Source organism: Cryptomeria japonica, chromosome 8 (assembly GCF_030272615.1).
Source record: "Cryptomeria japonica chromosome 8, Sugi_1.0, whole genome shotgun sequence".
Lineage (NCBI taxonomy): Eukaryota > Viridiplantae > Streptophyta > Pinopsida > Cupressales > Cupressaceae > Cryptomeria > Cryptomeria japonica.
The window spans coordinates 716,797,947-716,870,035 of record NC_081412.1 but is presented as its reverse complement, the minus strand read 5'-3'; the positions used below and the strand labels follow the sequence as shown (position 1 = coordinate 716,870,035).

General features: G+C 35.0%; 1 protein-coding gene across 1 annotated transcript; it reads left to right on the top strand.

The window, feature by feature from the left end:
- The first annotated feature begins 35,732 nt into the window (after positions 1-35,732).
- Positions 35,733-51,153, top strand: LOC131857934 (receptor like protein 23-like). The gene is made up of 5 exons (XM_059210724.1): positions 35,733-36,057; positions 48,966-50,144; positions 50,268-50,609; positions 50,704-50,745; positions 51,017-51,153. The coding sequence occupies exons 1-5, from the start codon at positions 35,733-35,735 to the stop codon at positions 51,151-51,153; spliced, it is 2,025 nt and encodes a 674-aa protein (XP_059066707.1).
- The last annotated feature ends 20,936 nt before the right edge of the window (positions 51,154-72,089 follow it).

Here is a 72,089-nt window from a genome sequence, read left to right as displayed (position 1 = left end):
TTACTGTCCTCCTTGCTGAGAGAAATAGATTCAACCAGAGTATTGATTCCTCTGCGTTACCCTCTTCACTTCTAAATCTCCATCTCACATTAGATGGCCATCAGATAATTTCAGAGGCGTTCTTTCACAACCTTAGCAAATTAGAGTGTCTGAGCCTGTCCAATTGTGTATTTAATTCCAGCTCCACTTGGATTCCCTCATTCCAGTGGATTGGGTTATCTATGACATCATGTAAGATGAATGGTCAAACCCCGTCGTGGATTTCGACATAGTTCTCACTTGTGAGGTTGCAATTAGCTGACTGCAATCTTGTTGGAGAAATTCCTTCTTGGCTACTGGATATGAATCTTCACTCCATCAATCTCACTGCAAATCGTCTGCAAGGTAATTTGCTAAATGCTTCAGCACAGGTCTTGGATATGTCTAACAATGCATTATCCGGACATATACCATCAATTTGGTCTTCCTATATACAAGTGTTGTTGATCAACAATAATTCGCTGACAGGAAATATTCCTCCTAGACTACAAGATTGTTTTTACCTGCAAGTATTAAATCTAGCAAATAATCATTTGAGTGGAATCATCCCTCCAAGCTTAGCTTATTGTTCTAGTCTTCAAGTCTTGAATTTAGGGGATAATAATCTGAGTGGAATGATAACGTCCGAGTTTGGTGAGCTAAGTCTGCTGCAGTCACTATTGATAAGGAATAACAAGGTGAGTGGCCCATTCCCTCCCTCCTTATCGAACTGTTCAGAATTAATTATTTTGGATGTTGGGCAGAACTTATTCAGAGGTTAGATTCCAAAGTCAAGGCAATTTTTCGAAGCTACGAGTGCTTGCAATGAGAAGGATTAACTTTGAAGGTAGTATTCCTGCAGAAATTGCGCAGCTGAAACACCTTCAAATCTTGGATCTTTCTTCAAATCACCTATCAGGGCTTATACCATGTGGCATCCTCAGTTTACCAGCAATGTTGGTAGAACCACACCAGGAATTGAGCATGATTCCAATATACTTAATTCCAATCTACTTCAGACCCTTACTACTGGTAGATTATTATTATGAAAATGGATTGCATATGAATTCTAAAGGCAGAGATGAGGACTACACATACATTTTCTCCAACATGGTATCCATAGATCTTTCAGACAATCAATTGAATGGGAATCTTCCTTCTGATTTGGGAAAGTTGAAGGGGTTGAAGTTACTCAATCTTTTTATGAATAATCTTAATGGTGCTATTCCAAATAGTATCGTTCAAATGACTTGAATGGAATCATTAGACCTTTCTACAAATCATTTTTCTGGACAAATTCCTCCAGACCTTGGTTCTTTGAGCTATTTGGGAGTTCTCAATTTTTCCAACAACAATCTTTCAGATAGTATACCACAAGGAGGACACATGGCAACATTTAATGAATCATCTTATTTGGGAAATCCAAATTTGTGGGGATGTCCGCTTCCAAAAAATTGCTCTTGGCCAGAAATTGCTCCACCTCCTCCCATTTCTATATCCATTAATGAAGAAGAGAAAAGTGAAGAAAATGTATGGTATGAAATTGGAGTGGGACTCTCATATGGAACAGGTTTTACAGTAGTGGTTGTATTTATTGTAGCAAAAAGGAAGTGGGGGCACAAATACTTTCAAGGAGTTGATTCGGTCTTGAAATTTTGTTTTCCATGGCTTAGGAAGTTGACACTATGAAAGTTTTTAATTTTTCTTCTTTCTCTCTTGAAGTGAGTCAACAAAAATATATTACAATTTTCCTTCCATCTATCATTTCTTTTTTTAAACTATTCTATATTTTATTTTGTTTATATTTTTGTGTTTTGCAGTCTTCAAATTATTATAGAGGTTTCCCATGTATAATATTAAGATTGGGAAAGAATCTACATTAACAATTATTATTGTGAAATTTCTATTTTAGTGACTAATTATATTAAGATTTTATTAGTATGGAATAAACTAATATAAAATGAAATTAGAAGTGTTAACATTTTTTTGAAACCTTCAATTTAAATTGATTTGTATTTCTTGTTTTTACAATCTTTTTCTATTTTCATAAATATTTTGTATCAAAAGTGTATTTCTCAATATATTATCTATAATAAAGAGATAAATTCCATTCAAACAATAATTAAACAATATTTGATTGTAGTTATAAAGTAGAATTTTATAATTTGTTAGTGTGATTTAATTTTCTAAGAAAAATAATAGTGTTTGTTTGTTAATGTAGCTTACAAAATTTAGACATTAAATATACAACATGGTCAAAATTTAAGTAAATTTGTGATAATGCATTACCACAATAACTACAACACTTTATAACCTTTAAATACTAATTTTTTCACTCTTAACTTACAAAAATCTAAGTATAATGAATGAAATCATCTACACTGTTAAGAAAGATTAATTTAGAATTCATATAAATAGAGATTAATAATTTCATTGAATGAAAACCTTGTTTCACTAGCTTTACTATAATTTACAAATTAACAAATTTTAATTCATGAAATTCTCTAGTTTAAATTCTTTGAGCAACACAATGTTATGTGATTGCCTTAATTGTCAAGAGTAATAATATTATATTGATAATTCATTTACAACTATTTTATATTTCTAATCTACCCTATATTTTGCAACATTTTTTGTTCCTTTAAATTTTCATTATTGCACGCTTTCATGTTACATGAATCTTCAAAATAACTATTTAAACAATGAAACATTTAATTGTGATTATTTTAAAAAATCAAATTTCACTAAAAAAGTTTAAGGTTTTAAGAGAGAAATTCACATCTAAAATTTGGATTTTCTTAAAACATTCTCATATAAAGGGGATGGTAGGATATGTTTTTCTATGTGATTATAGCATAGCAATTCCTTCTATTGGGATTAAGCAGTTGTCTACTATACTTGATAGCTACATTGTAATATACCCAAAGCACCAAACATCATTGACCTAAAAAAGACTTTTCATTTTCTATCAAGTGTATTAAATTTCTTGCAAATTTCAATCTTCAAGAGTCACTTCAAAGTATATGCATGTGTGTATATGCATGCATAAACATAAATAGATATTATATAGTATTTTAAAGTTATAAATTACCTACTTTACAATCTCTACATTAGTTTATGGCATTCAATTCAGTGTTCAATCCTATAGATATTTTACAGGGATCATTTGCCATGTTTCTAATCCTATTTTTAATAGTGAACTAATTTATAGTTGTGTGATAATAATTCTGAGCATAATAAACATATTAAAAATGCAATGTAAACAATCTAAGCTACATAAGTACAAAACGAACACTCATGATAGGATGTAAAAAAGGAATCTATGAAAATAAGAAATAAGCAAAGAACACAAACTCGAGGCTCCTTTGATATGGACTCACTTTGGTAAGAGTTCTTGAAATGGCTCCTTGATTGCATGCAAATGATGGTGAGATGCAAAACTTATGTTAATATGGATGGAAGTTGTGTACTCAAAATGGCATGATAATGTTGCAATGCAAATGAAAGTGATAATTTGTGTAGAAAAATAGATGCCTCAAATAGAAATGGAGGATGTGAGAGTGTTGGAAATGCAAGAGAACAAGTGGCAATGAAAATAATGCCAAGTGGAAGGGAGGCCACATGTTAAATTTGGGAGTGAGACACCCAAATTTGAATTCTTTTTGAAAAGGGATTGTCATGTAGTGAAAACTTTTTTTGATTTGGCATTGTCTATGAGGAACTAGGGTGTGAGGAACCAATGTGAGTTCATAGCCAATGCATAGGATTGACACAACAAACAAAAGGTTAATCTAACATCTCACAAAGTTATGGGGAACCTTGAGGGAAATAATTCTAGAAAAAACACAAGCAAAAGATATGCCCTAATGTAACATGAGAAATCCAAGACCTCATGGGGGAACAACATGGAACACAAAAAATAAACATGCAAGCAAAAAAGAAAGACGGTGGCCCTGGTTTTACCATTCATAGGACACCATGATATAAAGGATTGTGGTGACCATAAGGATGTAAAAATAGGAGCTCTGAAAAATAAAGATAAAATAAGGTCCAAAGGCACCAAAGAAATAAAATGTATCACAAGTACCTTTTTCCATAGGGAGGATTGATGGATGGGAATTATTGATCTAATGTGAGGAAGGATACATCTTGCTAAACCTAATAATGGATATTCAACTTGGATTCCTATGAAAAGAGACAAGCAAGACACCTGCGACGTCAAGGAGACGAAAATATTATTATTGAAGCACTTGCTAGATAGGGACACACAACTGTTTGACACTAAAGGATGAGACCTAAAGACACATATGTACAAGTTGACCTAGATGGAGACACGTGACTGACACTATGTAAAAGATACTATTTACAAGCTGTACAAGAGCATATGGATGATGGATGAGGACCTAGAGACAAAAATGATGTTACCCCAGTTAAGATGAAGAGCCATGATATAGATTGATGGTTGATGTGGTGTTGTTGATGTAGGAGTGATATATCCCAAAAAAACACAAGGATTGGGAAGGATGCATCCCAATGATGATGATTATATTGTGATTAAGGATTGTAGAAAGGTTGGGAACAAGACCATGGATGTGATTAGATGAGTTGATTGGTATTTGATTTTGGATAGCCGAAGGAGATGAATAGGATTTTCATGTGATGGTGGATTGCAAGGAGCATTGGAATTGATGGGATGGATGACATCGGATTGCATGGGGGTTGTTGAGAGATAGATACCAATGTCAAGGGATGTACAAGAGGTGATGAAATGATATGATAGGAGGGAAGAAAGTATGGAGGATATAACGAAAAGGATTTGGAGGTGGAAAAATTACAAGAGATAGATTGGGAGGTTGAAGGATTATTGTTGAATTGATAAAGAAATTAGGTAACACAAGGATTATGGATAAAGGGATTAGTGGATGGATGGTGGGTGTGAGAGAGTGTCTAAGGACTATGTCACAAAGGGATAGGATGCCCCCTTTAGGATATGTTGTTTGGGATGAGGGATTATGAGGGATATGATAGGATAAAAGATGTGATGATAGGAAGTTTAGGGAAGTGGATGGAAGATACAGTGATAGGGGGATAAGGACAATGAAGGTATGCAAAAGGATTATATGAATGGGAGGAATGATGGGTGGATATGAAGGCTAATGGATGAAAAGTGTGATGTAGAAATGGATGCTAAGAGGGATCCAAAGCATGTATATGCAGTGGCCTTTTCTATTTATCAATATCTAAATAAGGATGGAGGAAGTGAAATGGATAGGATATGATGGGTATGGTAGGTAGATGAGATGGAGGAGATGATGGATGGATGGCTAGAAGAACTTTCCCCCAAGTATGGAGAGAAAAAGTATGGAGGCAATTACACATCACGCATGTTTGCTAGGTTTTCATCATGGTACAAGTTTGTCCAAGGTGCCTGTTTTCTAGTTTTCACCATTGGATAGATCTTTCTCTTATATACTTTTTGTGTTGTAATTTTTGTGGATTTTTGGGAGTAACTTTATAGATGGAGATGGATGAAGGACTTAAGAATTAAGTTCCATATCAAGGTAATAGGATCCCATTTGAAGTGATCATTGGATGTTGGTACAACTTGATTAAGATGGGTGGATAGGCATGGATTAGATGGTTTTCAATGGGGATGTATGTGGTGTAAGGGATATGATGGTGGAAAGTGTTTGGATAGAATGATGGAAAGTAAGTGTGATAAGGGGATGTTGTCAAGACCAAGATCAGCATGGTGTGGGGGATGTCAGATGAATGGAGGGGAGATGGATGGAGCATGTGGATATGTTGGAGGAATTATGATAGGTTGTTTTGGTACATAGGGACTGAAAATAGATTTAGGAGATGGAGGGGGGATGTTTAGCTTGTGGATTAGCAACTTTGGATGCCATTGGAGATTTTTCTTTGGGATGCATTGCTTCTTTTTTCTTTGGTATTCACATTTTTTTTGCTTCTGCTTTAGTGTGCCTTTATGGCCTTTGGAATGTATTGTATTTTTTATCATATTTTGCTTTGTGGTAGCATGCCTTTTTGAATGGACATGGTGATCTTTATTTTTTTGTTGATGTTTAGCTTTATGCATTTTTTATTTGGCATCCAAATTGTTGCTAATAGCATTGGAAGGAGTGTGGGGAGATGAAGGATGTGGAGGTAATATGGATGGAGTGATTGATGTAGAATGTTGGATGGAATGTAGGGATATGTGCCTTGTTGATCCTGATTGGGAATTAAAGGAGCGAGATGTTTATGATGGGTGATAGGAGTAGACAATGGGTTCTTGAGAGGATGAATGAGGTAAGATGGAGGATGAGATTTTGGGATATGAGGTCCAATAATGGATTTAGCATGTTAGGGATATGTGATGGTGGATTTTGAGATATGGGGACCCAAAATGGTTTTATAGGATGAAGGAGGAAGGTGGATGGTTGGTTTAGGATGATATGATGGGCAAGGGGGGATGACAATAATTTTTTTGGAGGAATGATGGGACAATGGGTTTGGAAGTATGCTTGGGTTTTGTAATAGTTGTACCAACATATTTGGATGATGTGCCTTGGGATATGTAACCAAGACCATGAGATCCTGGATGTGCTTTGGCATGGATGGGCTCCAAATTACCTTGCTCATGTAGGCCTAAGGCTTTACCTTGACAGTTTATTTTTTCAAGAGCATTTTATCTAAAATAGGATATTTGAAATTAAGGAAATTAGATGCGAGTATGTTATTAGATGGAGGTAGATGGGTGGTGCATATGAGGTGCTCTTCTACTAGAAAGTAACCACCATGATGAATGTAAGCAAACCAAGTGGATAGAGTGGTGGTGGTGGGATGATTTGGATAGGAGGTAATGAAGGATTAAGAAATAAAGTAGATGGGATGGGAAGATCATGATGTGGATGAAGCGATGATAATGGATCTTAAGATGGAGAATTTGGAATTATGGGATCTTGATTTGAATTGATAAATATTTTAACATGCTCTAGAATTAGATCTTGGCATGATGGGATTGGTTTGGATTGTGTGATGAGGGGTGAGTGGGTAGACTCTTTAGATGGAATGGATGGAAGGATGGGAGGTTCATTGACTAGGGTAGATGGAGTGGATGGAAGGATGGGAGGTTCATCAACTAGGGTAGATGGAGGGGAGGAAAGGATAGGAGGTTCATCAATAGGGTTAGATGGAGTGGATGGAGGGACTAGGAGGTTCGCCAATAGGGTAGTTTGAATGGAGGGAACGATGGGAGGTTCGTCGAATGGGGTAGATGGAGAGGATGGAAGGGTGGGAGGTTCATTGGATTGAGTTTGAATGATGGTGTTCATGGATGAGAGGGTTTCAGTGGCCTTGAGAAGTGGAAGAGGAATGATAGGTATGCTAGTTTAAAGGGCCCAATTGAACAATGATGTAGAAGCAGTGGATTGGGTGGCTAATGTAGAGGAAGATATGGATAGATAGTTCACATACGCAAACATGGATATGACTTGTGAACAAGGTTTACTAATGGATGGAGGAGGAGTAGAATATTGTGACAGACCATAGGAAGTGGATTGAGTGATGTGGGTGGATTGTGGAATGGAAGATGGTGGATTAAGATAGGATGAAGTGGATGGTGGGTTGAGATAGGATGAAGTGGATGGTGTTGGATTGAGATAGGATGAAGGACTAGAATCCGATGGAGGATTGAGGTAGGATGGGGGATTAGGATTAGATGTAGAATCAGGATTATGAATTGTATAATAGATTTTTGGATAATGAGATGGTGGATTTCGAGTAGGGATATAAGCGGTATCGGTTTTATGAAAGGATAGAGGTTGGGATATGACCATGGGAGTAGGTGGGGGCATTGATGTTGCATGAGGGGATCTATATGTGGATATGATATATGAGGAAGATGTGGGTGGATGACATAATGGATTTCCCTTGTCAAAGGTCTAATAAGGATTATGAGTGGATGTGCATGGAGTAATTGTGGGGTAGCTAGGATGAACAGTCAGATTTTGGCATCCAACACTTGGTGTAACTTTTCTAAGGATGATGGCATTAGGGTCTTCAATTTCATACTCATCTTTATCAACAAGACTCTCATCATCATTAGAATAGGATGACATGGAAGAAAATGTAGGATGACCAAACTCATCATAGTAAAATTGTGACATGATGATTAGTTGACAAATTAGATATGGATGAAGGATGAAGAGGGATTATAATCAAAATCTTAGAATAGTATTTGACAATAAGCTCAAACTAGGATTTGGTTTATGCTTAGATTGAGAGGGGAATTAAGTCCATATTAGGATTTGGATTAATCTCGCACTACGATGATGTTTATAAAGATGCAGCTTGAGATTGGGATAGATGATTATGATGATGTGATGCACAAAATTTCTATTTGGAGAAGATACAAACTAGCTAAATGATGGCACAAACCCAACACTTGAACTTTTGATGGAATGATAGTGCAAATGGGCATTCTCATGGTAACACAACGCAAACTCATAACTTATGAAAGCAAACCCACAATTTATAAAATCAAACCCGTAGCCTTAAGACGATGACTAATTGACTCTGGTAAATGAGTCTTCCTGCTAAAAGGTAGTGAAAAACCATGGTTTATGATAATAATCACGTTGGACAATAGGACAAGTGATGAATATGACTCAAACTAAAAACTTGTTGGACTAGATTTTGACTCCAAATGAAAGATTGTTTGACTTATTTTGGGTAAAAGATAGTTTTTTGTGGCACACACACATCAAGCACAAAGAAAATAGTCTAACTCAACTAAACTATGAGAACCTAGATTAGCCCAAATGATAGTAGTTACACTGGTTTAAACATGAAAATAGTTGAAGAAATTCACAACTTAAGGCTTCGCATATAGATACTACTTGATTGTGTAGATCTGACAATAGAATACCTCAGACACAATGGATAGGTAGAGATTAGGTGGCACTTTCTCCCCTACCATGACATTGTAACACCTTTTCTCTTATGTCAAAGATTAAAAAATTCTAGGAATCATTTATCTCTCATTATGAAGGTTACTTGAAGAGTATCTATGGGGTACAATGCACACACCTTGAACCACCAAGTATGGGATTTTTGGCCTCTAAAACATGGTGATTCGATGCAATTCAAGGACTTGATCTGGATACTCATTCAATGGTGACTCACTTAAGAGCCTATCCTAGTTCTAATTAAAGGATTTTAATCTCATGTGGATGTAGATATTTGGGGAACTGTCAAAGTAATATTTTCACTAAGAAAAATTTGGCTTTCGCCTTTGTCAATTTATATAACAGACTGAAGGAAAGCACTACTTTGAGTTGCTCTTAGGGTGAGTACTTTTTCCCACCAAGGAAATCTCTCTACTAATAGATAATACACATTCTCTTATACCCAAGGTCACATGGAGCACAAGGGGAGAGGATACTTGTGTGTTGACTTTTGAAGGATCTAATCTAAACACAAAATGAAAAGTTACAAGGCTTTTGATCACCCAAGGTCCATAGAAGGTGAGGGGAGAGCATACACCAATTGTAACCTTTCCAAGCATGAAAAACACTTGATTAATTCTCTTACTAAAATAAAGTGTGCTCTAAACTAGAGAAGATGGAATATTAGATGTTAAAACCAAATTTGTTTTTAAAGAAAAACCCCTTTTTAGTGGTCCCAAAAACAAACAAGTTAGTGTTTTGTTTTGGGGTCTTCTATAATCGAAATACCTACACAAAAGTTAGTGAGACCAGAAAACAACGAAATGTTAGCGGATTATTGAAAATCAAGAAAAACTAAGAATCTGTAAAAGTGTAGAAAACACAAAAATAGCATTCTCGTTGTTCCACAATTCAAACCTTCTATCCCTAAATCTACCCACAAACCTACTAATTATTAGCTCAAACCCATAGTTCTTCAAAAATCAAAGAAAATGCAGAAACCCAAGAGCAGAAAAATGTAGAAATAATTCTACCAACTCAAACCCACTATTTATCAATTCAAACCTGTTGTTACTCAAAAGACGAGAGAAAAACAAAAAACTGAGAGTGGGAAAAAACACATAAAATTATTTTAGCAATGTGAACCTACAACTTCTTAGTCCAAACCCGGTGTTTCTGCTAAAAAAACTGAAAATGTATACCTACCAGTAAAATTGCAGGAATGTGTTCTCGACTGCAGTTCCACAGTTTAAACCTGCAGTTTGTAAAAAAATTTAATTGATGTGAAAATCGACCTGCTAAATCACACCAAAATAACAAAAAAAGTGAGATTGGTCGATGAAGTAGGTCCTACCATGTGTGCCAAAATCATTTGCAAATAATTGTGAACGTGATAAACAAATTGAAAATGCAATGTAAATAATCTAAAATACACATGTACCAAACAAACACTCGTGATAAGATGTTAAAGAGGAAGCTAAGAAATAAGGAATAAGCAAGAACGCAAACTCTAAGCTCCTTTGATATAGTTGTCCTTGATTTGATGTGTGATTAGTTTGGTAAGAGTGCTTGAAATTGCTCCATTACTGTGCAAATGATGGTGAGATGCAAAACTTATGCTAATATGGATGGAAGTTGTGTACTCAAAACGACATGATAATGTCACAATGCAAATGAAAGTGATAATTTGTGTAGAAAAATGGATGCCTTAAATAGAGATGAAGGAAGATGTGAAAGTGTCTCGAAAAGCAACACTTGTCCTTTTGGACAAATGGAGATCAAAATAATGCCAAGTGAAAGGGAGGCCACATGTCAAATTTGTGAGTGAGACACCCAAACATGGATTCTTTTCCAAATTTATTAAAAAAAAGGGAATGTGCATATATTAGGATAAGGTTGGTTAGGGACCAAGGGTTAGTTAGTGGGTTAAGATTAGAGGAAGGTTTGGAAAGAGGTTAAGGTTAGGAGCCATGTGCTCAAATTAGGATTAATTTGAATTATTTAATTCAAATTAGAATAAAGAAGAGAAAGACAAAGTGAATTCAATAAAACAAATAAATTTATTTAATAGAAGAAGGGGGAAATTAATTAATTAAATGAGCAAGGGGACTCATGAGTTAATTAATAGGACATAGCTTAATTAATTAAATAAATTTAGCTAGAGGGATGACATTAATTAATTATATAATGTGTAATTACTTATTTATCGAATGTAACCAAGTCGACTAAATTCAATTAATAGAATTAATCAAATTTAAGTGTGTACATTTTTCCCTTCTTTGTAGTGGTGTTAAATTAGCTTAGTGCAAACAAAAACAAGACATGGGCAACTTGAAGAACAAGGAGTGACAAAATGCCTTATAAGGCCGGAAAAATTGGTAATCGAGCAGAGCCTACGAGCAGAGGATAAGTTAATGATGCCAGAAATGTGTGGAGGTAATTGTGAGCATAATAAACAAATTGAAAATGCAATGTAAAAAATATAAAATACACAAGTACCAAACAAACACTCATGATAGGACATTGAAAAGGAAGCTAAGAAAATAAGGAATAAGCAAAAATGCAAACTCCAAGCTCCTTTGATATAGTTGTTCTTGATTTGATGTATGCTCACTATGGTAAGACTGCTTGAAATTTCTCAATGATTGTGCAAATGATGAGATGCAAAACTTATGCTAATATGGATGGAATTTGTGTACTCAAAACAATATGATAACATCTCAATGCAAATGAAAGTGATAACTTGTGTAGAAAAATGGATTCCTTAAATAGAGATGGAGGATGTGAGAGTGCTTGGAAACACAAAAAGTGGTAATGCAAATAATGCCAAGTGGAAGGGAGGCCACATGTAAAATTTAGGAGTGAGACGCCCAAATTTGGATTCTTGTCCAAATTTATAAAAAAATGGGAATGTGCATATATTAGGCTAAGGTTGGTTATGGGGATAAGGTTGGTTAGGGACCAAGGGTTTAGTGGGATAGGGTTAGAGGAAGAGCTAGAGGTAGGTTAAGATTAGGAGCCATGTGCTCAAATTAGGATTAATTTGAGTTATTTAATTCAAATTAGAATAAAGAAGAGAAAGAGAAAGTGTATTAAATAAAACAAATTTATTTATTTATTTCATTTAATAGAAGAAGGGGGAAGTTAATTAATTAAATGAGCAAGGGGACTCATGAATTAATTAATAGGACACAACTTAATCAATTAAATTAATTTAGCTACAGGGATGACATTAATTAATTAAATAGTATGTAATTACTTAATTAACGAATGCGACCAAGGTGACTAAATTCAATTAATCAAATTAATCAAATTTAAGTGTCTACAATAACCTCCAAACCTATTATGACACCTAGAATCTAGTGAAAATGTTTGAACACAAATTTCCAATTCAGACACTTAGACATTGAATAATGGTATCCTAAACACCTAGACAGTGGCATGCTAGTGTGTTTGAAATCCCATATAGCCATAACCCTAACCTTTGGTTTTCTCTAATGTATACTCAAAATGAAGCCACTATCAGTGCTCATTTGGAAGAGTTAGTTGATTCATAATTACTCTCTCATGCAAGAAATAAGGTTTTGAAGATGATACATTAAAGAAATTTAATAAAACATCATCTTTCAACCTTCTTCCAGCCTCCCATTATCAATCTCCTTTCCTCCTATCCTCTTTGCTATATTTATTCCCTTATAAATTCTTCATAGTCACTCTCAATAGATATTATTTCTTTTGTGAGAATTTGCCAAGATCTAGAGGCAATGGAAAGCACAAATAAGAGAGAATAAAATGTGACAAGAATAAATTATATTCCCATCAAGATGCAAAAGAGATCAACCGGATCATCAATCATTGTTGTTACATACAATGTATATGAGCCTACTTATAAAGGCAGGGCTAGGAGACAAGAGAGAACACAATGATGACATGTGGCTCAATGAGATGCAAGGGTAGGTAGGGGTAGGTAGGAGAAATAGTAAAATATTCCACATGAGGTGGATCACCCACTGAAAGTGGAATTATCACTCCACAATAAGTGGATATGATAAGTAACATACAATAAAAGGTGGAAATTCTCCTACATACACACTCCCAATGTGGCACATCTCCCTAAGTGTCTTATATGCAAACTACAATATCTTATGATCTAGAGTCTATTTTTGGCATCTCCCTAAGGGTCCTCCAAAAAATCTGCGAGCTAAAAAGGTTTTTTTTGTCTCTGAAAATGGAGCCTAAACATACAATTACAGCTGTGCACCTGCAACCTACACACAGAAAAGAAGAGAAGAAGGGTTGTGGATAAAGGTTTGCCTTAGTCAAACCCTGGTTGAAGAATCAACCTTGAAAGAAAGTAATTAGAAATACTTAAATGTAAATAATGGAAGTGTATACCTTGTAGATCTGCAACTTGTTGATGATGGTTGTTTTGCTTCTTGAATGTAATCACAAGTATTTCATGAAATAGCATGTAACATGACAAAAATCTAACACACACACATGCTTGCAAATGAATGTTGTAATGTTGCTCCCATGAATGAGTGAAGAAGAAGAAGACTTGATGAATTTTTGAAGGCTTGAACACTTGATGACGATAATGAAGGCCTCCTCCTGAATTTTTCTTATCTTCACTTTTTTCTGCTTATGCAAATGAGAGGACTAGATCCTCTTTTATACTTGCCTAGGAGAATTAATTTTCATCTCACCGAAGGCCAACATAGGGGAAATTGAATCCTGAAGAGAAAATTAGGTTCAAGAGTCAGATGGACCCATTTTAGGGCCACCCAAAGAGGGAGGATAGGGGTGCCATGCCCCTGTCCTGCCCTATTTTGGGGCCTAGATAGGGTCACGCAATGATGCAAGGGCTGACACAAGAGGAGATCCAAAAGAATGATGTAGAGAGGGGTCCCAATTGAGTAGGGAAATGGAGTCTCCAGGGTGAGGACCTAAAATGCGGCCAAAATTGCGAGGGTCACAATTTTATGATGCTACAACTACATAGTCAAATAAAGAAACAAAAATAAGATTTAGGGATTTGTCCAAAGCCGGTAATCATGATGTATAAAAGGCTAACATGCCATCAAACCTTGAAAACTTTAAGGATTATGAGATTGGTTTTGTTTGTGTTAGTTATGGTGATGTATTCTTGGCATGCAAATATGCCATCGAACCTTGAAAACTTCAAGGATTGTGAGATTGGTTTTGTTTGTGTTAGTTATGGTGATGTATCCTTAGCATGCAAATATGCAATCAAACCTTGAAAAATTCAAGGATTATGAAATTTGTTTTGTTTGTGTTAGTTATAGTGATGTAATCCTAGCATGTAAACATGCCATGAAATCTTGAAAACTTTAAGGATTATAAAATTGGTTTTTGAAGAAGTTGAGAAATACAACTTCAGAGATCCCAAGAACACCTGCAAGCAAATACCTGTCACAAGAGAAGAATGGAGGCCAAAAAGAAATAATGGCTCTGAAGAAAAAGATTATCATTCAGAGAGGGAATCAATAAAAAAGTACAATACAATCCTTATAAAAGGATATTGTGCAACCCTAAAGAAACCCTAAAGGGATAATGTGTATTTAATAATTAGAATAATTATTAAATACCTACAATATTATTAAATGTCTAAGTTTAGCTTAAGTGTAGAGGATAATAGACTAATAATTAAATAAATAATTATTAGCCACAACATGATAACTCTAACACCCCCCCTTAAGATGAACTTAGGGAGTAGGTAAAAACAACTAAGGACTAAAAAATGCATGAAAGTAACAATGGGTCCTAGCAACTAGGAATGATGAGGTACCCAAGTACAAAAGATCATTGTAAAGCGGAGAAACAAAGAAAACCTCATGGGAAAAAACTCTACTCCAAAAAGAGATGAAGGCTATTGAAGGACTGAAGAAGCCTCCAAACTAGAGAATGTTCTAGAAAACAAGAACAAAGGATGAACATAAAGAACACCACGGAAGCATGAAGCTGCAAACACTGTCAAGAGTAACTATCAATCTGAATAACCTCCACTAAAATAGAAGATGATCAGGTAGAGAAGATTGTAATCTGCATGAGTGCCCTCAAATAACACTACTCAAATCAAATGGAAAGCAAAGGAAAATAACTGAACTCGAAGATATAGATGGCAAAAAAACACCAAAGTTTTAAGAGTTGATTGATCGAAGATGGAAGGTTGCCTCCAAAAATAGCAATGAAAGAGTGTCCATATGGTAAATGATCCTTCTCACCAAAATGCAAAGGTAACCAGCCACTTCATCCACCTAGTACATAGGAACAAAAACTGAATACATAGCTCACTCCAATTAACCAAGGAAGCATTAGAACCAGTAACCAACATGAGAAACCCCCCCATAGTGCTAACAAGGGAGAGGTGACAGGTACACTAAAACTGAATGCCAAGAAAAATTGCATGACGAAGAACCAGGAACATTGAGAGTGCAGCAGAAATTACAAACACATATAAAGGCTAGTGTCATGGAAGGAACACTCACTTGACACACATCATGAGGCTAATGTCATGGAAGGAACACTCACATGACAAAGGTAGATGGCAAACAAAGACAAACATACAACCCCCCATGGCACTTTATAGTGGAGTGCAAGTACAATAAGGAACAAGATGTGCAAGATCCCAAGCATGCAAGGCATAGTGGCAGTTTATCTCAGTGCATTTGCAAAAAGGAAAATGCTTACAAAATGATGTATACAATCCTCAAAGAAGACAAAAGGATAGAAATACATGAAGAATAGATAAAAAAAAGTCATCCCACGCAAATGAGAAGCTTCCACGACTTCATATGTCAAAGTAATTCACTAGAGTGTGAAAACACAAAAAACTAAATAAAATGTACCTAGAGTAGAATCTAGAAAAAGTAGATGGATGGCTATGAAGATCTCTGAAACACCATCCAAACGCTGTTGGAACTGCAAAAAATGGAGAAACTAGCTAAAAGATATGATCTCGAGACGTAAAACATCACCTATGACTTCAAATGGTTGTAGAATGTACAAGCAGCAAAACCAAGTGATAAAACCCATAAATCTGGAAACTAGACGAAACTAGCTTTCCTACGATATCTTGTTTGCCAAAAAACGATATCCTATGCCCAAGTTATGGCCAAATGAAAAAAACACCTCTTTTAGGGCACAAAGAGGGTTCAAAGGGGCCATGCACAGTTGTCTGTGGCGTCAGCAGAATATTCTTGGAATATTCCTCTACTGCTTGAAAAAAATAGGTTGTTGGAAAAAATTTCTCTCGTCGAAAAAAGAGTGATGATGGCCAGAGAAAGAAACCGGTGGGAGGAGGGCCTGGGCGGTGGCAATGAAGGTCACCTTGGGTGGTGGGCAGATGAGGCGGAAGGCCAGAGGGCGGGGGCCGAGCAACCAAGGCACAGGGGTAGCAAGCGGTAGTTTCGAGGAGAAAACCGCCAACCAAAAAAATAACGATAGGCGGGGGGCTATGAAGGTCGTCGGGGGTGGGACCGCCAGTGGTACCACCCATGGTACCTGACGGCCTGCATAGGGAACTGACAACCCTGCACAAGGACTGTCAGCCCTGTGCGGGCCCAAAAAAAAAAATTCAGAGGCCAAAGTTGTCCAAATTGGACAAATTTTATATAAAAATGGGGGTTTTGGGGTGTTCTTAGCTCAACGGTGAGGTTCATTTGAGCCCAAAATGCCCAAAAAGAAAGAAGCGCCCTAGATCCAAATAAAAAGCTCTCAAAAAACTTGAAACCCTCAAATCTCCAAAACTATCTTCAAAAAACAAGAACAGGAAGCAACAAATCTGAGCTCAGATACCATGAAGAAGTTGAGAAACACAACTTCAGAGATCCCAAGAAACCTGCAAGGAAAATACCTGTTATAAGAGAAGAATGGTGGCAAAAAAGCAATAATGGCTCTAAAAAAAAAAATTATCGTTCAGAGAGGGAATCAATAAAAAAGTACAATACAATCCTTATAAAAGGAAATTGTGCAACCCTAAAGGAATAATGTGTATTTAATAATTAGAATAATTATTAAATACCTACAATATTATTAAATGCCTAAGTTTAGCTTAAGTGTAGAGGATAATAGACTAATAATTAAATAAATAATTATTAGCCACAACATGATAACTCTAACAATTTTAGTTGTGTTTATTATGGTGATGTAATTTTGGCATGCATAAAACATGTACATTGTCAAAAGGTATCTAGTTCAATGGCAAAGTCTATGTTGTAGGCACCTAGATGGTGCTTAATTCAAATCTTCTTTATTACAAAAAAGGAAAAAAAAGAAGAAAAAAACACCTGCATTAATGGTAAGTTAGAGTAAATTCTTTTATGAATATTAATTTATAAATTAATCAATGAATATATTCCTCCTAGGTAAATTGTCACTTTGGTGCATTAACTTGGTACAAAATGTTAAAATCATGTTGTAAGCTCTAATGTTTCATAAGGCATGATATACGGTTTATTTAGTAAGTTTTTTCATAAGATTAAATGTTTAGGGTAAGAAAGATGAAATTTGAATTCAAGAGAGTCTTCCTAGTATCCAAGATCACGTCAAGATGGGACCTTGTAGGAGATACAAACCTAGGGCATGTTGATTTGGAAGGTTTCAAGGATAGAATTTTTGGAAGCAACCCTTCTCCAATGGAATAAAAGTTAGTTAATAATGAAATCTAGCATAGGACTGTTCCCTTCACTTCTAGCTCTGCTAGACCAAGGCGGGTGTATCTTATCACCAACTTTTCTTTATATATACTACAGTTAGCTAGTAATACTTAGGCAGATAATACTACAATACTCCTATCTTAGGTCATTCTTAAATGGTATGAAAGTGAGAATGACTATATTTTATTTCTTTTACTTCTATTGTGCAAAACTAGAACTCAAATGAGATCTATTTTATAGAATGAAAATGTTTTCTTGACTTGGTTTCGATGGGATGCAATGTTCAGTATGCAATATAGACCAATGTCTTTCTTCCCAATGGACACAGAGTCTTATGGATCTCTATCTCTTTCGGTCTCCTTACTATCCACGAGTCTTACAACTATCCACGAGTCTTACCACTATCCACTGTTGTTCTTCCTACAACTACTACTCTTATTATGGCTTTTTCTAATCTTCTCAGTATTGAAATAGCAAGCAGATTTGAAATAACCAGCCACATTAATCTGAATATCATATATACGCAGAAAGAATACTGATTTTGTATTGATTAAAATAGAATTACACCACAACAGTGAAAATACCCTTACAGTATGATATATTAATACAAAAATCTGATATCTCCCTCTCCCCCTTTTCTAATTTTATCTTACATATATATACATTACATTTTTAGGATTATGACCCTTCATATTATTTGGCAACTTTACATTTAGTTAACCATCTTTAATAAATTAAAATATTTTAATTTTAATCTCCTTAATCTTTGTACTTCATGAAGATAGTTCTCTGGAAACTTCCCGTTTATACCCTTGTAAACACTTTTCACTTGATGGAAAATAATCCTCCCTTTGCCAAATTTTCTTTAAAGTATTTTCACCTTTTACTTCAGACGATCTGCATATTGACCAAAACCCTAAGATATCAATTATTAAATTAATAATTCTTTTATCCTCAACCCTTTATCTTCTTTACTGAAACAGGCTTATTCTTATTAATCTTTTTGTAAAAAAAAAATTATCCTGAAGGTGAAAATAGTTGTTAGGGTATCATGCTTTTACTTTTTTATTCGTGATCTCTAGGACTAACTACATTCTCAGACTTCTCAAGCGTTATACCTGAATAAGATGGATAACATGTTGGAGAAAAATCTTATCTTGGGCATAGTAAACGCTCGCCCGTTCTATACAAAGAAGAGTAATTTAACAACATCCAAACTTTCTATAAGATCTGCAAATCGAATTCTCCTAAATTTTGCAGCGATTCTTTCAACATCCTCCAAGTTAAGAGATTGCCTCTTTTCCTTTGAAATACTAGTAATGAAACCATGTACTTTCTTCAGATAAGTAATTTGTATAGCTGTCTAGAACTAGAGAATTCTCTTTGTTTGAACGCTAGTGGATTAATTCATCAAATTGGTCCTTACCAAACCTTTGTATAACTAATTTTTGGTTAACAGTAAGAATACCAAATTGAGTTAAGCAACTAATTTTCATAACATCAACCCCATCAACCCCATCTTCTCCATAATGAAACTGGATGATAGGACCATCTGAATCAGAGAACACTTTCAAACATTCAAGCTGATTTCTATAAATGCATCGCTGCAAATACCCACTTCGAGATGTTCCATCCGGCCCTGCCATACTGTAAAAATAGTATCCCTGAGGACGAAGGCCAGTCAAAAAACGATCGCTAATAAAACCTCCAGCACGAGCCCTACTATCCCAAGGGTCTCGTATTGTTATACCGATCATCATTTATCGTTTTCGGCATAACATATTGTTTCGATGAAACATCTTATGTCCTTAGATATTCATCCCTATGTAGAAAAAGGTGGGGGCCACCATGATTTAAAATTTGGTCAGATCAATTTTTTCGGTGAGACATAGGTTTTCGGAGAAATCATTTGTTTGTCACGTAGATGAGCATTGTTGTGCCGATAACAACTCATAATGGAATCTCGGGGAATCCACACTATGCGTTACTTTGCATGATGTTAAAATGCCCTTATAAATTTCATTTCGGTGTAGCTCCTCTTTACGATGAAACCGTTTTTACCTTCATAGACATGCAATGTTATGTAGAAGAATTTGGGGGCCCACCACTTCATTTGCTCATTTAATATTTAAATGATTTCCTTAGATAGATAATTTTTCTTTTCCCCGTTTACAATGTTAAACCATATCAGAATGATTTTAAATTTTGATTTTCTTGGATATTATCTTACCCACCCATCTTTGCTTATGTGTTCATCTGCCTCCCTTTGAAACTATACGTTGGGCGCTACCCTTATGGGAGTCGCATTTTACCCTCACATATAGTGAACATTTGAAATAAACTATTTAAATTATTAAGCTTATGGAAAGTGAAATATTTACCTCTATGAAAATCGTCTTACTGTTTATGTCTTTCATTAATGAACTTGTAACAATAACAACCTCATTTGGTGATCAAATAAACCATTCCTCTCAAGCTTTCCATACCTCATCTGTCATATTTTGCCAATAATTCCACTTGAACTGGTAGCGGGAATAATTTGGAGTGAGCTTGTGATCACAACTTGATTTTAAACATTATCAAATTGTGCATTTTTAGGGGTGTCTACTGAATCATCTCATTTAGGGGACCCTAGATTTTGCCATAATTTAGAGTTCCAACAGGGAGTTCCCACTTCTATCTAGTGTCCTAAGCTTATAATGGAATGAATGTAGTATTACTTCATTGACTTTAGGAATATTATTGCACATAATAGGAGAGTTATAGAAAATTTTACTGTTCAAGCAATCATTGAAGAATTTAACATTCCTTCCTATCCTACTGTGATAGATATGACCAAAAAATATGGCAAAACCATTTATGGTCAAGAATTGGAGAAGTTCAAGAAGGTCATTAATGGCCATTGGATGAATAAACCAAGGGTGACATTGGCCCAAATTCCAAAAAACCTATATAGAATTGGTTTCATTGTTGAAATAAATGATTTGTTAACCTTTATGAGTAGGGTGATGGGTTTAGGTTTTGACTCTAGATTTGAAGGTGGGATGTTCTATTTCACTAATGAAATCATAAATGGAGACAATGAATTACATTCGGCTAAAATCATCAATGAAAATAGTTATAGTGAGATTATGACTTTGAAAGAGATTGGGATATTTCATGTGACTTCCTTGTGGTCTATAAGTTGGCCAAGAGCTTTAAGCACCATGGGTTCACTACTTAGATTGCAAAGTATTAGAGTTTGGCCTATTTTTTTGTCTAAAATTTTTTTGTTAAACAAGGGGGATATGAGTCTAATGATATTTGACTATATGGAGGTTTGCAAGTTTACAAATAAAACCTGACATAAATAAGATCAATTTTTTTCTTAACATTATTCTGCATTAGCCTTTAGATTATATAAAGACCTTTCATTAAATTGATTTATTGTTCGTTATTTCTTGACCATCTTCAGGTCTACAAGTATTAAAAATAATAGGATTCTTTTGTTTGACAAAATTCTAGTATATACATTTGTGATTCAAGGACATCTTGGAAACACCCAAACTAAATCTAATTCCATAATCATGTGGACCTTTTATGAGCCTCACAGAGTTAATGGAGTGTGTCAAGTGATTGGCATGGGGTCGAGTGACATCTAAATAGGTCCAAACCTATTCACACCAACATTTAGATCCCTTTCAAGCAACAAGACTTAAACACATGTTACACTAACTTTGGGACATGGGAGGTTGACACAGATTACTTCCAATAATGGGAATCAATATTTAATCACATCAAGTGGCATAGGAGAGAGTCGATAGTAGTTAGGGGAGTAGTTAGATATTAGTAGTTAGGGGAAGGTTGATCTAAAATAATTTATTTATTGTTATCATTATAATAAACCCATGACAAACTATGAGATTATATGTGAGGTCAATGAGTCGAATATGATGAACATGTCATGGCATGCATGCATTTAGTCATTCTATGTTCATCAAAAAAAGTTATTGTTTCTTTAAACATTTAATTTTTAGTTGTGTTTTGATGTATGTTTAGCTGCAAGGTTGGATAGTCCATTCTAGACCCTTTAAACTTGACTGCATCAAGTGGTATCATAGTAAGATTTGAACCTAAGGACATGTGGTGTGGAAAGATTTCTAAATGAAGGAAAGTTACAGGTGTTGTCAATTGATTGCCGAAGTGAGGTAGTTGCAACCCCAAACCAAATTATTGAATTGAGGCAATCATACCTAGATTAGAAGGAAAGATTCCACCAAGAAGGATGTCAGCAATGAGATCAATGTCATTGGAAGAGAGGAAAAGATGATTGACATGATGAGAGCCAATAATAATCAACTAGATGCCATTGGGAAAGACCAAAAGAAGGGTATAAACTTGAAACTGGAAGAAGAGAGCAATGATGAAGAGTTGAGGATACAAGAGTGAGATGAGGATAGTCAAATAGAGGAGTCAAATCAAAGCAAGATTATGAAGGCAATTGTAAATATTGGAAAGAGAACAAGGATAGAGATCCCTAGTCATGTCGAAACCCTGAATTTAGAAGAACTAATTGATTGGATAAATGATATGGAGAAATGCTTCAAATTTGAGGAGATAGAACATTCAAGGTGAGTAAGGTTTGCCAAAACCAAGATAAAAGGACATGTCACTATCTGGTGTAAAGAATTGCATTTGAACCAAAATCAGAGGGGGAAGGAGTGGATCATGAAGTGGGAAAGGATAGTAATTAAATTGAAGGGCCAACTTATACCTAGAAGCTATGAATTAAAATTATTGAACAAGCTTTAAAATGTATGGCAGAGGATGAAGATGTTGAAGGAATGCACTGAAAAATTCCACAAAGTAATCATTAGGACTAGACATAGTGAACCCAAAAGAAAGAAGGTGGTGTGATACATTAATGTCCTTGGAACCAATATTGAGGAAGAATTAAGCCTGATCTAGATAACCATAATGGAGGAAGCCTATAAATTTGCATTAAGGGTAGAAGAAATTTTGGCTAGAAAGGTACAATAGATACTGAGGAGCAAGAATTGGAGGGATCCATAGAGATGGATGCAATGAACTAAGAGGAGGTCATATGCAGAGCGAGATAGAGGAAGGGTCACATTCCAAAGGTAAGAGAAGATGTCTAGGGAGGATTCATATTGTGACCAAAGAGGAAATGAGAACCATCATTAAGATAATGAGTACAGGAAGACTGAAAGAATATTTGATTGGGGAACATGGTTTAAGTGTGTAGAGGTTGGGCATTGTTCATTTGAATGTCGACAAGAAAGTGCTAGGAAACTAGGAGACTTTAAAGCTAGGAATACTTAAATATTGAGGAGGAAAGGGATAGATCATTTGTGTCTACTAGACATTTGAAAAAGGATGAATCATTGGTCATGATAAGAGCCTTTTTGTAGAGGGAAGACAAAGATGAACCAACACATAGGAGAAGCTTGTTCCAAACAAAGTGCAAGTCGGGAGGCCAATATTATAAGGTTACCACCAATATCAGTAGAACAAACAACTTGACCTTTGAGGAGATAGTACAAAAGCTAAACCTAAAGAGGGTCAAGCACTAGACTCGTGCTAGATTTGCTTGGATACAAGATGATCCTAAAATTTTGGTGAGTCAAAAATGCCTTGTCTTTTTCCATATTGGTTCATATAAGTATGCAATATTGTGTGATATCATGCCAATGGATTCTTTTCACCTATTATTTGGGAGACCTTGGAAATATAATAGAAGGGCCATATGTGATGGGATGAAGAACACCTACACCACAACCAAAGAGGGAAAGTCTTGATTCCTTCAGACAAAGCATAAAAGGAAGTGGTATGTGGTGGTGCAAGGATTTGTTTAGTAGATGGAAGGAAGTTCTTGGATGAATTGAAGCATAAGAACACTTTTTTTGCACTCATTCTGAGGAGATGCAATAGTGTGGATGTCCAAGATGTTAGCATAAAGGTAAAGGAGGTACCACAAGAAGAGGAAGAAAATTTTCTCAAGGAGTTCCAAGACATTGTGCTAGTTAATGCTCCAAAGGCCACCAATCCAAAGTATTAGCCATCATATAGACCTAATATTGAGAACATGTTTGCCTAACAAAGAAGCACGCCAAATGGCACCGACGGAGAATATCAAGTTGAGAAAAAAAGTGCATAAGTTGTTGGAGAAGAGATTGATCAAGGAAAGCCCGAGCCCCTATGCAGAGCCTATTTTCTTGAAACTAAAGAAAAATGGAGAGTGAGGGATGTGTACTGACTCAAGAGTCATCAATAAAATTATAATAAAGTATCGATTTCCTTTTTTGAGGATGAATGACATAATGGACTATTTGAGTGGTGTGAGATACTTCACTAACATACATCTCAAGAGTGTATACCATCCAAACAAGATTTGGGAGGGAGATGAGTGTAAGACTACATTCAAGATAAGAAGGATTGTATGAGTATTTTGTAGGAAATAATGCTTTAAACCCACATTCATTTAATCCATTTCCTACATATCCCATGAGAGGAAAAGCATGCATACAAGCTTAGGAAATCACCATAATGCAAAGATCAAATAGACAAGCCATATAATAACACAATAATATCTTAGGAAAACCCTCATGAGGGAAAAACCCAACCTCCAAAAGCATCCATACTCCACCATTTTAATCAATGATAGAGCACTTATAGAGTTGTAATGAGTACCCTCAAACAATCAAAACCTCCAATGCATTTCCATGTGTCCGAGCATGAATCCGCACATCCCATGCCATGCTCCACAAATGCAATTCTCTAAAGGACTCAATACAATGACAAACCAAACCACCAACCAACCTTAATCACTAGACATGCACTTGCTTTTATAGACAAAAGCTCACACAAATACAACTAGTGGTAAATTAAAACCATGTGCCACAAAATCATGTTCTCACAACTAACCCTTAACCCTGCATATAATATTGGGTACTAATTTTTTTCTCCTTTTAAATATCTTTCCCGATATTAAAAAAATAACAATATAATATAACAATGTTACTATACAACATCACAATGGCCCCAAGAACATTCCAAATGAATCTCTACATGTTACACGTCCATGTGCAACATCACATAATAAATAAAATATTATAATTATAAACATTATTATTTAAGGTGTACAACACTTTATTTCCCAACATGGTTGGTCATGCCTTTTGGACACACTAATACACCTAGCACATTCATGTGGATGATGAATAAAGAATTATAGGAGTTCTTGGGTAATTTCCTAATTGTTTATTTGGATGACACTCTAACTTTTACCAAGACAAGGAAAGAACACATTTGACATATCAAACAAGTGTTCCAGAGGTTGAGGGAAGAGAAGTTATTGATCAACATCAAGAAGTTCAATTTCATGAAGAGTGAGCTAGTCTACCTAGGATTTTTGATATCCATGGAAGGGTTGAACTACAGAGTGGACTACATCAGTAGACGTTGGGGAGGTAAGATCTTTTCATGGTTTGGCCAAATTTTACTAGAATTTTATTAGATACCTTAGTACTATTTGTGCACATATGACAGAGGCAACGAGGGGAAACTAGGAGGAGTTCAAGTGGACATCTAAAGCACAAAAGAGTATTGAGTTGTTGAAACAAAAAGTAATGGAGCAACCATTATTAACTCTACCGAATTTCAACAAGGTCTTTCAAGTGGATTGTGATGTCATTGGTAGTTCTATAGGATTTGTTATGAGTCGGGAAGGATGACCCATTTCTTATTTTAGTGAGATGTTGAATTAAACCCGGAGAAGATAATTATTATTTTCTATGTCATAATTCAACCACTGAAGAAATGGAGACACTATTTGCTACTAAAGAATTTGTATTGTACATTGAACACTAAGCACTACAATATTTGAATATCCAAGAAAAATTGAACCAAATGCACATGCAATGGGTGGAGTTCATGCAAAGTTAACATGTTTTTTTCTCAAACATTTGAGTAGAAAATCAAACTAGGGTGCAAATGCACTAAAAAGGGAGAAATCTAATGATGCAGATGAGGGTGACTGTAGTGGGTTTTAAAGAGTTGAAACACCTATATAAGGATGATCTAGACTTTGCAAAGGCACATAAGGCATGTGGAGAACTCGAAAAGACATATAGAAGCAAGTGATTGAATTGTTTTATCTAGGAGTGTATGTTGTTTAAAGGAAATCAATTATGCACTCCCGAGAGCTCAATGATGGAGATCCTGATCAAGGAGAAACATTCTAGAGGATTAGGTGGACCTTTGGGGTGTTGACTAAATAGTGGTTTTAGTAAAAGAAGGATTTTTGGCCTCACATCTACAAATATATTTGGAAACATGTGCAAGAGTATAGGACCTATCAAGTAACAAAAGGGGTTATCTAGAATACCAGATTGCATTAGCCTCTTCCAATTCTAGAAAGACCTTGGGAGGATATACACTAATATATTATCTCAGTAGCAATTGCATAGGCACCATTGGAGAAAATTGAGTAGATCCTCGATACTCAGATCAGTTGCAACCCCCAAAATAAGGAGTAAAAGTAATATTTGGCCAAATGGAGAAACAAGCCAGAAGAAGATGCAACCTGGATCTTAGGGGATGAACGTGCAAGACACGCTTTTTAAATAACCATGGGGTTTGACGTAGGGGCATCTCAAGAACACCTAGATTAGACTTGATTCCATAATTATGCAACCTTTTATGAGTCTCATGGAGTTAATGGAGCGTGTCATGTGATTAGCATGGGGCCGAGTGACATCTGTAACTAGTGCATTGTGAGGGACGATCTATAGGGACCTTAATTTCTTGTTCCATTTTTTGTTGTCCACTATAGCCTTGTTTTGAAATAATATTGTAGATAGCCTCATAAGATATTGTCAATTGTAAACGAGGAGGACTTTCATTACGAATTTATTTGAAATTTGTTGTCTAAGGACATGTTGAAGGTCTAAAGGGATGAATAAATGAGGAAGGAATATCCTTTGTAGGAAAATTCTCTTTTTTATTATCATTATTCATGTCCACTTTTTTAGGTTGGGAAGCAAAATCCTTATCATCTGAGGCTTCATATTTTCTCAATGTTATATTAGGAGATATATCATGAATAAAATTAAAAACATCATCTTGCCTCAAAATATTTTGATGATTAAGATAAGCTCTAGGAGAATAAGGAGGATCTAGAGTGATTGATGTACTAAGATTAATAGATTTTCCTTGCCCCCCTTGCACCAAAGCATCTCTATGAGAAAAGGATGGTCCAATGTTACTCTCTAATATTGTCTCCCACTTGAAGAGATCATTGATAGGAGTATTGATTCTTTCCTCATAATATATGTAATATACACCCTTATTTTGATACTAAAATTTTCTTTTTGTCTTACAATGATATTATGTAAGGTATTTTGCTTGCAACCCTTAAAGTAACTAAACATAAATTTTTAGAGAAGATGATCTAATTTTCTTTCACTAAGTGGTTTAAAAGATGATTTCAATATATAAATTGGTTTGATAGGCACACACAAAATTCTCCAATCCTACTATCACACCAAATAACCAGAATGGTAGAATAAATGAATAACAAAACTAAAACATTAAGTCTGACCTTAATTTGATTTTGCATAAGTTTGAGACGCTCATTGGAGAACAATCATTCCATGTTAGAGTAATATAAAATACTAAAACTAAAAGTCTATGAGCCACATAATTCACTACAAAAATGACTATAAGTGTACCTTGTCATATACTTTAATTTTCAGCAGTGATTGTTAGTGCAAGTTTCCTTTCCATTGCCACTTTCCTTAACAATTTTTCCTTTCTTTTATTTTACGAGTGTTGAACTACCAATTTCGAGTCCTATTGCTAGTTTCGAGTGTTGTTAATAGTTTCAAGTATTGTTGTCAATTTCAAGTGTTTTTACGAGTTTTTCTCTCCCATAAATTGGAAATTGTTGTTGCTTGGTTTTTCTATACAAGCTAACAAAAGACAACGGTTTTATTATTATTTTTTGTTTATTTTTTAATTCTTTTCAGAGATGCTATAAGCCATGTAATTTCATTGTAATTAACTGAAAAATAATTAATGATATCATTTCATTTTTAACTTGCTCTCAAATTCTTTTATTTTGTTTTGCAAGTTTTCTTCTTATTTTTTAACTAGATCATACTGTGATCTACAAGGTTAGATAAATTGTACATAATATAAAATCCTATGAGCTAGAAAGAAGAAAGGTAAACATTATTTTTTGCAGGAACAGAAGAATTGAGCTATTTTAGAATGGAATTATCATTTGCTTGGGGGGATAATGGATAGGAATTTTGTAAAATAAATCGAAACAAGGTTCCAAAAGGGGGTAGTCTAAGCCTAAAATAGAAATAAAATATGATCCATCTATCATCACTTTGGAAGAAATAAACTACAAGTCTTGGCGTGATGGAATCCTAAAGCATTGTTGATGGATTCATCTATTGCCACATTTGTATGGGCTTATTCTTGAACCAAGTACATGTTGAAAAAAATACACATGGGAAAGTAGAAATGATCATGTCTTAGGATAAATTGGTTTAAGTGTTGGGGACCACACATCATGGGCTCCATCACACATTGAATGCCCATGCACTCTTTGGGACAAATTATGAGAAATGTATGGAGATCCCACTGAACCTTGATTCCCAAATGATCCAACTATAGACATACTTCTCTCCCTTGATAATGATGATGATTCTATGTATGAAAATGATACTAAAGAGGAAATTTCTTATTGGAAGATTCTTGATTGTCCTGATTATGCAGAGACATAGAAGTCTCCTCTTCTTACACCTCTAGTATTGGCAGCTATTTAGTCACCTCCACTTACCAGTTTGACAGAGTTTTTGTCTTCTCTGAATGCTACCACAGATTTTCTTCAGCAGGTTAATCCTTGTCCTCTTGATGAGTGAGATATAATTCTACCAAATATTCTTTCTTGTTTGTAGAGCCCCACATTGGTAATTTGGAGGACACCATTGAGGATCTTCATATCCTCTTTTCTGACATCTCTTATATGGAGTTGATTCATCTTCTATTGATGTTATAGGTGCATCTTCAAACCCTATTGTTATCTCTTTGCCTATATTTGCTTCTATTGTGGCAATACCAAATTCATATTGGTCCAACTTTTACCATACATCTATGGTCACTATAATTGAATCTTATATGGTACCTGATTTATCTTATCAGCACTTGTCACACTTTGGCTTTGGCTTAGAGACATTTGAGAAGCATTTGGAGGGATCATCATTGTCTTTGGACTATGATCTACATTGGTTTTCAGAGACATCATACATCTTGAGATTTTGTCCTACATATTTCTTTCACGATTCAGGAGACTTCATTCATACATTTTTGGTTTTGTTTCTTCCTAAGGGGAGGAATGTGTTTCGATGATCATGGACCACCTCATGCATCCAATTTCGAGCATTCAAGCAACTTCAATTGGCTGCATATTATGGGGGCGATACTTGGTTCTTCCATGCCACCTAACTTTTCATTTTCACTTTCTGTGAGACCTTCTTGGGGTGAAGGACATTGAAACATAGTAGTTGTTATTCATAGTTAGTGTATATTTTGAGAGGGGGTTTTATTTCCCACTAGGTTTTCTCTCTTACCTCTTTCCTTTCCTTAGGCTTTTATCTCTTTAGTTAGACTTAAGGGGGGGTGTTACCACAAGTTTCCTTTCCATTGATAGGTTTCCATAAAACAGTTTTTCCTTTCTTTGATTTTATGGGTGTTGTTGCTAATTTTGAGTACCATTGTCAATTTCGAGTGTTGTTGCCAATTTCGAGTACTATTGTCAATTTCAAGTGTTGTTGCTATTTTTCATCTCTTGTAAATTGGAAACTGTTGTTGTTTGGTTTTTCTATATAAGCTAACAAAAGACGACAGTTTTATTACTATTTTTTATTCTCTATTTATGCTTTTTCAGAGAGGCTATAAGCCATGTAATTTCATTGTAATTAATTGAAAAACAGTTAATGATATAATTTCATTTTTAAATTGCTCTCAAATTCTTTTATTTTGATCTGCAAATTTTCCTCTTATTTTTAGCTAAATCATGCTATGATCCACAGGGTTAGATAAATTTTACAGTGATGAAAGAAAGATGTTCCTCTCATATCATACCCAGCAAGAAAATGAACAACAAACTTATGCCATTACTCTGTATCTTTAGCAAGACGAAAACTTACACCCAAAACTACAAACTTTAACAATATAATGCAAAACTCAGATTAAAGATGAAAATCTGTCCATGATTTGGTAGAAATTGAAAGTGCACAGCAACACAGATAATGAGCAATATATCGCAGATTCTAACCATGCTCAGAAAATATGAGCTCTTACTACAGTTTGAGATTCTTGCTACCAAAGAATGGGCTTGTAACAAAGAATCAAAGTCATACATCTAAGGAGCCAAATCTAGTAATAATGATAGAAAGAAGCAATGAAACCCTCGCCACTTATAAACTCCTCACGCCATGAGACCTAGGTCATACAAAAAGAAAGATAGAATCACATCAACAATGAAAGCCCTTTCTCATTTAAGAGTCAACCACGAGCAACCAAGGAAGGAAATGACTAAGGTAGAAGAGATAGTGTCTAGGAGAAAAGAGAAAAATGAAACCCTAGACTCGTCCTTCAATTCATCATATTAACATACACAGTCAAAACGACCCCCTTGAGTGCCCACGTTTCACTATAAACTCCGTGCGCCTGACATAAAAGAATATTTGAAATGACTCAACAAATTCATACAACTGATATGTGTCTTGAACTCCCAGGAACTGTAATAGTCATCCATTGTTTGCCCTTTACTTACAACCCATGATACAGCTAGAACCAAAGCTTTCATTAAACCCACAGTTTATTTATAGGAAGCCCAACGATAATACTTGGGAAAGCCATGCAAGTGAAGAAATAATATTTACCTCCACTTTACTTGAATCGACTCAGAATACATTCATAAACTAAAGCAATTTAGTATTTTTTAATACATTAAAGCAACTCTCGTATCAACAACTTAATGAATCAGTTACATCAGTATTGTGAAATAAATAATATATCTTCACATGAATCCATATAAATCCCATCATATGAATTAGTAAGAATATAAAAAAATTACAAACTTGTCGCAGAATGAGACTTCAAAAATTTGCTATAAAATCCACTATGAAATTCTTGTATGAAATCTTCAATTGGAACTGGGTTTTGTCCAATTCCTGAAAATCTCAAAGGTTTTTATCCTTAGGTTTCTTGAAAACTTGAAGCTCTCCTAACTATTCAAATAAAATAATAAACCAAGCCTCCTACATTTGAACCCAAAATTGCCTGTATATAAACTTCTCAAGAAGCTTTAGAAACCCTTTTTAAATATCCCCTTTTTTATATTTAGTTTTGGAAGTCAAAAATAATAAAGTGACCTTTTTAATTCTTCATTGACATAAAAGTCACTTTAATAATCTTATTTAACAAGTAAAATTAGTCATCAATAAATTTATTTATTTGTGACAACTTAAATTAGTTATCAATAAATTGTAGAAAACTCATCATAGATTAGATTTCATGGAATGTGAAGGATGGAGGAAAAACTCTCTTTTGGTCGGATTCATAGGGAGGTTATCAGACTATAGACAAAGAGATGGGGCAGAATAATCTCAAGGCTTTATTAGAAATCAAGTGGGGCATTTTTGTGAGAGGTTATATTGAGATGGTAGATGAAAATCACTCGATCGGTTGGAAATGGAAAAGTTTTGAAGAATTGCCAACTAATAGAGAAAAAACTAAAACTCTTATGGATATACTTCAGAAGAGATCTATAGTATTAAAAGAAGGATCTGATTTGATCATTTGGATAGGGGAAAATTCAGGAAACTATAACTCAAGGGATGGCTATAAAGCAATAGTTGAAAAATAGGATTTTAAGAGAATCAAAGTTCTTGTTTCTCTAATGTTGAGACAAAAGATGTCTACCTAAAGCAGGTTATGTTTGGGTAGCTTTGTAGGGCAGCCATAATGGTTTAAGAAGATTGGTTATTTGGTCCCATCAAAATATGTTCTATGTGAAAAGGAAGAAGAATCAACTAATCATATTCTCCCGACATGTCTTTTTGCTTCTAAATGTCAGCAATGGTTATGTGTCAAACTAGGGTGGATGTCTACTTTGCCAAACGATATTTTGAGGTTATTCAAAAGTTGACCTAACCTTTATTCATCAAGTCTATTTAATGCATAATGGATCTCTTCACCCACATTTTAAATCTAAGAGATCTGGAAGGAAAGAAATAGAAGAATTTTTCAAGGGGAAAAATTGCCTAGGGAGACTTTTATGAACAAACTTGAAGTGGCCATTGTAGAAGTAGTGAATAATAGACTCTTAATCCACATATCAAAAAAGAGTTTTTATCTTGTTGGGACAACAAAATGAAAGGAAATTTGTTTGGACTTAAAATTCCTCCCTTTGTTGGTAAAGGAGGTGAGGAAACAGTTAAACAAAGAGCAATGTCGGTTTGGACCCCACCAAAGGAAGGATATTATTAATTGAATTTTGATGGGGCTTCTCAAGGCAATCCGAAAGCCTCTGGAGTAGGATGCATAATTCACTCATCAGAAGGAGTGATTGAAGAAAAACAAGTCAAATTTTTAGCAAAGGATACTAACAATGTTGCAAAGATACAAATTGTTATTGAAGGTCTTGCAATTTGTAAGGAACTTGGCCTTAAAAAGTGGAAATTGAAGGAGATTGAGCTATAATAATCAATGCTTTAAGGACTGATAACACTCCAAATTGGAGACTCAAATCTTTTTTAAGTAGAGCCATAGAATTACTTAAAAAACTTTGAAGCCTTCACCATTAATCATATCTTTAGAGAAGCAAATGGAGTGGCAGATCATTTAGCAAATAGGAGAGAAGATGGTTTCAATGAAAAATTAATCAGAGCTCCAAGACCATAGAGACTAATGACCCAGAAAGAGAGTGACCCTATTGCTTTGTAGAGATACATAAATAAGTAAAGTAGGAAAAATTAGAAGAATTGTTTTTTGATAAAAGATACAGTTGATATCAGAAGAGATGTTGATAACCTCAATGCAGGAATTTGAAAGTTGACAAGACATGTGGGAGAGTATTTTTCAAAATCTCTACTAGCAGGATTTGTCGAGGCATACGACAACATTTTTGACAAATAGATGGATAAAGTAGCTTGAAGCATTGATTGCATAAAGGGAGCTTGAGATAATAAGAAAATTCAATTAGTCTAATAATTATCCTCGAAAGGAGAATGGAATCAAGAAGGAGTGTTTTTCAAAAAGAATTTGCCGCCTTTAATAGATGGAGTTTCAATAAAATCTATCAGAAAGTGGATCATCAAGATTTGGTGTGATCTTGACAAAATCTTTGCCAAAATGATAGTAGTGGTGTTTAGCCTAATTTAAATTTAGCCAGCCTCCAAACTTGGAGGAAAGTTGGTTTGGAGTGTCTAAGCCCAGATATTTAGTAATCATGATAGGCATATCCACTAAACATGCAGATAAAGGGGCAATTATTAGAAAAGATGGAGAATCGGGTTGAAAGGACATGTCAGAGAAAGTTGCCTTGAGTCAAGGCTTTTCTTGGGGGCTTTCTCCAAAATTGAATGTGCACTTTCTTCTCTATCAAGCTTCTTTATTAGTTAAACTCTTCTTCTGCATCTCTTGAAAGCTAAAGATTGGAATTGTTTCTCTTTGAAGTCTTTAGGTTTGCAGGTTTGGAAAGAGGCATTAAAGGCATGGACACCCCCATTCAAATCCTTTCCTCTATAAGGAAAATGACATTCCTTAGAGAAATCAAAGATAAAAGGTTCAGGTAGGTAATGAATGCATCTCACCATATCAAAATTAGAGCAGTAAAAGGCATTCTGGGAGATCAATCTCTCAAGACCAACCACAAATATAAAGTAAATATGGAGATACCTACTACTTTTGTTGCCATCCTTCTCAACTTTAGCCTGTCGAAAAACAAAAAGGAGGACCTATGCAGGAAGGTATTCAAGGTCAACCTGGTAGAAGATTTGAGAAGTGTTTTGTAGAACATAGATGATAAATTGAAAATCTCGTTGTTGATGGACTACAATGTCACCATTAGAAATGGTAAACCTCCTCCCAAGTTCCCTATCTTATACTATGAGGATGAAAAATTGTTTAAAGCAAGGAAGTTTGTCATTTAGAAATATGCAAATTTCCTTTAGTCCTTGTTCTAGTTAACAAAAATAGCCGATGAAAACTAGATTAAAGATCATTTAGAATTGTTTAGTTTATCAAAAATGGCTCTTATGGATAGGTTGGTGGAATGAGAAAATGAATTGAAGTCTATTATGGCTAAAATGGGTCCAAAACCTTTGGAAGTGGTTGATTGCTTCCCTCAGCTTCTTCCAAAAACGGTTTGGTTTGGGCAAAGAATTCTAGTGATCATTAACCCAGTGGATACCTTGGTAGCTCCAAGACCTTCTTCTCTTACCCGATGACTTCCTTCAATTAGCAAGCTTCAATGTCAAGTTTGATCAATATGGGTTTTTTTCAAAATTCAAGTTTTGTTAGGATAGTTTTAGAATTATCTTGCAAATGAACTGGTTTGAGCAAGATTTTGTATATCTTATGCTGGTATATTTAGGCCCTCGAGTGATTTTTGAATGATCGAATTTAGTTAATCTTAGGGTTATTTTCAGTGTTAAAACTTCTTTAAAGTCTTTATTATGTAATTACTGCTACTTTTAATATAATTAGCCTTAGCTCTTGGTTGATCAAAAAAATTATTATTATTTAATTAAATTATAAGGTTCAAATAAAGGGAATACTTAAAAATACCCTAGGAGCTCGACACAAGTATTAGCCATTTCAACATCATCTTTAGGATTATTATCTAACAAAGCCTTTATGAAATCAACATGTTCCAAAAAAAATCATTTAAAATGTCATTATATAATAGCATGAAACATGGATAAAATCATACTAAGACATCTCTTTGTCTAAAAATTTCGTCTATGACGTCGTCTACCCAACCTATGTCGTCTATGGTGTTGCCATGTGCGGACATTGTGTTGCAGTTTGCGGTTATTGATGGGGTTTTATCACCTTCTATGACTGATCCAGGTGTGACGGTGACTGCTTCTGTCGCTAGGGTTGTATCTGGTACAAAGGTGAATGCTTCTGCTGCTAGGGTTGGTTCTGGTGAGACAGTGTCTGTCGTTGCCAGCTCTGGTGGATAGATTAGGGTTTCGAGCACTCATTTTCAGCAAGGGCTGAAGATACTGAATATTGATAGAGGGTTTATACCTATTTCAAATGCCATCTCCATTAAGATGAAAGAAGAGATGGAAGAGGAAATTGATTACAATGTTTTTGTTTTTTTCACACAAGGAGTTATCTATTGATTTAGGGGTTTTTGGCATAGCCTCCCTCAGCTGCACTCCTGGATCTCAGTTAATTGGGAGCCACTCATTACTCGTAAAGTTCACATTTACCCTATGGATAAAGGGTTTTTCATTACAAAAGTTGAGAATTCTCAAGACATATAAATATAATATTATGTGATCATTATTTTAGTTGGGAGGACAAATTTATGCCGATGGTTAAACCTTGGCACTTGGATTTCAATCCTTCTTCTGAAACTTTTAACAAGATCCCAATTTGGGTTCGGCTTCCTAATCTTCCCCTTCATCTTTGGGTTGATCCTATTTTAGAGGAAATGGGTGAAGCCCTTGGTGATTTTTTGATGGTGGATGATGAATCTTCTAATGTTCTTCACTCCACCTTTGCTCATATTCTAGTTGAAATGGATGTTTCAAAAGGGTTGCCTGCTGAGATATATCTCAAATCTTCTAAGGGTTGTTGGATTCAATCTTTGGACTATGGTGGGATACCTTTTTGGTGTAGAAGATGTTTTAAAATAGGTCATGTGGCTGCACAATGTGGATTAGAGAAAAAGACAATATCGTCTTCGTGGTGTAAAGGGGCTTCTGAATAGAATTATACGGTTGAGAAAAAATCTGAGCAACTGAGGCATTTTTCTCAAGTGGTCACAATGGAATCATGGGGTTTTGCAGCTTCCCCTTCGGATGCCACAAATGGTGGGAATTTTGATGCGGCATCCTCTCTGGATGTCACAAATGGAGGGAACATTGATGTTGTGTTGGTTATTCACGTTGATTCCTCTAATGAGAGTGGGAAGAATTATATCTATCAATTTGGTGGCTCTTTTGACATTGTTATGTCTATAAGGAGGAATACTGATGATGAAATGGTAAATTCTCTTTCTATTGGCACTCATTCTCAGAATGAAGGTGGATTTTCACTGGCTTGGCACAGTATGGCAGTGGAGGTGGAAGAGGGTTGGATTACTATTAAGGGTAAGAAAGCTAATATTTCTAAAACCTCTTTTGACATGACTCTCTATTCCCACAATAGTAGTGCTAAGTGTAAATCTTGATGGTTTTAGTTTGGGAGAGCCTTGGCTATAGTTTTTCTGGTCTTTCTCTAGTGTTGTTTTAGGTTGTGGGAGCCTACTTTTAAAAAACCCACGTATTTGGTTTTGAGAGTTTCAAATCTCTGGTTGTCTGGTTATTTCATGTTCCTTCTTTATGAAAATTGTTTGTTTGAAGGTTGGTTATGTCTCTACCCCGTTGATTTAATATTGAATATGTTTTATGTTAGAGCTATCATGTATTAGCTAATACTTATTTATTTAATTATTAGTATATTATCCTCTACACTTAAACTAAACTTAGGCATTTAATAATATTGTAGGTATTTAATAGTTAAATACACATTATCCCTTTAGGATTTCTTTAGGGTTGCACACCTTTAGGGTTGCTAATCTCTTTTTATAAGGATTCTATTGTATTTTCTTATCAATTACCTCTCTGAATGATAATCTTTTTCTTCAGAGCTATTATTTTTTTTTGCCTCCATTCTTCTCTTGTGATAAGTATTTTGCTTTGCGGGTGTTCTTGGGATCTCTGAAGTTGTATTCATCAACTACTTCATGGTATTAGAGTCTACATCTGCTTCTACTCATTCCTGATTTTTCAGAAGATTTTTTGGAGGCAAGGGTTTCAAGTTTTTTAAAGCTTTTTATTTGGATCTAGGGTACTTCTTTGTTTCTGAGCATTTTGGGCTCAAACAAACCTCATAGTTGAGCTCAAAACACCCAAAAACCCCCATTTTCAATTTGTCCAATTTGGACAACTTTGGCTTTGGAATTGTTTTTTGGTTTTTTGCCCTTTTTGGGCACATATTTTGAGAAAAATTATATATATATATATATAATTGCAGACAGTTGAACGACATACCCAGGCGAAATGCAACAAAAAATTGTTAAAAACCTTTTTTTTTAAAGGTTTAATTTTAAAAAAGGGGAGGGGGGGGGGGGTGTCGGCGACCTCTATAGGTCCGTATGGCCCGCAGCAGGCTACGGACCTTTCCCTAGCACCTGCAACAGGGCTCGTCTCCGGCTCCTGTGCCTTGGGTCCACCACTGGCACCGACCCTTGCCGTCGCCCTCTAGCCTCCTGTCCGCTCTACCCCCACCCATGATGGCCCCTGTCGCCCGGCCTTGTCTCTAGCTCCGCTGCCTTCCGATCACCCCACTCTGCCACCTCCTAGTCACTACCATTTTTTCTTTTTCTCGGCCCCTTGTGCCTTTTTTCAGCCTCGACAGCCCTTTTCCAATCGATAGGGATATTTTTCTGGCAATGATTTATCAAGCACCAAATTTTTTTTCTGGCGATTTTTCCGCTGGATGGATTTATTTGTTTTTTGCAAGAAGGGGAATATTTTTGGAATATTTTAGATGGCTTGCATAGCCCCCAATGACCCTCTTTGGGACCTATAAAAGGGATTTTTTTTCTTTTGGCCATAACTTGGGCATACGATATCATTTTTTGGCAAACAAGATATCGTTGGAAAGATGGTTTCATATACTTTCTAGATTTGTGGGTTTCATCGCCTATTTTTGTTGTTGGTACATTCTAAAGCTATTTGAAGTCAGATGTGTTGTTTTTAGTCTCGAGCTCGTATCTTTTCACCTGTTTCTCCATTTTTTGCGATTCCAATGGTGTTGGGACGATGTTTCAAAGCTCTTCACATCCATCTATGCACTCTTTCTATATTTTACTCTAGGTACATTTTATTCAGTTTTTTGTGTTTTCACACTCTGGTAAATTTACTTGGACATATGAGCTCGTTTGGGTGGGATGACTTGTTGTTGGTTGTTCTTCATGTATTTCTAGTGTTGTTTCTTTTTTTGACATTATGAGCTTTCATTTTAAGCATTTTGCTTTTTGCAAATGCACTGCGATAAAGTGCCACTATGTCTTGCATGCTTGGGATCTTGCACATCTTGCACCTCATTGCACTCGCACTCCATTATAAAGTGCCAAGGGGGGGAGGTTTGATGTTGCCTTTGTTTTCTAGCTATCTTTGTCACATGAGTGTTCCTTCCACAACATTAGCCTCATGATGTGTGTCAAGTGAGTGTTCCTTCCATGACACTAGCCTTTATATGTGTTTGTACTTTCTGTTGCACTCTCATTTTTCCTGGTTCTTCGTCATGCAGTTTTTCTTGGCATTCAGTTTCAGTGTACCTGTCACCTCTCCCTTCTCAACATTAGGGATTTTCTCTTATTGATGTTGGTTCTAATGCTTCCTTGGCTCGTTGGAGTGAGCTATGTATTCAATATTTGTTCCTATGTACTAGGCAGATGTACTGGCTAGTTACCTATGCATTTTAGTGAGATGGATCATTTACCATATGGACACTCTTTCATTCCTTTTTTGGAGGCAACCTTCCATGTTCGATTGATCGACTCTTCAGACTTTGGTGTTTATGCCATCTGTATCTTCGAGTTCAGTTGTTTGCCTTTGTTTGCCATCTAATTTAAGTAATGTTATTTGAGGAAACTCATGCAGATTATAGTCTTCTCTACTTGATCATCTTCTTTTTCAGTGGAGGTTCTTCATATCGACAGTTATTCTTGATAGTGTTTGTAGCTTCATGCTTCAATGGTGTTCTTCATGTTCATCCTTTGTTCCTTTTTCTAGGACTTTCTCTTGTTTGGAGGATTATTCAATCCTTCACTTGTATTTCTCTCTTTAGGAGAGAATTTTTTCCCATGAGGTTTTCTCCTTTTCTCCAGTTGTGAGAGATCTTTTGTACTTGGGTACCTCATTAGACCTAGTTATCGGGACCCATTGTTACTTTCATGCATTTTTTTAGTCCTTAGTTTTTTTTAGCTACTCCCTAAGCTCATCTTAAGGGGGGTGTTAGAGTTATCATGTATCAACTAATAATTATTTATTTAATAATTATTATTCTATTATCCTCTACACTTAAGATAAACTTAGGCATTTAATAATATTGTAGGTATTTAATAATTATTCTAATTATTAAATACACATTATCACTTTAGGGTTTCTTTAGGGTTGCTAATCTCCTTTTATAAGGATTGTATTGTATTTTTTTATTGATTCCCTCTCTGACTAATAATATTTTTCTTCAGAGCCATTATTGTTTTTTTGTCTCCATCATACAGGTATTTTGTTTGCAGGTGTTCTTGGGATCTCTAAAGTTGTATTTCTCAACTTCTTCATTTTCTATAGGGATGTTTAGTTGTAGTGATCTGTTTTGGCTTAATGTCTTGTTAATTCCAGACTAATATTTTTTTTAAAGGGTTTTGGGTCCCTTCAAAACCTATTTTTTCTTTAATAAAAAACATGGATAAAATCCTTGAAAAAATATTTATAAGTAGGAAATATGTTTGAAACCCTTATCATACAATATGTGAAAGTACTATGAAAAATGCAAGCAACAAGAAATGAAAGAGGCTATTGTCCAACACATGATTTTGGTAAATATAACTAATAAGTAATGTCATCACATGTGAAATAACAAACCAATCAGATTTTGTAAAAATTCTTATGAAAAATCAAATCTAAAAGTGAAAAATAAAAAATAATGCAAATGGAAGACGTGTGACCGGGCTCACCAAAATTTTTAGTGGTGAAATAGGGATCCACAAAAATGAATCCACTCATGTAAATTTAAGATGAAAGGGAGGAGTAAAATTAATTGATTCAACCCCAAATGAAATGGAACACTTGATATACTTTACCCTCTCTTTGTTTGAGTTAAGGGTGCTTAAGGGATTCAAAATTCAATGTTAGCTCTAAATAAAATGATGAAAATTTGACATAAATCAACATGAATAAGAAGCTACAGATGTGGTAGGCAAACAAAAAGCTAGATTTGAGTAGAATGGACAAAAAAGAATGTGTTAGAAAATTCGGCCCAAAAATATAGGACTAGGATGCTTGGGGCGACCCAGCCCTCCAGCTTGACAAAAAAGATAGATTTGAATAGAATGGACAAAACAGAACATCTATTTGAAAATTCAGCCCAAAAATATAGGACCAAGTTGCTTGGGGCGACCTAGTCCTCCAACTCTCAGATGCAGACAAACAAGAAATTTTTAGAATCAAAATGTCACTCAAAATCTATTACCATAAGTTCATTAGAAATTCACAAGTCTGAGATGCCTGGAGTGACCCAATCCTTTGCTTTTCACTCCTACAAAATTTAGATCTGATCATTGTCATCTCCTCTACTGAAATATTCATCTATAACTTTTGAATCTATCACTTATACACATAAAGAAGGGAAGATGTGTTGTTGGCAGGGATTTACCTAGGTCAAAGCCTAGGCTTGGAATTAACCCTTGAATTAAATTGAAATTTTAAATGGAAATAATAAAATAAATGCTAAATGATATACCCCATAAATGTTGCAATTGATGAATTTTGATGATGGAATGCTGTTTGAATGCAATCACAGTGTTGATGAAATAGCATGTGATGAAACATGAATGACTCAAAAACAAACATATTCTTGCATTAAGATTGATGTAATTTGTTGCTCCATGATGTTGAAAATGTTAGAAGGATATGGTGGGATGAAATATTGCCTAGATGCTCAACGATGCTTGATGTCACTTGATGAAGTGTGGATATGGATGGATTGTAGTGTCTCCTAAAAATGAGTCAAAAGGATGCTCTTATATAGGGTTTCCAAGGTAATTTACTGATCAGGCCAACCTCCAACAGTCATATTGAGACATCGAGTTCAAAAACACTAGGAAGGGGAGGTGCACCAACATATACAAAATTGTGCATGCATGATTTAGGTTTCTAGTATAATATTTTTTATAGAGAGTTGGATTTATAATTTATTGAAGGAATTTGCTAGTCTTGTATGTCAATATGGTTAGTGTATTACCATAGGGTTTCTATATTTTAGATTGGCCAATAGCACTTTCCTTTTGAATTCACTTGCTTTGGAGGAGGCCATTTGAGTTACATATTATTAGTAAGCTTTCAATCATACTTAGGACTCTTGTCTTTGTTGAGTAATAGGATTAAGATCCTTTGAATAGCTTAAATCTATTTGGAATATTGCAAAATAGTATTGAAATCCCTTTTAAATGATTAAAATAGATCCAATTTGTATGCACATTTTAATATTTAAACTTGATAGGAAGTGGAATGTGACACTTAATGGTTGGCCAATGTAGAATAGTTGAAACATGAGCAAGCACTTTATTTTCATGTGCCAAAATATCCACTATTGAATCTCCATTTTTCATCACACCATCAAATTTTTCTTAAGCTATACTATCTTTATGTTAAAATTTTGTATTGTCTCTAAACTAAAACTTGATGAGCACAAACTCTAATATAAATGACACTAAGAACTAGTAGCCATGCATGCCAATATATGGTAGTGTAAGCTAACATGTGCACCTATTTAAGGTTAAGATGCAAATGAGGGTGGATAGCTTAGATAATTTGGACTATTCTTGATAATCTTAAAATGTCACCTAAGCACATAAAGGGTGATGACTATTCACAACTCTCTTGCTAGAGAATGCATACAAAGGTATTCGATGGACTGGGCTACGCTACTAAAAATGACTTATTTACATTGATTACCATTTGATTAGGTGACTTGTATCATTTTTTAGATCACTATCTATGCATGTTGTATAGTGGATCCAATTTTCATATGTGTATGTATATATAAATTTCACCACTAAAATTAACAGTTTACTAACTCTATTTTAAATATAACTTTCTTGTATAAGAAGGTACTAGCTACGTAGATATATGAACAAGAATGAACTTAATCCTAGTAGAGCTATCGTATTTTAATTGAGATCTAATGAATCTACAAATTCATCCTCTTAGAGTTTCATGAATCATCCAACTATTAAAATTACATGGGTGAATTACCAAAGATGCATCTTCAAGGAAGTTAATGGCAAAGTTAGAAGTGTTAAAAAAATACTCACTAGAAGGTAGTTAAATAGAGGAGAACAATAAATTTGACTTAGGTGCATATTAATATTATACCAAAATATCCTCTACTTATATATGAGAAGCCTCAAAATAATATTTATGTAATTGTTAAAAGATTAAAATTTAGTAACATTAGATTTCACCATCCATTATGCTAATAATTTGTTGTTTTTGTCTTTGATTGTGTGATTTTTTGGCATCAGCATTTGGGATCACACTTTGTTATCCATTATCAAGATGAAATCATTCATAAGAAGGAGAAATTTGTACAACATATTCCTTAGAATTATATGTAGGAAGCATTTTAACATACCTTGCCTCCTTTAAGTCATTACATCTAACAAGAAATGAGAAACCAGATGGTACTCACTATGTGGTATGGGATGCACTTAAAAGGAAAGTGTTACACAAATATATAATGAGAATATGCATGTAGCACAAGTGTGTCTACTTCTTGATGTAGCTAGTCACTATGCATGTTGAGTCAATAATTACTATGTGTATGTGTGTATTAGTGGCTTCGAAGTAACATTTGATTGGAAATGTATTTTTTATCATACTACTGTGCATGAATTGAATTGGAAAGTTAATCTCAATTAATTTGTCTTGATTTAAAAGAGAGGTGCAAGATCGCATCCCAAATCATGTACAAATGAAGTCTTCCTATGTATGGTGTGCGAACTATAGGGCAACTAATTCCTATAAAAGACTACGTAGGTAAGTTCATTACCAATGAACCCTCAAGGTATAGATCTACATCTAGAGTTAACCTTGATATTGGGAGCATACCATATTTATTGCATATTAGATTGTGACATAGAGTTGCTATGAAGGCTCTAGTTGATAAGTTATTGAAGCTAATATTTCTTCATTGGATAGAGATTGCTTGGCCACTTAAGATAGCACTTGAGGTGAAATGCTAAAAATCAACAGTAACCAAAATGATTATTACATAATTAGTGATTAAAGAATTCCCAACTTAAAAATTATGGATATTTCTAAAATGAATTGAAATCCATAAAATTATATATACCTTTGTAAATTATTTTTATAAAGTCAAAAAAAAAATATAATGGTATGGTGAAATAATTAATTTGTAAAATTTAACTAATAGAAATATATATTTTATCATTTGTATACATGTATTAAAAAAGTATATTTAGAAGGCAGTTCTATATCAAATTTTATGAAATTTGGAATTGAATGATATTTTATTTTCTATAAAAAACCTTTACCGGCAGAAACATGTATCTTCCAAATTTTCCATATTTCTAAGAAAATGTGGAAAAATGACATTTATAATAAATTCTGTCCATCGAAAATTCCAAATATGTTCTCTGGTTTTAAACAAGTCTATAAAGTCCGTCAATAAATTAATCATTGTAGTGTTACGGGTAACGCTCACGGCTGCCTTCGTTTAGACGACAAGTCTGGCTAAGTTCGTCAATTCTTCGTGACTGGATCGAAGTAGGTAGTGATGGACAGTAAATAAATTTTGTCCGTCTGAAACTCCAAATATGTTCTCTGATTTTAAACAAGTCCGTCAAGTCCGTCAATAAATCGATCATTGTACTGTTATACGTAACGCATGTCTCACGACTGCCTTCGTTTTACGACAAGTCCGTCAATTCTCCATTCCATATCTTACGCGGAAATTTCTCCTCTCGAACAGAACTACTTTTTAGCGGTGATTTTGGGCGGACAAAATGGGCCACCCCATGCCATGCCTTCTCCATGCCCCCAAAGTCATGTGTACGGTTTGATTGGACGTGGTGGCTCTTTCTTTAATGCACGTTACATCAGTACCTGGAGTCAGTGGGCCAGTGCCCACTCACACAAATATGAGTCATTCTTTTTCCACAGAAAATTTCAAGACTAAGAGAAATCTTCGATGCGTGTTGTCGGTCATACCACAGTCTGATCTGCGAGGAAATTTCTGAGTCACGAAAAAAGCAAAAGAATACGAAAAGTGAAATGATTTTCTTTCACCTTGGTGGTGCTTTTCTTCCACTTGATTTCCTTATCATGTGCACCTACTTTTTAATAATGTAATCCTGATAACCTAAAAAAACATAGGTTAATTAAATAGATTTATATGAGTTAAAATTGATTACTATTGTTTTTCAAATAGATTGTGTTGAGAATTTTTTTTTAGTATGAATTGATTTAGTTTTTGTTTTTTTAATTGAAAGAAGAATCAAGAATTACAAAAATATTACAAACATAATAGTCATATTTTTTTATGAACATATTTGAATTACACTTGTTCTAGGATTTGAATTATAATGCAAATAAAATTCTTAAAATTTTAAGTGTTCTTACAATAAGTGCTTCTTGTATGTTATAGTAATTGGAATGATTACTAGATGATTATAGCATGATCATATATAAATTTATCTCTAAATGAATGTCTTTAAATACCCTTACATAACAATAAACACAAAAAATGTGTATCAACTCAACACGTAGTAAGAACAAAATGTGTGGGAGTTGGAAAAGTTTAAATTTTATTTTTAAAATATTATTGGTTAGTTTCACATCGTGCAATATCAACTTCATACCATGGGATTGATGCAAGGCAAGGAAAAAACAATACATGTCTAGGGAGTCATTGTCTAGACATAGCGGATGGGCTATAACAAGTATCAAATTAAGGGGTTGTCTATAGATACAAAGAAAGTAAGGTCAAATATATAGGATTGATTGGAGCCCGCGATATATGTAAAGGATTGGTGAATGAGCTCCACTTTCTAGAAGAACATGCCATTTTATTGATATGTATTTTTCCAAAATGGGTTTCTTGTTATTTGTACAATGCACCTTATTTGTTAAACTATAGATTGTGGCATAGCATTGTTATCAAGCCTCTACTTGATAAGTTTATGAAAATAATATTCTACATTAGACAGAGATTGCTTGATCACTGAAGATAGTGCTTGAGATGTACTATTATCAAAAGATCAATAGTAACTAAAATAGTTATTACATAATTAATGATTAAAGAAATCTAAAGTATCACTTAAAAATTATAGATATTTCTAAAATGAATTGAAATCCATAAAAAATATATAACTTTGTAAACTATTTTTATAAAACCAAAAAATAAATATCATGATACCTATTATACTTATGATGTAACTATTCATCTGTAAAAAAATTAATTAATAAAAATATATATTTTATCACATTTCTATGTAAGTATTAAAAAGGTAATATTTATAGTCAATTGTATATAGATTTATATGAAATTCAACAATGAATGATATTTTTTTTTTCTATAAAAAAATCTTTATCAGCAGAAACAGATATCTTCCAAATTTCTACATCTATATGAAAATGTTATAATAAATTATGTCCATCTAAAACTCTAAATATGTTTTCTGATGTTAAACAAGTCTGTCAAGTTCGTCAGCAAATTGATCATTGTACTGTCATAGGTAACGCATGTCTCACATCTGTCTTGGTTTATACGACAAGTCTGCAAGTCCGTCAATTCATCGTGAGCGGATGCAAGTAGGTAGTGATCGACCATAATCCTTGGAACGTCAAAGTCTGGCAAGTTCGTCAATTTTTCGTGAGTGGATCAAAAGTAGGTAGAGAGCGTTTCAATTCTTGTGATAGAAGTAGTTGATTTAATAATTGAGTGATCTTTTCTCCTAGTGATGGAAAGTAACATCAAATTCTTTTCAACGACACAATTTCCACAAATAAAAGAAATATCACGAAGTTGCATGGAACTTCTGTAAATATTTTAATAATAATTTATTATTAATTGTAATATTATGATATAATAATGATTTAATAAAAATTACAATATAATAATTTTTTTAATGCAATAATGAATAAAATGGTATCTTTGAGTGTTTTATCTATATTTTTCTAAAGATAGATATAATAATTTTTTTATAAATTTAATTTTAAATATAATTAATTTAAATAATAAGTGTTAAATAAATTTAAGAAAATTATTGATTGTGAAATATATATTATTTATTTTTAAATAAAATTTTAAAATAGATAGTAAATAATAATAATGATTTGATTATGGTCCAAAGGGTTGAGCTTAACTTGTTAAAACATTGGGTTCCACTGTGGAGACCCAAGTTCAATTCCCAATAGGGACATTTGAAGTGGAATTCTAAGCTGTGACTCTTGGCCTTCCATAGGATGGGGAAGGTCTTGGGATGTCAATCTAATCAAACATAATCATAATAATAATAATAATAATTCAAAGATATGCAATGGGGATGGCCCCCTACTGTGATTTGAAAATGTAAATTAATTTAATATCAATAATAATTTTATTTATTTTTGATATGTTTATAATCACTATATGTACAATAAATTTTTTTTCTTATTTTATTTTTTGTCATTAATTACAATATTGATCAAAATAATTAAATTTTTAAATAATAGAATTAAAATAAATATAATTTGTTTTCACATTAAAAATTTTAAATAAATATTAATGATTTAAACTTTTTATCGATAATTAAAAAAAAATTTAATATCAATGTTAGTTTTAAAACGAGCAGAGAAAACACATAATAATGAACAAAAAACAACAGAAAGAATAATAGACACAACAAAGAACTCGAGACACAAGATTAGTGTGGTTCACCACTAAGTGGCTACGTCCACCAGAAATGCAGGGAGAATTCTTATTAACCAATATCCAATTACACAGTACATCATATATGGGCTGCACACAACCATTTATATAAACATATCAAATATGAAATGAAGAGTCTTCTGGGGAAGACAAAACAACCATGTGACTGTTGGGCTTCATATACCCAACAATCTCCCCCATGAAGTCCAACCGACACAGCCTGTAACATTCCCTGCATCTCCACTCCAAAGCTCATACTACAACCAACTCTTGAGAAGATTTTAATATCGCCAAACTCTGTTAATGAACAGTGCAAATTAATCTTCTCCAAGTCAGATCAGAGTTAAAAATATATTCTCTAACTACTTCATCCGGTAATCCATAATCAGGAACACTACTATATGTAGATGCATAATACACTCCTCCATCAAAGTCTCTTGCTCTTGTGCTCCCCCGTAATAAAATATCTAGAAGATCACCATTATTAGATTTTAATACCCAATTATAAAAATCTCGTACAGGTGTGAATAGCCTACAAACATCACTCCCAATTCTCATGGTTGCCTCACTAAATGAATTTGTTGTATTTTGTGCAGAAACTTGTGCAATACCTACAATCAATGCATTCCACTCTGCCTCCACTGTTGCAATCTGCAACAATAAATCATCACTTCTACAATTTGCTTGTTCTTCTTCAGGGTCATCCTCATTCGCTAGATTTGAGACTACATCCTCCTCACCCCGAGAGGCATCCTTCTCATCTTGGAAGGGAAACAAACCAATCTCTTCTTCAAACAGCGAATACAACAAACCCCTTCTTCTTCAAGCAAAGTCTCCTCCTTTTTCCAGCCATCCCACCAATGACATTTGGTTTCAACCTCCACTTGGACATCACTCTCTACCGAGTCTAGATTGCCAAGAAATTTTTCGATGACTGATTTGGCTTCATCATTTGATTCAGCCTCATCATCTGAAACTTCAGCCTGTTTATTGATAATATAAAAGCGCCCAACTCTAGGATCAACTATCCAATCGGATCCCATCTCTGCTCAACATTTCACCATAGCTCTAATACCAATTGTTAGTTTTAAAACGAGCAGAGAAAACACATAATAATGAACAAGAAAACAACAGAAAGAATAATAGACACAACAAAGAACTTGAGATACAAGATTAACGTAGTTCACCACTAAGTGGCTACGTCCACCAGATACGCAAGGAGAATTCTTATTAACCAATATCCAATTACAGAGTACATCATATATGGGTTGCACACAACCATTTATATAAACATATCAAACATGAAATGAAGAGTCTTCTGGGGAAGACAAAACAACCATGTGACTGTTGGGCTTCATATACCCAACAATCAATAGTAATTTTTATTTTTTTTATATATTTGTAATAATTAAATATAAAATTGTTTTTTAATATTTTTTATTAAGATATTTTATCAAAATAAATTTTTAAATAATAGAGAATCGAATGAACAAAATAGCAAACATTTCTTATCTCACAAGCAATATTTTAAAAAAAAAAGTTGTTAAAATTTTGTCTCGAACTCAAGAATCTGTTAATTCCCATTTGAACACGATACAGGCAACGCGTTTCGCAATTTCTTTTTCCCGGGGACAGCGTAAAAACTTTACCGGCAATACTAGTAAAAGAATGCATCCCGTTTTTGACTGTTTTTATTACTGGCGTGCTAGAGATTTTCCAGCGAATCCGTGAAACAAAAATCGTAGAACACGCTTTCTCGCATGCGTGAGACGTCATGTTGGGGGTGGGTGTTTTTTCACCTATAATACCCGATGCCAAATCACCCAACACTAATGGCAAGGATGGCCCAGTTACTTTTGTTTTCTTTTATTCCTCTCTTGCTTGTCTGCTTCTACAGCGGATGTATTGACAGGGAACGGGAAGCCCTCCTCCTATTCAAAGCCAGCCTATATTACTCTTCTAGTCGGTCCTATACACATCTAAGATCGTGGGAGAAGGGAGGAGATTGTTGCCACTGGGACAGTATAACCTACCATAACACCACACATCATGTTGTCGGCGTTGATATTTTTAACTCAGCTGAAAGGGGTGTTATATCTGAGAGCTTGTGCAACCTCACTTTTGTTGCAACCATAGACGTCTCTTTGAATGGATTAACAGGTACTCTTCCTCACTGCTTAGGAAAACTCTCTCTTCTCAAAAAACTAGATTTATCTAGGAATGGGTGCAATGGGAACATTCCATTGTTCTTTGGAAACATGTCTTCTCTCACAGTATTAGATAAATTCTCTCACAGTATTAGATTTATCTTGGAATAGTTGGAGTGGGAACATTCCATTGTTCTTTGGAAACATGTCTTCTCTCACAGTATTAGATTTATCTTGGAATTGGAGTGGGAACATTCCATTGTTCTTTGGAAACATGTCTTCTCTAACACGACTATATTTATCTAGGAATAGTTTGAGTGCGAACATTTCTTTGCTCTTTGGAAACATGTCTTCTCTAACACGACTAGATTTATCTGGGAATAGTTTGAGTGGGAACATTCCATTATCCTTTCGAAACATGTCTTCTCTAACTAAACTGCTACTTCATAATAATCAACTCACAGGAAGCATGCCCTCGTCTCTTTCTAATCTCTCTTCTCTAAGTAGGTTAGATCTTTCTTGGAATCACTTAAGTGGTTATATTCCCGAGTCCTTGGGTGATCTCTCTTCATTAGACTACTTGGATCTGTCTTCCAACCAACTAAATGGAACCCTTCCCTCCTCATTTTCAAAGTTCTCCTCCCTTACTCGCCTCTATGCTGAGAGGAGCGTATTCTTTCGTATTGCTTCCTCAGAACTACCCTTGTCACTTACAACACTCTCTCTCACGTTTAATAGTCGTCAGATGATCTCAGAGGCTTTCTTTCATAACCTTAGCAAGTTAGAGTATCTGAGCCTGTCTAATTGTGTATTTAATTCCAGCCCCACCTGGATTCCCTCATTTCAGTTGAAAAGCTTATTAATGACATCATGTAAGATGAATGGGCAAGTACCATTATGGATTTCGACTCAGTTCTCACTTGTAGACTTGCAATTAGCTGACTACAATCTTGTTGGAGAAATTCCTTCTTGGCTACTGGATATGAGTCTTTTCTCCATCAATCTCACAGCAAATGATCTGCAAGGTCGCCTTTTGCTAAATACTTTAGCTTGGGAGGGAATATATGTCGTGGATGTGTCTAACAATGAATTATGCGGACAGATACCATCAATTTGGCCGTCTAATATACTAGTGTTGCTGCTCAACAACAATTCGCTAACGGGAAATATTCCTCCAAGACTACAAGATTGTTCTTCAATGCGAGTATTAAATTTGGCAAATAATCATTTGAATGGAATCATCCCTTCAAGCTTGGCCAATTGTTCTCAGCTTCAAGTCTTGAATTTGGGGTATAAAAATTTGACGGGAATGATGCCATCCGAGATTGGTAGGCTAAGTCAGTTGTAGTCACTAGTGATAACAAATAACAAGGTGAGTGGCTCATTCCCTCCCTCCATATCAAACTGTTCAGAATTGATTATTTTGGATGTTGGACAAAATTCATTCAAAGGTCAGATTCCAAAGTCAATTGGTAATTTTTCAAAGCTCCGAGTGCTAGCAATGAGGAGTAATAATTTTGAAGGTAGTATCCCTGCAGAAATTGAGCAGTTGAAATACCTTCAGATCTTAGATCTTTCTTCAAATCATCTATCAGGGCTTATACCACATGGCATCTTCAGTTTACAAGCAATCTTGGTAGAACCACACCAGGAATTGAGCATGATTTCAATAGACTACATGGACAATCTTAATTTCTGGCATGAGATTGCATTGGATATAGATTCAAGAGGCACAAATGCGTATTACTTATATGGGTATGACTATGAAAATGGATTGCACATGAATTCTAAAGGCAGAGATGAGAACTATACTTATTTATTCCCCAACATGGTATCCATAGATCTCTCAGATAATCAATTAAGCTTCCTTTTGTTAATTATGGGTAGCTTGGACAACTGTTCGTCCTAACCCAGAAATAGCAGCATTAGGTATGGGTAGTTTGGACAGCTGTTCGTCCTGACCCAGAAATTAGAAACTGGTTGTTTTTGTCAGATCCTATTGTTAGGATAAAAACAATTGTTATTTAATAGTGGCTCTTTCTAGGTGACACCTCATAGCCAAAATTAGTTATTGGTTATTGAGTTGTCTTAATCTCAGCCATTGGTTTGAATTAATCTCGGTCGTTGGTTTTCCAACAGAGTAGTATAAAAAGGGGTCATGGGTCATTTGGAAAACATGAAGTTTGTGAATTATTTGCAGAGTTAGCAAATAGTCTTGCGGTGTTAGCAAGGGGCGCAGTGATAGCATTGGGGATAGCAGTGCAGGAATATCAGCGCGAGAAATTGGGAGATTGTCGGAGTTCTGCCAGTGAGAAGAAAGGAATTTGTATCTCTTAATTTGTTGAAGTTAATATATTTCTCATCTGCAGTACTGGTTTTCCCTTCGGGGTTTTTCCAGGGACAATTGTCCAGAAATATCATGTGACCATTGTGTTACATATTTCTTTCCGCCTATTTTTATTTGTGAAGTTGTAGTTGTGTTATTTTCCAATATTTGTTGATCAAATAATCTATTAAAGATAGGAGGTTAATAATCAGTAACTGCAATAGAATTTTCACACCTTTTGATTTAGGAAAGTTGAAGGGGTTGAAGTTGTTCAACCTTTCCATGAACAATCTTACTGATGCTATTCCAAATAGTATTGGTCAAATGATTTGGATGGAATTGTTAGACCTTTCTACAAATCATTTTTTTGGACGAATTCCTCCAGATCTTGGTACTTTGAGCTATTTGGAAGTCTTGAATTTTTCTAACAATAACCTTTCAGGTAGTATACCACAAGGAGGACAAATGACAACATTTAATAAATCATGTTATTTAGGAAATCCAAATTTGTGGGGATGCCCACTTCCAAAAAATTGCTTCTGGAATCTGCTCCACCTCCTCCCAATTTTACATCCACAAATGAAGAACAACAAAGTGAAGAAAGTGTGTGGTATGAGATTGGAATGGGGTTGTCTTATGGAGTAGGTTTTGCAGTAGTGGTGGTAATTATTGTAATAAAAAAGAAGTGGACACACAAATACTTCCAAGGAGTTGATTTGGTTTTGAAATATTGTTTTCCATGGTTTCGTAAGTTGACATTATGAAAGTTTTTTTTTTCAAAAGAAGTGAATCAATATAAATATATTACAATTTTTAGAGGCTCATTCAATTTATCATTTTTTTTCAAATTACTCTAAATTTTATATTGTTTATATTTTTGCATTTTCCAATCTTGAAATTATTTTAAGGTTTCCCATATATAATATTTGAATTGGGAAAGAATTCAGAATATTCAGAATTAATAATTATTATAAAATTTCTATATTAGTAACTTCTTTTTTAATTTATTTTTATTGATGAAAACTATTTAGAAGAAAGAAATAGAATTCAAAAAAAGGGGGACTACAAGAATAAAAAGTAGAAATCTAAAACAACAAAATCATGTAAAACAAAAGTTACAACATTAGACTGTACAAAGATAGTTGAAACAACTAACTATTATAAAATGAAAATAGAAGTTCTAACATATTTTGTAAACTTCAATTTAACTTATTTGTAATTCTTGCTTTTACAATTTTTTTCTCTTTCTTTTTCAATTTTCATAGATACTTTGCATCAAAAGTCTATGCTTTATTTCTAAATATGTTATCTAATAAAGAAATAAATTCCTTTCAAACAATAAACAAAACAGTATTTGATTGTAGTTAAGGTTATTCAATAAAGAGATAAATTCCTTTCAAAAAAACGTTAAACAATATTTGATTGTAGTAAGGTAGCATTTTTATAATTGTTAATTTGATTTAGTTCTCTAAGAAAAATGTTATAAAATAGAGTTGTTTATTAATATAGCTTACATATTTTGAAAATTAAATATATATGGTCAAAACTTAAGTACATTTGTACTAATGCAAGGTCACAATACTTGTACAACAATTCATCACCCTTAAATACCAAATTTCCATTCTTGATTTACAAGATTCTAAGTACAATGAATAATTCATCTACACTATTAAGAAAGATTAAGTGAGAACTCATTTGAATCTAGATTGATAATTTCATTGAGTCTATACATTTTTTCACTAGCTTTTCAATATTTTATTGACTAGTACTTGCACTCCAACAAGGTGCAATGGTTTTGGTGATAGTCAAATATAGTTTGGGCAATTGATTTCGAGGATCAAAACATCTTAGAGAATAAAAATTTCTTTTATTAGGAGTACTCGTAATATTGGGTTCACTCTACCAATGAGCATTTCTTTCACTTGTGACAATGTTTTCAACAAAACGGTTTGCTCTCCTAGGTCCATATTATTCAATAACGAGAATTGATGTATGCATTTCTCGTTGAAGCATCTTTTGCAAGTAACATTAATATTTTATGAATAAACAAGAATGCTCAGGTAACATTCCTTCCATATAATGCATGTTTGCAAGGTTATAGTGTATTTATTTGCTATCGAAATTTCTCAATGCTATCATGAAATTAATATTGTCATGGAATGGTGTTGCATGTTCTTTTGGTTGGTGCTTTTGAGTCTGTTGATGTTGTCATGTTCGTTTATGTGTTTTCATGCATTTATTTCCTCTTTATGGAAAACATGATAAGCTTCACATATTATACAATTTTGTATCCTTTGGGCTTCTATTTGTCGGGATCTAGTTTGACTATATTCTAGGTTTTTACTATGATTTTAAGCAACTATTTTTTCATTCAACTTCCTTCACAGTTTTGTAGTCTTTCGAGTTCTATTTGTTGGAGATCGGCTTGACTTTTTTTGGTGTAGTATTCCATCATATATAATTTAAAAATGTTAGGGTAAAATCAATAATAATCATAATGGTAAAATACTAAGATAAAAATACACATGAGAGTAAATCACTAGGGAATTTGATTCCACTATGCTTGAAACTATAGACTTGGCAGATCCTATGACTGAAAATTAGAAAATTCTTTTAAACAAAAAGATTTGAACCTTTCTAGTAAATGCAATCAAATACGATCGTCTTAAATGGAGAGATAACATTTTAAAACAAAGCATCCTTTGTAGATATGTTGGTTGTGTTTCAAATTTAATTAGTTTGATTTTTATATTTCTCTCCTTTTTTAATATTTAAATGTTTAAATAGGTTTTATCTTTCTAGATTTTTGTTTATACTAGTTTTGAGAATTCATTAACTATGATTTAGATTTGTAGTAAATATTAGTTTAGATAAATAAGATACTAGTCACAATAACCAAAATAGGTAAAGTAACAATAAGCAAAATAAGATACTAGTCACAATAAGCAAAATAGGTAATTTTGGGGTTGAAAATGCTTAGCCTAAATAAAATTGGGCAATTGCAAATTCCTCCTAGTATTCAATATTTGCACCATGGGAACATGAGGTGAAATCCACTTGTGTCCTTTCTTCAAAGTGTAATTCTACAAATAAGAATTAACATAACACTTTTAATCCTTCCACCAAGCCCTGAGAGTACACATAGGTATTTTGTGCAAGTGTTAAGAAGGCATGAACTCATTTATATCCTAGAACGTTCCTTGGTCATGAGGATTAGATTGAATTCCTATTTGGTATGAGGCCAAGAAAGCCAAGTGGAATTAAGCTTGGAGTAGAGATCTTGAAGGTTCTTCCTCTTTCTAAAGGAAATGAGTGTATCTAGGGTGTAGCAACTAATGACTTATATTGAAGCAAGAAAATAGGAGTCCACCATATATATTTTTGGTTGATAAGTAAACTATAAAAAAATCCATCCCCATTCCATAAAATTCATTGTTGGACAGTTTCCCATGCTTTCCAAATTTTTCTTGGCATAAATTTTCCCTTGATCATGATAGGCACAAAAGAAAATGCAATCAAATGGAAACTAAGGATGTTCTAGTTTGAATGCATATAAGGTGAGGTAGAAGCAACAAGCTTTGACAATAAATTTTTCCAAGATTCACTACCATCACAAGCCCTAATGATCCACTTAACACATAAGGAAATACATTATTCGTTAACATGAGTACATGACCTATCCCACCAAAATCTCCTGGTAGGCAATAAAGGTCTCAAAAAACACAGTTAAAACCCTTATTATGATCAAAACTGGCCTAGAAAAGCATGTTAAGAGTGTGGTATGATGCTTTGAAAGGAACTTAACACAAAGAGTAGTACATGTGTAGCTACAAAAACTTTAGAGAAAATCTAGAATTTTCTTTCTAGCAAAAGTAATTTGGTGATTTTGTAGGCAAGTTTTTTTCTCAATTTTGTCAATCACATGTTGCTATAATTTGGATTGTTACACCTAAAATGTAAAAGGAATACCTAGAAAATTAAAAATTTCCCCATGTTCAATTGGCTTCCAACTTAAAGGATGAAGCCAATCTAAAGGTTCAATTTTTTTTTATTGTAGTGTTCTATCTTATTCCATTGGATACTAGAGCGTAAATCTTGACATAAAATTCAAGACACTTGAAGGATATTGTTTTTATCTTCCAAGACCATAAGGAGTGATTCACAAAAGTGACTATCAACCAATTTCTAAGAGGCAATTCTAGCAAGGGAGATTCTTTTGACTAGATGTTGGGAAATATTGTTGATAAAAGAGACTTAGATAATTCAAAAGCCAAAAAATAGAGTGGGAATTCAAAAGGACATCCTTGTTATATAAAATGAAAGATGTAAAAGTGCTTAAATTGTACAACATTAATGTTGAGGCAAGCACAAGCATCTACAAAAAGAAATTGCATTGACTTGATGAAGGTGGTACCAAATCTAGGAGCCTTGAGCATGACTAATATGAAACACATTTCAATCATAAATTAGGCATTTTTTAATTTAATTTTAATGAAGAAAGTGCATTGATTGGATTTATGTGCTCATTCCATACCTTTTCAAAGTGTGATAACATTATCACAAATATATCTACTTTGAATCAACCTGGTGTTTTCAATTCTAACCACTAATGGGAGGAGACATCTTATTCATATAAATAAAGCTTTCACAAAAATCTTGTAGAAGACATTCAAGAGGGTGATGGATCTCCAATTAGAAATTATCTGTGCATCCTCAAATTTATATATGAATTTGATATTTTCTTTGTTAATGATAGGACCTAAAGAACTAAAAAATTCTAATTGAACCTTCAATAAATCTTTGTCGATGTCATCTAAAGGATTTCATAGAATTCACAACTATCAAAACTGAAGGCTTTTTTTACCTATGTCAAGAACAACTGATCATAGCTCCTCTTAAGATAAAAAATTATCATAGGCTATAACATGGTTGGTGAAAATTTTACAAGGGGCCATATCTAAGCAATTTTCAAGCACCTCTTCTTTTTCAAGAAAAGGTTAATCTTGAAAGACCTTGATATAAGGTTAAGATGTTGTGGGACATTTGCACAGTAGATAGACCGCCATGCAACATACTTAGTGTCCAAGCAAATCATGCTTAAAAATGACAAGTTGTAAGACAAGCACATAGGTAATGCAAAACTGACGCAAGATAGCTACTGAAAAAGGTGTCTTGAGCATTCTAAGAGGGATTTAAGGCTGATGCAAGGGTTGAAATAAGCCTACTCAAATGCTAGGGGAATGGACACTAAATTGGCTACAAAAGTGTACATGAAATTGTAAACGGGTATGCAAATTTTGACTCTACAATAAAATTACCACCATAGTTTAACACATCTTTTGAGATTTCTAAACATGTAATTTTTTTAGATTTGAACAAAATTAACACATTTATTTTTAATTTCTTTTACCAATATTTCCATAGTTATCAAAAACCATGTCTACCTCTCTGTCCCTCCCTCCTTTGCCCTATCTTTCTCTTTGTTGCCTCTCCCCACTCTTCTCTCTCACTATCCTCTCTAAGCCATCACCTCTCTTCATCTATCCCCCTCCATCTATCTCACCCCTCTCTTTCCATCTTTGTCTCTCATCGCTCTCACCCCCTCTAAGTCTCTCACCTCTCTATTTATCTCCTTCCCTCTTTACCACTCTCCCTTTATGAACTCTCTTTTCTTCTTCTTTCTCTTCCCTCACCTCTCCATCTCCTTCCCTAGGTCTCTCATTCCCTCTACCCTATTCCCCTTAAACCTATACCCTAAATAATTTGTATACCACAAACCTTATACTAGACATATAGATAGAGAGAGAGAATGGATGAAGGGATAAGAAGACATGGAAGGATTAAAGGACCTGTGGAAGGAGTGGAGAGAGAGAGAGAGAGGGGGGGGGTAAGAGGGGACGAGTTAAATAACTATAGGGGGAGAGAGAGGTGAGAGACCTAAATGGCGAGAGAGGGCAGTGAGATAGATAGAGGGGGGTAGAGAGAGGTGGGTAATGATACAAAGATTGAAAATTAGAGAGGTAGAGAAGGAGCTGGAAGGGATAACTATAAAGACTAGAGAGAGACTGGTTGGGAGTGAGAGACCTAGAGAGGGGAGAGAGGTGAGAAAGAAGATAGAGAGAGAGGAAGATGGAGAGATAGAAGGAAGTATCAATACAACTAGTACCCTCAACTCTATGTACCCTAAAGCCAATACCATTAATCTTGTACTCTATACCCCAAACCTTATATCCTACAACCTATTATCTGAATCTTATACAAGGGATGGAGAGGTGATGACCTAGAGAGGGGAGGGAGAGAGAACATGAGAAAGGGAAGAATTAAGAGAAAGAGAGATCTAAGGAGGGAAAGAGAGGTGGGAAGAAAGTGACTTAGAGACCTAGAGAGGGAAGAGGTAGATAGGTGAGGGATAGAGAAGAAGATAAGAGAGATATGTTCACAAAGAGAGAAAGATGGGTAAGGAGCTAGAAGGGAAATAAATAGATAGGAGAGAGATATAGAGGTGAGAGATCTAGAACCTAGGAAGAGTGGGTGAGACACCTGGGGTGGAGAGATAGAGATGAGGGAAAGAGAGGGGGGGAGAGAGATAGGTAATGAGATAAAGAGGGAGAGGTAAAGATAAATGGAGGGAGAGACATAGGGATGGAGAGTGAGAGGTAGTGATTATGAGAATGGACAGAGAGGAGATCAGAAACAATAAGAGGGGAGTAGAGATGGAGAAATACAATGATAGATATGGAGATAAGGAGGGAAGGGGAGAGAGAGGGAGAGAGTATAAGAGAGACCTAGAGATGGGGGAGAGAGAGGAGAGAGAGAGAGGAGAGGGAGAGTAATAGGTCTAGATTCTAGGAGAGATAAAGAGGTAAGGGGAGAGAGAAGCGGAGGAGATATTTCATAAAGGGAGAGGGGTAAGGAGTGATGGAGAAAGAGATGTGGAGAGGTAGATAGATAAATAGAGAGGGTATAGATAGATAGGTGAGGTACCTAGAGGGTGAGAGAGAGGTTATATGCCTAGATGGTAGAGAGAGGTGAGATATAGATAGAGAGGGATAGAGAGAGGTGCCCAATGAGACATGGATGGAGGGGTATAGAGGTGGAGAGGGAGGGAGTGATAAACCTATAAAGGATAGAGAGGGAGAGAGAGAGGGTATGAGGGAGAGGTGATGAGGTCTAGACAATGGAGAGATGGAATATATATATATATATATGAGAGTAAAAAAGGAGGAGATAAAGAGGGGGGAGAGACCTAGATAGAGGAGAGAGGTGTGTGAGAGAGAAAAGTATCGATGTGGGAAATATCCTCAATCCTATGTATCCCAAACCTTGTACCATTAACCCTGTACACTAAACCCTATACCAATGCCCTCAACCCTAAACCATATACCTAGACCCTATATCATACTCTCTATTCCCTAAACACTATACAAGGGAGGGAGAGGTAATGGCTGAGAGAGGGGAGGGAGAGAGAAAATTAGAGAGATAAGAACAAATAGAAAGTTAGGGATAAGGAAGGAGGGATGGAGAGGTAGATAGGGAGTGATTGGGAGACCTACAGAGAGGATAGATATAAAGGTGAGGGAGAGAAAGAGAATTTTACAAAGATGGAAAGAGGGGTAGTAAGGAAAGTAGAGAGGTGAAGAGGGAGGTAAATAACTAGAGAGGGAAGAGATATAATTCCTAGAGCCTAGGGAGAGAGGTTGAGAGACTTAAGGGAGAGATAGATTGATAGAGATATAGGAGAGAGAGGTTTATAATGAGATATGGAGGGATAAGTAGAGAGGTAAAGATGGAAGGAAGGAGAGACCTAGGGATGGGGAAAGAGAGAGTGGGAGGAAGAGGTAGTTATGAAGAGATTGGAGAGAGAGGAGAGAGAAATAATAAGAGAGGGAAAGATAATAAGAGAGAGGGAGGGATAGATATGGGGGTAAGGATGCAAGGTGAGGTAGAGAGAGGTAGAAAGGGTACATAAAAAGAGTGATAGAGATAGCTTTCTAGGTCTAGAGTTTGGGGGAGATAAAGAGAGTGAGATAGAGAGAGTGAGAAAAAGCTGAAAGGAGCATGTTGATTACTGAAATTTGACTATTTGGAAATAATACGATCTTCTAAAACCTAGAATCTACATTACAACTCCTAGAGATCTGAAACCACTCTACGTCCCGCCAATATATTCATGAAATATAAATCAAACTATAAGAAAGGAAAAAGACATATCGAAATGTGACTTATACTTTTGACATTTGGCTCTTGCCAAATTACTTGCATTGGAAAATAGAAACCCTTTGGATTGGATTTGCCTTGGGCATCCAACTCAAAGATTTGGATGACCATTTCATGCCAATGACATATTTTTATGGAAATATAAAAAGTGGCACCTTTTTGGTAGCACATCTTGGTGCACTTACATCGAGGGAAGTTCCTACACAGAGGGAAGTTCTTAGTCTTGTGTGTCGATATGATCAATGTATTACAATAGGGTTTCCATCTTTTGGATTGGCCAATAGCACTTTCATTTTGAATTCACTTACTTTAAAGGAGGCCATTAGAATCACATTGCTATTAGTAATCTCTCATTTATTCTAAGACATGTCTTGGTTGAGTGATAGGGGTAAACTCCTTGGAATAGCTTAAATCCCTTTTGAAGATTGCATAATCATCGTGAAATCCATTTCAAATGATTAAAATACTTTAAAGATCTAATTTGTATACACATTTCTTCTAGACAGTTCAAATAACCGGAAGACAACTAAGAGGGGGGGGTGAATCAGCTGTCACAGATTACCAGAACATTTAGCAATTAAAACTTTAATACCAAAACCCAAAACATCAATACCAGAATGGTTAAACCAAATATCAGAATAACCGTTAAACCAATTAAGCATAAGCAATAATCACATAATGAATACCATCCACATGACACCAAGATTTATACATGGAAAACCTGGTAAAGGGAAAAACCACGGTGGGAAGCCTACCCACATTCAGATAATACTTATGTAGTAAGTATGTGAATTACAATTGAGGGGCCTACACTTGCAGGAAGGCCAACAACCTAGAGAACACAACTCATCACAAAAGGAGTCTAATTGACTACATAAAAATCCAGACTACAATCTGGAGAAGTGTTTGAACTGCAAAGATAGCATCTCCTATGCCTGAGTATAGTTCCGGTTAATCTCTATACTAGAGGACTAAATCCTCTTACATAAACCCAATTCGATCTCCAATGATCGACCAAATCCTATGCCTAAATAATATTACATTATTCACACATTACATATCCATTTTCTATATCCTATCTCTCTACCATATATAATCTACAATGAGATCTTATATCATATATATACAAACCCTCAACCATAAACAATCAGGTCAGCCACCAGATAATAAATCAATTACATAATTACAAAACATGTCGACCTTAGACCAAACAAATAATATCCAACACATAAGACATCCTGGAAACACATCGAGAGGTCCAATCCACACATTACATTAATCCGGTCCATAACCTAGATCAACCGGGACCCAGTATAGGTCCACACACTACAACAATGATCTCCATTTGCCAAGTCTCAAACATGAACGCCAAAAGCATCCAGAAACTCCACCAGAAGCTACACCAACACCACTTACACAGTTCACCAAATATCTTCATCAAAATCTCTGCCGGTGAAAGCCTCGTCGGAACCAGAAGCCAAGCTTCCAAGCAAACACGATAGAATCCGATCACCAGACCCAAACCAAATGACTGAATATTATCATGAGTATCATGAATAAGACGATTCCATAACCAAATAATATTGAAGCCTACCAGATCATGCCACATCCAAACCAACCAGAAACTGCTCAACGTACCAGGACCAGAAGGGTACCGGTAAAGCATCCAAACAGCTACTGTTGACATCAATGCAACACATAATCAATTCCTCCAAACGACCAACAATCTCCCCCTTTGGCATTGATGGAAACACTAGATGTGAAAAACATCTAAGTACCAAGAAATGCCACACAAGTCTCTCCCAATGGAAGACAACCAACAATCTCCTATTCAAAGGTATGGCAATGAAGTTCTAAAACAAAGACAAAACTCCCCCTGTGAATGATATCTCTATAAAGCTCTAAAATATACATATATCTCTCTCCCTATCAATATCTCTCCCCTTTACATTTACTTTTTCACATCAATATCTCCCCCCCTTTGACATCAATGCCAAAAATCTGACAAAAATATCAAAGCAAAAACATAAACCACTGAATCACAAAGCTGACTACTCTCCCTCAGTAGTAGCATCCCCATTAGTGTCGGAATGCAAAATATCTTTGATAATGCATACCGGACTGATGCCAAATCGCATCAATCATGTCTCTACTAGAGGGGCAGAAACCCCTAATCTGTCTCTCGGGTACTCAAATGATTCTTTAGGCAAAGGTTTAGTGAAAATATCTGCAATCTGCTCTTTAGTGCTCACATAAACCAATCTCATTTCATTTGCTTCCACCTTTTCCTTCAAAAAGTTATACTTGATAGATATGTGCTTTGTCTTATAATGAAATACCAAATTCTTTGATATATCAATAGCAGCAGAGTTATCACAGTGAATAACTACTGGTGCATCACGATCCACCTTTATATCCTTCAACATTTGCTTCATCCATAAAACTTGTGTACAGTTAGTAGCAGCAACAACATACTTAGCTTCAACAGTAGATAAAGAAGTACATGATTGTTTCTTGCTGATCCATGAAACCGACTTCTTTCCAAGAAAGAAATCTCCACTGGAAGTACTTTTCTGGTCATCAACATCTCCAGCCCAATCAGCATCTGTATATGCACATAAAGTAAAGTCATCATCGTTAGGGTACCACAAACCATATTCTGATGTACCTTGTAACTATCTAAAAATCCTTTTCACCGCACTCTCATGATTTTCTCTAGGATCACTCCGAAATCTTGATACAATACAAACATCACTCATTATGTCAGGCCTAGTCCGAGTCAAATAAAGAAGACCTCCAATCATAGATATGTATCTAGTAGGATTTACCATTGCAGAAACATCTTTTCTTGTGAATTTCTCACTTGTAACCATAGGAGTACTTACCACTTTAGAATCTCCCATATAATACATGTTTGCAAGTTTATAGTGTATTTATTTGCTATCGAAATAATACATAGGAGTATATTCCTTCCATATAATACATGTTTGCAAGTTTATAGTGTATTTATTTGCTATCGAAATTTCTCAATGCTATCATGAAATCAATATCATGGAATGGTATTGCATGTTCTTTTGGTTGGCATTTTTGAGTCTATTGATGTTGGCATGTTCGTTTATGTGTTTTCATGCATTTATTTCCTCTTTATGGAAAACATGATAAGCTTCACATATTATACAATTTTGTATCCTTTGGGCTTCTATTTGTCGGGATCTAGTTTCACTATATTTTAGTTTTTTACTATGATTATAAGCAACTATTTTTTCTTTATGGTGTGTATTGTAAGTTCAACTTCCTTCACAGTTTTGTAGTCTTTTGAGTTCTATTTGTTGGAGATCGTCTTGATTTTTTTTGGTGTAGTATTCTATCATATATAATTTTAAAATGTTAGGGTAAAATCAATAATAATCATAATGGTAAAGTACTAAGATAAAAATACACGAGAGTAAATCACAACGGAGTTTGATTCCACTATGCTTGAAACTATAGACTTGGCAGATCCTATGACTGAAAATTAGAAAATTCTTTTAAACAAAAAGATTTGAACCTTTCTAGTAAATGCAATCAAATACGATCGTCTTATATGGAGAGATAACATTTTAAAACAAAGCATCCTTTGTAGATATGTTGGTTGTGTTTCAAATTTAATTAGTTTGATTTTTATATTTCTCTCCTTTTTTAATATTTAAATGTTTAAATAGGTTTTAGCTTTCTAGATTTTTGTTTATACTAGTTTTGAGAATTCATTAACTGTGATGTCCGTTTGTAATAAATATTAGTTTAGATAAATCAGATACTAGTCACAATAACCAAACTAGGTAAAGTAACAATAAGCAAAATAAGATACTAGTCACAATAAGCAAAATAGGTAATTTTGGGGTTGAAAATGCTTAGCCTAAATAAAATTGGGCAATTGCAAATTCCTCCTAGTATTCAATATTTCCACCATGGGAACATGAGGTGAAATCCACTTGTGTCCTTTCTTCAAAGTGTAATTCTACAAATAAGAATTAACATAACACTTTTAATCCTTCCACCAAGGCCTGAGAGTACACATAGGTATTTTGTGCAAGTGTTAAGAAGGCATGAACTCAATTATAGCCTAGAAGGTTCCCTGGTTATGAGGATTAGATTGAATTCCTCTTTGGTGCGAGGCCAAGAAAGCCAAGTGGAATTAAGCTTGGAGTAGAGATCTTGAAGGTTCTTCCGCTTTCTAAAGGAAATGAGTGTATCTAGGGTGTAGCAACTAATGACCTATATTGAAGAAACACAATAGGAGTCCACCATATATATTTTTGGTTGATGAGTAAACTTTAAAAAAATCCATCCCCATTCCATAAAATTCATTGTTGGACAGTTTCCCATGCTTTCCAAATTTTTCTTAGCATAAATTTTTCCTTGATCATGATAGGCACAAAAGAAAATGCAATCAAATGGAAACTAAGGATGTTCTAGGTTGAATGCATATAAAGTGAGGCGGAAGCAACAATATTTGACAATAAATTTTTCCAAGATTCACTACCATCACAAGCTCTAATGATCCACCTAACACATAAGAAAATACATTATTCGTTAACATGAGTACATGACCTATCCCACCAAAATCTCTTGGTAGGCAATAAAGGTCTCAAAAAATACAGTTAAAACCCTTATTATGATCAGAATTGGCCTAGAAAAGCATGTTAAGAGTGTGGTATGATGCTTTGAAAGGAACATAACACAGAGTAGTACATGTGTAGCTACAAAAACTTTAGAGAAAATCTAGAATTTTCTTTCTAGCAAAAGTAATTTGGTGATTTTGTAGGCAAGTTTTTTTCTCAATTTTGTCAATCACATGTTGCTATAATTTGGATTGTTACACCTAAAATGTAAAAGGAATACCTAGAAAATTAAAAATTTCCCCATGTTCAATTGGCTTCCAACTAAAAGGATGAAGCCAATCTAAAGGTTCAATTTTTTTGTATTGCAGGTTCTATCTCATTCCATTGGATACTAAAGCGTAAAGCTTGACATAAAATTCAAGACACTTGAAGGATATTGTTTTTATCTTCCAAGACCATAAGGAGTGATTCACAAAAGTGACTATCAACCACTTTCTCAGAGGTAATTCTAGCAAGGGAGATTCTTTTGACTAGATGTTGGGAAATGTTGTTGATAAAAGAGACTTAGATAATTCAAAAGCCAAAAAATAGAGTGGGAATGCAAAAGGACATCCTTGTTATATAAAATGAAAGATGTAAAAGTGCTTAAATTGTACAAAATTAATGTTGAGGCAAGCACAAGCATCTACAAAAAATAATTGCATTGACTAGATGAAGGTGGTACCAAATCTAAGAGCCCTGAGCATGACTAATATGAAACACATTTCAATCATAAATTAGGCATTTTTTTATTTAAATTTAATGAAGAAAGTGCATTGATTGGATTTATGTTCTCATTCCATACCTTTTCAAAGCGTGATAACATTATCACAAATATATCTACTTTGAATCAACTTGGTGTGTTCAAGTCTAACCACTAATGGGAGGAGACATCTTATTCATATAAATAAAGCTTTCACAAAAATCTTGTAGAAGACATTCAAGAGGGTGATGGATCTCCAATTAGAAATTATCTATGCATCCTCAAATTTATATATGAATTTGATATTTTCTTTGTTAATGATAGGCCTAAAGAACTAAAAACTTCTAATTGAACCTTGAATAAATCTTTGTCAATGTCATCTAAAGGATTTCATAGAATTCACAACTATCAAAACTGAAGGCTTTTTCCAGCCATGTCAAGAACAACTGAGCATAGCTCCTCTTAAGATAGAAATTTATCATAGGCTATAACATGGTTGGTGAAAATTTTACAAGGGACCGTATCTAAGCAATTTTCAAGCACCTCTTCTTTTTCAAGAAAACGTTAATCTTGAAAGACATTGATATAAGGTTAAGATGTTGTGGGATATTTGGGCAGCAGATAGACTTCCATGCAACATACTAGTGTCCAAGCAAATCATGCTTGAAAATGACAAGTTGTAAGAGAAACACATAGTTAATTCAAAACTAACGCAAGATAGCTACTGAAAAAGGTGTCTTGAGCATTCTGAGAGGGATTTAAGGCTGATGCAAGGGTTGAAATGAGCCTACTCAAATGCTAGGGGAATGGACACTAAATTGCCTACAAAAGTGTACATGAAATTGCAAAGGGGTTGCAAATTTTGACTCTACAATAAAATTACCACCATAGTTTAACACATCTTTTGAGATTCCTAAACATGTAATTTTTTTAAATTTGAACAAAATTAACACATTTATTTTTAATTTCTTTTACCAATATTTCCATAGTTATCAGAAACCATGTCTACATCTCTGTCCCTCCCTCCGTATCACTGTATTTCTCTTTGTCATCTCTCCCCCCTCTTATCTCTCACTATCCTCTCTAATCCATCACCTCTCCTCATCTATCCCCCTCTATCTATCTCACCCCTCTCTTTCCATTTTTGTTTCTTATCTCTCTCACCCCCTCTAGGTCTCTGACCTCTCTATATGTACCCTCTATATTTATCTCCTTCCCTCTTTACCACTCTCCCTTTATGAACTCTCTTTTTCTCTTCTTTCTCTTCCCTCACCTCTCCATCTCCTTCCCTAGGTCTCTTATTCCCTCTACTTTATTCCCCTTAAATCTATACCCTTAATAATTTGTATACCACAAACCTTATACCAGACATATATATAGAGAGAGAGAGAAGGGATGAAGGGATAAGAAGATATGGAAGGATTAAGGGACCTATGGAAGGAGAGGAGAGAGAGAGAGAGAGAGAGAGAGAGAGAGAGAGAGTTCATAAAGGGAGACGGGTAAAAGGGGACGAGTTAAATAACTATAGGGAAAGAGAGAGGTGAGAGACCTAAATGGGGAGAGAGAGCAGTGAGATAGATAGAGGGGGGTAGAGAGAGGTGGGTAATGATAAAAAGATGGAAAATTAGAGAGAGAGAGAGAGGGAGGAAGGGATAAATATAAAGAGTAGAGAGAGACTAGTTGGGAGCGAGAGACCTAGATAGGGTAGAGAGGTGAGAGAGGAGATAGAGAGAGAGAGAGAGAGAGAGAGGAAGATGGAGAGATAGAAGGAAGTATCAATACAAATAGTACCCTCAACCCTATGTACCCTTAACCCTATACCATTAATCTTGTACCCTATACCCCAAACCTTATATCCTATAACCTATTATCTAAATCTTATACAAGGGATGGAGAGGTGATGAGCTAGAGAGGGGAGGGAGAGAGAACATGAGAAAGGGAAGAATTAAGAGAAAGAGAGAGCTAAGGAGGGAAGGAGAGGTGGGAAGGAAGTGACTTAGAGACCTAGAGAGGGAAGAGGTAGATAGGTGAGGGAGCGAGAAGAAGATAAGAGAGATAAGTTAATAAAGAGAGAAATATGAGTAAGGATCTAGAAGGGAAATAAATAGATAGGAGAGAGATATAGAGGTGAGAGATCTAGAACCTAGGAAGAGTGGGTGAGAAACCTGGGGTGGAGAGATAGAGATGAGGGAGAGAGGGGGGAGAAAGAAGTAGGTAATGAGACAGAGAGGGAGAGGTAAAGATGGAGGGAGGGAGAGACATAGGGATGGAGAGTGAGAGGTAGTGATTATGAGAATGGAGAGAAAAGATAAGAGTGGAGTAGAGATGGAGAAATACAAGGATAGATATGGAGATAAGGAGGGAAGGGGAGAGAGAGAGGGAGAGAGTATAAGAGAGACCTAGAGAGGGGGAGAGAAAGGAGAGAGAGAGAGGAGAGGGAGAGTAATAGGTCTAGAGGGAGAGAGATAAATAGAGAGGGGATAGATAGATAAGTGAGGTTCCTAGAGGGTGAGAGAGAGTTTAGATGCCTAGATGGTAAAGAGAGGTGAGATATAGATAGTGATGGATAGAGAGACGTGTCTAATGAGACATGGATGGAGGGGTATAGAGGTGGAGAGGGAGGGAAGGATAAACCTATAAAGGATAGAGAGGGAGAGAGAGAGAGGGTATGAGGGAGAGGTGATGAGGTCTAGACAATGGAGAGATGGAATATATATATATATATGAGAGTAAAAAAAGGGGAGATAGAGAGGGGGGAGAGACCTAGAGAGAGGAGAGAGGTGAGAGAGAGAGAGAGAGAGAGAGAGAGAGAGAGAGAGAGAGAGAAAAGTATCGATATGGGAAATATCCTCAACCCTATGTATCCCAAACCTTGTACCATTAATCTTGTACACTAAACCATATACCAATACCCTCAACCCTAAACCCTATATCCTCAACCCTATACCTAGACCTTATATCATACTCTCTATTCCCTAAACCCTATACAAGGGAGGGAGAGGTGATGATTGAGAGAGGGGAGGGAGAGAGAAAATTAGAGAGATAAGAACAAATAGAAAGTTAGGGATAAGGAAGGAGGGATGGAGAGGTAGATAGGGAGTGATTGGGAGACCTATAGAGGGGATAGTTATAAATGTGAGGGAGAAAAATAGAATTTTACAAAGATAGAAAGAGGGGTAGCGAGGAAAGTAGAGAGGTGGAGAGGGAGGTAAATAACTAGAGAGGGAAGAGATATAATTCCTAGAGCCTAGGGCGAGAGGGTGAGAGACTTAAGGGAGAGATAGATTGAGAGAGATATAGGAGAGAGAGAGGTTTATAATGAGATATGGAGGGATAAGTAGAGAGGTAAAGATGGAAGGAAGGAGAGACCTAGGGATGGGGAAAGAGAGAGTGGGAGGAAGAGGTAGTGATGAAGAGATTGGAGAGAGAGGGGGGAGAAATAATAAGAGAGGGCAAGATAATAAGAGAGAGGGAGGGATAGATATGGGGGTAAGGACGGAAGGTGAGGTAGAGAGAGGTAGAAAGGGTACATAGAAAGAGTGATAGAGATGGCTCTATAGGTCTAGATTTTGGGGGAGATATAGAGAGTGAGATAGAGAGAGTGAGAAAAAGATGAAAGGAGCATGTTGATTACTGAAATTTGACTGTTTGGAAATAATACGATCTTCTAAAACCTAGAATCTACATTACAACTCCTAGAGATCTGAAACCACTCTACATCCTGCCAATATATTCATAAAAAATAAATTAAACTATAAGAAAGGAAAAAGACATATTGAAATGTGATTTATACTTTTCACATTTGGCTCTTGCCAAATTATTTGCATTGGAAAACAGAAACCCTTTGGGTTGGATTTGCCTTGGGCATCCAACTCAAAGATTTGGATGACCATTTCATGTCAATGACATATTTTTATGAAAATATAAAAAGTGGCACCTTTTTGGTAGCACATCTTGATGCATTTACACCGAGGGAAATTACTACATCGAGGGAAGTTCTTAGTCTTGTGTGTTGATATGATCAATGTATTACAATAGGGTTTCCATCTTTTGGATTGGTCAGTAGCACTTTCATTTTGAATTCACTTACTTTAAAGGAGGCCATTAGAATCACATTGCTATTTGTAATTTCTCATTTATTCTAAGACTTGTCTTGGTTGAGTGATAGGGGTAAACTCCTTGGAATAGCTTAAAGCCCTTTTGAAGATTGCATAATCATTGTGAAATCCATTTCAAATTATTAAAATACTTTAAAGATCCAATTTGTATACACATTTATGTTAGACAGTTCAAATAACCGGAAGACAACTAAGAGGGGGGGTGAATCAGTTATCACAGATTGCCAGAACATTTAGCAATTAAAACTTTAATACCAGAACCCAAAACATTAATACTAGAATGCTTTATCCAAATATCGGAATAGCAGATAAACCAATTAAGCATAAGCAATAATCACAAAACAAATACCATCCACATGAAACCAAGATTTATACGTGTAAAACCCGGTAAAGGGAAAAACTACGGTGGGAAGCCTAGCCATAGTCAAATAATACTTTTGCAGTAAGTATGTGAATTACAATTGAGGGGCTTGCACTTGCAGAAGGCCAACAACCTAGAGCACACTGCTCTTCACAAAAGGAGTCTCACTGACTACATAGAAATCCAGACTACAATCTGGAGAAGTGTTTTAATTGCAAAGATAGCATCTCCTATGCTTGAGTACAGTTTTGGTTAAGCTCTATACCAGAGGACTAAATCCTCTTACATAAACCCAATTCGATCTCCAATGATCAACCAAATTCTATGCCTGAATCATATTACATTATTTGCACATTACATATCCATTTCCTATATCCTATCTCTCTACCATATATAAGCTACAATGAGATCTTATATCATATATATACAAACCCTCGACCATAAACAATTAGGTCAGCCACCAGATATTAAACCAATTACATAATTACAAAACATGTCCTCCTTAGACCAAACAAATAATATCCAACACATAAGACATCCTAGAAACACATCATGAGGTCCGTTCCACATGTTACATTAAACTGGTCCATAACCTAGATCAACCAGGACCCAGTATAGGTCCATGACACGCTACACCAATGATCTCCATCCGCCAAGTCTCAAACATGAACACCAAAAGCATCTAGAAACTCCACCAGAAGCTGCACCAACACCACTTATGCAATTCACCAAATATCTTCATCAAAAGCTCTATCGGTGAAACCCTCGTCAGAACCAGAAGCCAAGCTTCCAAGCAAACAGGATAGCATCCGTTCACCAAACCAAAACCAAATGACCGAATATTATCATGAGTATCATGAATAAGCCGATTCCATAACTAAATAATACTGAAGCCTACTTGATCATGCCGCATCCAAACCAACTAGAAACTGCTCAGCCTACCAGGACTAGAAGGGTGTCAGTAAAGCATCCAAACAACTACTATTGACATCAATGCAACACATAATCAATTCCTCCAAATGACAAACAATCTCCCCCTTTGGCATTGATGGCAACAATAGATGTGAAAAACATCTAAGTACCAAGAAATTCCAAACAAGTCTCTCCCAAATGGAAGACAACCAACAATCTCCTACTCAAAGATATGGCAATGAAGTTCTGAAACAAAGACCAAACTCCCCTTGTGAATGATCTCTCTGTAAAGCTCTGAAATATACATATATCTCTCTCCCTATCAATATCTCTCCCCTTTACATTTCCTTTTTCACATCAATATCTCTCCCCCTTTGACATCAATGCCAGAAATCTAACAAAAATATCAAAGCAAAAACATAAACCACTGAATCACAAAACTGACTACTCTCCATGAGAAGTAGCATCCCCATCAATGTCAGAATGAAAATTATCTTTGATAATGCATACTGGACTAATCCCAAATCGCATCAATCAAGTCTCAACCGGAGGGGCGAAAACCCCTAATCTATCTCTTGGGTACTCAAATGATTCTTTAGGCAAAGGTTTAGTGAAAATATCTACAATCTAGTCTTGAGTGCTCACATAAGCCAATCTGACTTCATTTGCTTCCACCTTTTCCTTCAAAAAGTTATACTTGATAGATATGTGCTTTGTCTTATAATGAAATACCGGATTCTTTGATATATCAATAGCAGTAGAGTTATCACACTGAATAACTACCGGTGCATCACAATCCACCTCTATATCCTTCAACATTTGCTTCATCCATAAAACTTGTGTACAGTTACTAGCAGAAGCAACATACTCAACTTCAGCAGTAGATAAAGAAGTACATGATTGTTTCTTGCTGATCCATAAAACCAACTTCTTTCCAAGAAAGAAAGCTCCACCAGAAGTACTTTTCTGGTCATCAACATCTCCAGCCCAATCAACATTTGTATATGCACATAAAGTAAATTCATCATCGTTAGGGTACCACAAACCGTATTCTGATGTACCTTGTAAGTATCTAAAAATCCTTTTCAGCGCAATCTCATGATTTTCTCTAGGATCACTCTGAAATCTTGATACAATACAAACATCATTCATTATGTCAGGCCTAGTCTGAGTCAAATAAAGAAGACCTCCAATCATAGATTTGTATCTAGTAGGATTTACTAGTGCAGAAACATCTTTTCTTGTCAATTTCTCACTTGTAACCATAGGAGTACTTACCGGTTTAGAGTTTCCCATACCAAATTTCTTCAACAATTCCCTAGCATACTTAGTTTGATAGATGAAAATACCTTTGTTAGTCTGAGTAATCTACAAACCAAAGAAAAATTTCATTTCCCCAATCATAGACATTTCAAATTCATTCTTCATATTGTTAGCAAATTCCTTACACAACTTATCTTCACCTCCAAAAATAATGTCATCAAAAAATACTTCAATAATTAGTATATCATCATCAGTGATCTTATAATATAAATCATTGTCAGCATTACCCTTAATAAAATCAAGCTTCAAAAGATATTTATCCAACCTTGCATACTAAGCTCTAGGTGCCTATTTCAATGCATATAAAGTCTTCCATAACCCGCAAACCATGTTTATATCATCTGATAGTGAAAAACTATCAGGTTGCTCAATATAAACTTCCTCATCAAGATCCCCATTCAAAAATGGACACTTAACATCCATCTGATAAACCTTGTAGTTTTTATGAGCAGCATAGGCAAGAAATAATATTATAGCTTCAATCCTAGCTACAGGTGCAAAAGTCTCTCCATAATCAATTCCTACATTCTGATAATATCCTTGACAAACCAATCTAGCCTTATTACTTATAACTTGACCATTCTCACTCAATTTATTCCTAAAAACCCATTTAGTTCCAATAACATTCTTATTTTTAGGCCGGGGAACCAAAGTCCATGTGTTATTTTTCTCA

Coding starts and splice junctions, on each gene's coding strand:
- LOC131857934 (XM_059210724.1), top strand. CDS start 35,733: ATGGAATCATGGGGTTTTGCAGCTTCCCCTTCGGATGCCACAAATGGT. Junction 50,145..50,267: donor AATGATGCCATCCGAGATTG/GTAGGCTAAGTC, acceptor ATTCATTCAAAG/GTCAGATTCCAAAGTCAATT. Junction 50,610..50,703: donor ATTGCACATGAATTCTAAAG/GCAGAGATGAGA, acceptor AATTATGGGTAG/CTTGGACAACTGTTCGTCCT.